Consider the following 72,089-nt stretch of genomic DNA (forward strand, 5'->3'; position numbering starts at 1 on the left):
ATCTCTTGCACAATCTCATCTTTTTTTACCCCTACCTTCGACTTGCTCAGTGATACTCATGCTGACTCACTAAGCCACACAGTTCAGGGTCATTCTCTTCTATTTCTGCTTCCCAGAGAATTTGCTTTCCTAGCTGGTCTTACTCCCTTTTTGTGATTGGCCTTCCCTGCCCTGAAGAGGACCACCACGCTGAGTTAAGAACCCTTCAACCCACACCTTATTGGTGTCCCCCACCCCAGGTCCCCAACGTGTCCTACCATGGAGTCAGTGGTGATGATGTTGATGACAATGGTGATGATGATGATGATGATTCTGATGGTGATGATGATGATAGTAATGATGATGATGACTACCATCATCTTAATAGTCAGCATTTATATAGTACCTACTACATGCCAGGCATTTTGCTAAGTGCTTTATAAATACCTCATTTGATCCTTACAGCAACCCTACGAACTAGGGACTATTATTATCCCCATTTTACAAATGAGGAAACTGAGGCAAATAGAGGTTCAGTGATTCGTCCAGGTCACACATCTAGTAAGATTCTGAGGCCAGATTTGATCACAGGTCTTCCTGACTCCATGTCCAGTGCTCTATCCAGAGTAGCACCTAGCTAGAAGCATTTACTAAGTACCTATTATGTGCCAATGAGCTAGGTGCTGAGGATATAAAGACAGAGAATGAAACAACCCCACCCATATATACAGAACAAATATATACATATAAAATAAAGGCAAAATAAACACAAGTCAGTTAAATTCAAGGTTGCTATGGAGGGACACCAACAGTTAGGGGCAATCATGAAAGGCTTTCAGTAGAAGGTGCTTGATCTGAATCTTGAAAGCAGAAAGGGACACTATGAAGCAGAGATGAAGAGGGAACGTATTCCAGGCACAGAGGATAGTCAATGCAAGGTATGAAAGTAGGAGGTGGAAGAACATGTGATCATCAGAAAGACCAGTTTGGTCGAACAGTACAATTCAGGAATGGAAATATTGTATAATGAGGCTGGATAGATAGATAGATTGGAGCCAGGTTGTAGAAAGGCTTTCAAAGCCAAACAAAGGAATTTATATTTTACTCTAGAGATCATAGGTAGCTAAATGGAGTTGGACTGCGCAAGAAACCAGGAAACCCAGGTTCTGGCTTGGCCACTAATGTGTGACATTGGGCAAATCACTTCTCCTCTCGGCCTTCAGTTTTCCTATCTTTAAATAAGGGGATGAGCTGAGATGGACTCTAAGATACTTTCCAACTCTGGCATGTTAGTTCTAGGAGAGTCATTGAAAGAAACTCACATAACACTTTGCCCTCTTTCTAATATACTTAATTTATCATCTTCATTCCTGTCCTGGCTGTTCACCAGACTCCCTGGACATTTTTTTTTTTTGCTTTTTGGTGAGGCAATCAGGGTTAAGTGACTTGCCCAGGGTCACACAGCTAGTAAGTGTCAAGTGTCTGGTCTGAGACCGGATTTTAACTCCCTGGACTTTCTCCATGATGTCATAGAAACTCTTCAGCCCGGAAGCTTACTACCCCTTGCCCTGAAATACCCTCTGACGCCCCTGTGGCCTCTCCCTCAAGTTACTCCCAGAACCTCTATTTTAAGGAGAAGGCTTAGGCCAACCATGTCTTCATTCCTACAAACTATTCTCCTGACTCTCTGGACTTTCCCTACCATGCCCCCATGCCAGTTACCTTTATCTCTTTTCTTTACCTTCTTTTTTCAGCTCCTATCTTCTCGCATTAGAATATAAGTTCCTTGAGGGCAAAAGACTGTTTTTCTTTCTGCTTCGATTTGTATTTCCACAGTTTAGCTCAATTCCTGCCACGGAAAAGCCCTGAATAAACGCTTGTATTTTTAGGGTACTTAACCAAATCATGTGCTTTCCAGGATTGGAGTTATGTGTTTCTTACCCTCTATAAGACTGTTAGATTCAGGAAAACAAGGTTCTCATTATTTAAACTGTGGATCTCTCCTAGGTCCTAGCATAGTGCATTAGACACAGTTGGTGCTTAATAAATGTTTATTGAATAGATGAATTAACTTTCTAGGACTCAGTGATTCTTTGACATTGGAGAGATTTGGGTCATCCTTTTGAGCTCATGAGAGAATTCAACGTCTCTCTGACCCCTGAAAGGTCTACCATCTCTCCATTCTTTTCTCCCATACTTCCTTAGATCCTTGATAATGGTTTCCTCTATATTTCCTGGATACCTTTAGGTTCCTTATTGCCATCGAATTGTCCTACCTAAAAGAATCTCTTTCTCCACTCTCCACTTCCATCTCTTCAACTGTTCATGAGCTCTGCATTCTCAAAGACCATTTCAAATCTTATTTTTTCCTGGAGGCTTTATCCGATTTTCCCCAGATGACAGGAATCTCTCCCTTCTAAATTCAGACTCTTGAGAATTGCATAAGATCTTCAAAATCACCTACCAGGGTTCTTAACCTGGAATCTGCGAATTTGACTTTTTAAAATATATTTTGATAACTGTATTTTAATGTAATAAAGTTATGGGGGTTTTTTTGGGGGGTGATACTATGTATCTTATTTTATACACTTAAAAGCATTATTTTGAAAAGGGGTCCATAGGCTTCACCAAAAGGGTCCAAGACACAAAAAGGGTTAAGACTCTTTGCTTTAATCCTACTCTCCTCATTTTATAGAAAGAAAATGAAAACCCAGAGAAAGAAAGTGACTGACTGAAATCATACAGATTTACTGGCACAATCAGGATATGCAACTAGCTTTTCTTTTTCTAACTCCTAACCTTGGTCTCCTTCAATAGACTGCATTGCCCTCAGCTTGTATGTGTGTGTGTGGGGTGTGTGTGTGTGTGTGTGTGTGTGTGGTGTGTGTGTGTGTGTGTTTTCCTCTGTAATAACCTTTGGCCAAGTGCTGGCTGGCCACAAAAGACAAGTGAGGAGTGTTGTTTGTCCCGTGACTGCTGCTATTCTGGTCTACAAGAGACCAGAGCAGCGTCAGGTGCCTGCTACATCTGTAGGTCCCTTTTGTAAGCCCCTGAGAGATAACTGCCATTTGAATGAATAACACAGCAAGAACATGTGATTGTGTATCTTTTATCTCTGGTGCTTTCTCACCCAGATGCCCAGAAAGAAAAAAGCAGCCAAGTGTGCTAAAAGAAACAACAGGTAAGCCCTATCCTGCCTCAGCCTTACATAAGTTTTCATTTTCTTAAATTGTGTTAAAGAATATATTTGTTGAATTTAATATTATTTTTCATAAACACCTGTGGTTAATCCTGTCCTTATGTTGCTGGTGTCCCTTTGTTTATGGCGTGAGAGGGTAATGGGAGCCATAGAGAGGAGAGGGACCTTTCCTAGCACAGCGCTAGACGTTCAACCCCAGGCCATTGTTAGAGAGTTTTGCTCTTTAACTGGGGGCAGAAATGTGAGCTATTTCACAACAACCTTTCTAACTGCAGAATCACTCTGAATTCTGGACCTCTTGTACAAATCTGCCTCATAGACCCGAGTAAAGGTTACACCTCACATGGTACAATTGTCTCTATCTCATTGGGCAGTGTCTCATGTGGTTATAAAATTTCTCCTAGGTGTGAGTTTTATCTCCCTGTGAGATGAGGAAGTACAAGCAACAGCAGGACTTTTTGCTGGTTCTGGGGAGGGCTGCAGTCAGCCCTTTGTTAGCACAGAACCAAAAGTGAGGACCTCCTCACAGTCACAGAGAATTGTACAGCCTCAGAACTGAGGGGAACTTCAGAGGCCTTCGGTGACAAATTAGGACAAGAATATCCCCTTCTACAAGATCTATGACAAGCAGTCACCCAGTCTTTACTTAAATACATCCAGTAATGGGGAATTCATCACCTCTCTAGGTAGCTCATTCCATTCTTGGATAGTTATACTTTTTAGGACATATTTCCTGATATAAACCTAAGTTTTCTTCATTGTGACTTTCACCAAGTCTATAAATAAGTATTTATTAAGTGTCTAGCTATGTGTCAGGCACTGTGGCTGGGGATTCAAATACAAGTAAAAAGACAGAAAGTTCCCTGCCCTCAAAGAGCTTGCATTCTAATGGGGGAAAGATAATACATAAAATGGGAGCTGAAGATCTGGGGCGGGGGGAGTAAGGAGAGAAGATATTTGGTGGCCAAATCTAGAGAATGAAGGATGTTCTGGAACCTCTCCCAAAAATGGAGGTTCCAGAGACAATCTACCAGTGAGTAAAGCGGAGGAGAACGGAGCCAAGAGGCAGCCAAACCATGGCGGCCAAATTTAGAGAATGAGGGATAGCTGGTCTGAGATTCTTTCCCAAAATGAAAGTTCTGGGACTAACCCACCAATTGGAGAAGGAGCCCTCGGGAACAGAGCACAGAGTCAACTGAGGTATGATGGCTAAGTCTTGTTCTGGACTCTGGGTTCAATTAGAACAAATGTAAGTCTTCTTCCAAGTGACAGTCAGCCAAATATTTGATAGCTACTATGGTCCCATTGGGCCTTGTCTTCTTTAATCTAAATAGGCTCAGTTTTCTCAACTGCTCTTCATATGGCAGGATAGGAGAGGTAGTGTGGGTGGCATTTTGGACTTGGAGTCAGAGGGAGCTGGGCACAAATTCCACCTCAGGCATTTATTAGCTACATGACACTGGGCAAGTATGACTGTCACCTCTCTTGAATCATAATTTTCTCATCTTAAAATGGGGATAAAAATAATCATACTAACTTGCCTCATAGAATTATTATTGAAGAAAGTGCTTGATAAACCTTAATGTTCGATAGAAATGTGAGTTACTATTTTATCTGTCCTTCTTTGGGCAAGCTTCAGTCTGCAGAACTTTCTATGGAAGAAGAGATCTTACTAGGTCAGAGGCCAGCATTATCACTCCAAAGGCAAAATCTACAGAATAAAATATGGAAAAGTCCCCCAAAAGGAAACAATTTCAATGACTAAGGGTCCATGGAAGAAGGGCAAAAGAATAGGATTGGGGAGAGAGATAGAGGCAGAGAGAGGCAGAGAAAGATAGAAATGTAGAGACAGAGACAGAAGGAGACAGAGACAGAGGGACAGAAGTGGATAGAGACAAAACAGAGAGAGAGAGAGAGAGAAAGTGAGAGACTGAACTCTGTTACTCTGTCTCCCTGAAGGAAAAGTAGATCAGAATGAATGAATGAACAAAAAACCATTTTATGTTTATTATATGCCAGGCACTGTGTTAATTGTTGGGGATATAAGAAAGCAGAATAGTCCTTGCCTTCAGACACTTGCATTCTAACAGAGAAAGAAAATACAAATGGGGCAGTGGTGGCCAGGGAGGAGTGTTTTGACCAGGGAAGTAGGAGGGATGGTGATTAGAATCTTAGAGCAAATAACTGATGTGTCCTCTACAGGAATGGTAGTGTTCTCAGAGCTAGAGTTGGAAAGCAAGTTGGAGAAGGTAGAGGAGAGAAGAAGGTATATCCACAACAACATAATCTGAAGGTAGACAAGAAGCAGCATGCCAGTCCTGGAGTTTTGGCAAGATAAGAAGAATTCTCACAGATCAGAAGATCAGGATTCCAAAATGGGAGCTTGAGTTCCTGGTCAGAGATGGGCAACAAGGGTATGGCAGCTTGAAGATGGCTTGGGGGAGAGAGAGAAAGACAGAGAGAGAGAGACAGAGAGAGAGAGACAGAGAGAGAGAGACAGAGAGAGAGAGAGAGAGAGAGAGAGAGAGAGAGAGAGAGAGAAGATTCTCAGGGATCTTTGAGAGACAATGACCTGAACTAAGCAGAGGATGGGCTAGAGATGTGGTCAGAAGCTCTCAGCCTAGAAAGGGCTCCTAAACTGGCTTTAACTAGACTGTCTTTCTTGGTCGTGGAGTACCCCTTGGAGAGAAGGACCTAGCTTGATTTCTTCTGTCAAAAGAAAAGAGGTTCTTGGTGCTCCCAGAGGCCATCCTCAGGGTGTACGACTATTACTGACTTACCCTTACCCCAGGACAGGAGAGTGCAGAGGTAGAAGGGGAACATCCCAGAAGCCTCAGAAAGATCTTTGATTCCTTAAAGGACGGTCCAGCATGGAAGGGCACAGGGAGTAGAAAAGACTAAAAATTTCACAAGGAGTAAAGGGCAGAGCCTAGATGTGAAATCCAGTCCACTAACTCCCAACCCAGGCTCTTTCCGCTAAACTAGCCAGACATCCTAACACTCAGATCTCAACTCTGGTATTACCTGTGTGACCTGGACAAAGTCAAGGGACCTCACTGAGCCTTAGTTTCCCCTCACTGTAAAATGAAGGAGCTGCCCTAGGTGATCTTCAGGGTCCTTCCCAGCTCCAAGTCTTTGAATATTATGTGAGCCTAAAAATGAATTAGGAAGCCAGGAGTTTCATCATACCTTCCACCCCTCCCCCACCCCCCAAATACCCTCCCTGCTCTGGGTGTGGGTCTTACTCCAGGGGAAGGTGGGGACAGAAAATAGAGATGCTGGACTCTGCCAGGGAATTCATTAATTGATTTATGTCAGTTTAAAGGGATTACGGCTTTGTAAAGAGAGAGCATTCCGGGTGATTTCTAAAAGTTATATAAGGAGAGGATGGGGGCAGGGCAGAACCTATCTGGGGCTGAACCCTGAGAGAGATCATACAGTGCTCCAGAGCTATAGGGGACAAGGTCCAAAGACTAGCATCTATTGGGAATATTCTCCCTGACTATAGACAGAGGGGAAGAGAAGGCATTCATCAGCAAGGGCCTGTGTGCGACTAGACACTCAGGATATGCTTGAACCAGCTCAAATCTGAGCAGACTGGTAAATTTCCAGTGTGAGCATTCACATCTAGGAAAAACCCTACACATCAGGGCTTGACACTGCTTTGCTGATCATTTGGACTTAAGGAAACAATGAAGCGTTAATAATGCAAATTAAACTTAAAAGTACGTCCAGTGCAGACTGGTCCTTTTGTAGAGCCAGTCATTAAATTTTTATCAGTGCACTCCTGCTCAGGGGTCACCTTCTCCAGGTTCTGTGCTAAATCTGCATCTGGAGTATTGTTTCTAGTTCTCTGTCAAGTCTTAGGGGACTCTGGACAAAGTGGCCTGAGAAGACTAAGCTGGATGATTGCCCCAGTTGAAGGAAATGGGGATGTGTGGCTTAGTGAGGAGAAACAACCAAAGAATATTGGAAAGAGCACCATATCTAAAGTCAAAGGATCTGGCTTCAAATCTCAGCTCTGCAGCTGATATCCTGTGAGACTGTGTGCTATTGCTACTTCTTCCCTTTCCCCTTCTAGATTTCAGGTTTCTTTCAGCTGCACAATGAAGGAGGGGAGGGGAGAACTAGATGTCTGATAAGGTTCTTCTATAAATTTTATAATCCTATGAATTGGGAAGAGATGATAGCTTTTGCCATTTTTTACATCGAATTTTTATTTTTTTCTCAAATAGAAAATTTTTTAACATTTGTTTTTTTAAATTTTGAGTTCCAAATTCTCCCCTTCTCTTCCTCCGCTCCACCATCCTTGAGAATGCAAGCAATTTGATATTGATTATACATGTGCAGTCATGCAAAATACTTCCATATTAGTCAAGTTTTTACCAAGTATTTGAAAGTCTACGTAGAAGTGAGAATATAGATTTGTTCTGCTCAGTCCAGAATGAACAATGAAGAGCAGTGAATAGAAATTTCAGAGAGACAGATTTTGACTTTTGTTAAAATTTAATTTATTTTTTGGTTACATTTCAAATTCCAAAATTTGGACTTTAAAGGGCCTGTACCTTTAGGAGGGAGCCTATAGTAAGCCATGATCAGTCATTAACATGTGACTCAAATGCAGAACTTCACATCTCCCCCTATTAAATTTTGTCATAACAGAGGCAGCAAGGCATAGTGGGTATAGAAAGCTGGTCTTAGACCCAAGAAAACCTGGGTTCAAGTCCTACTTCTGACCAAATCACTTAATCTCTCAGAACTTTGGGCCACTCTCTAAGACCATAACTTATAGAGACAGTGCTGACCTGCCCTGGTAGAAAGAGCTTCTTCATCTGGTGTTCCCAAATTCAGAGATCCAGTTCCTCCCCCTTAAACATTTGGACAATTGTATTTTTTAGCTCACTGAAATCTTGGTCTTTTTTAAAAAATGTTTTTTTTGCTTTTAAAAGAAAAACAGAGCAAGAAGATAAGTCTTCCAAAAGTGGGATGGACCACCTCCAGACATAGGAAGCTTCCTGTCATTGGACATACTGTAAGCAAGCCCAGATGACTTGTTGGGAATAGTATAAAGAGGGTTTTTGTTCTAGTCAGAGATCAGTGGGATAGAAGGGAATGGAACAAGAATGTATTAAACACCAAGGACATTCTGTATGTTACCTATTTGAACCTCACAATAAACCTGGGATGTAGGTGCTATTATGATCCCCATTTCACAGGTGAGGAAACTAAGGTAGAGAGAGGTCAAGTGGCTTGCCCAGGGTCACAGAGCTAGTAAGTGTCTGAGGCTGAATTTGAACTTGGGTCTACCTGACTCCAGGCTCAGAGCTCTTTTCACTTTTCTGGGGCAGTACAGGGCAGGGCAGGGCTGGTTTTATCTTTAGAAGGAGTTCTTTTTGTGCACTTAGGCAGCCTGACTCAGTACCCAAATCCCACAGATTGCTGTATCCTGTCATGGGGTAGCTCTCCCAATGCTGCTGATTAAAAGGGCCAGTCCCCCTGGAGGGAAGAATACAGTAAGTCAAGGCCAGTCATTAACATCTAGCCTTAATTCAAGACTTTTATCTATCAGTATCAAATTTTACTCTAACTGATTCGAACCAATTCGCTAGCTCACTGAGATCTTAGTGTTTTGGTTTTGGTGTTTAAAGGGTGTTAACCTAATATCCTTTTGGGGCAGCTAGGTGGTGCAGTGGATAGAGCACCGGCCCTGGATTCAGGAGGATCTGAGTTCAAATCCGACCTCAGACACATAATACTTCTAGCTGTGTGACTCTGGGCAAGTCACTTAAACCCAGTTGCCTCACTAAAAAAACAACAGCAACAACAACTTAAAATCCTTTTACTTTTAAACATTTAATAAATGATGAGAATGATGGGCTGTTTCTCTCATGGTAGGTTTCTTATGCAGGTCTGTTCTGTGGTTTAAAACAGACCTTAATTTATCATGGTGCTAATGGGTACACTGCTTTAGTAGCTGGTAGTCTTTAAAAAAAGCAAACAAACAACTTTTACTGATATCTTTTCTTTTTTTCTTGTTTGTTTGTTTGTTTGGGGTTTTTTTTGCTTTGTTTTTGTTTTTTTATCTCCTGAAAGTTCCTTGTAAGAAAAAGTTAACCAGGGGCAGCTAGGTGGAGTAGTAGATAGAGCACTGGCCCTGGATTCAGAAGGACCTGAGTTCAAATCTGGCCTCAGACACATAACAGTTACTAGCTGTGTGACCCTAGGCAAGTCACTTAACCCCATGGCTTAGGCAAAAAAAAAAAAGAGAAAAAGAAAAAGTTAACCAAAATCAATATCTTAGGTCTTCCCATATAGGGCAATCACACAGTGATAACAATAGCCATGACATATATAGAACTTTACAAATATTATCTTGTTTTATCCTTAAAACAACCTTGGGGGAGGGAGCGGAGGAAAAGCGGTGATTTGCTTGAGCTCTCCCCCAAACCCCTCCAAATACCTATAAAAAATGGCTCCAAAAAAATTCTAGAGGAGCACAAAAAGAAAGAGTGAAACAAATTTCCAGCCCAAGTCAACCTGGATGGTTGAATGGAAAGGTCTATTGCACTGGGCTAGGAGAGGAATGTAGTTCAGTGTGGGCACACAGGCAAAGACCAGGCCTCAACAAACCTGGAGCAGGCCTCAGGGGACTGAATCGCAGGCATCTATGGTGGTTTCCAGACTTCTCAACCCACAAAAGCCAAAGACAACTTAGAAGGTCACTAGGAAAAATCTGTGACTATGGTGAGAAAGAAGCTAGGGCCCAGCCCTAGTCCTGGCGTAGCCCTGGGGTGGCAGATGCTTCCAGAGCTCTCAGCCCACAGACAGAGGGGGAATTGAGTGGCTGATCATAGGGGAATTGCAGAGATCTCTTTGCTGGTGCTGAGACAGGAATGTATTGCTTTGTCCGTGCTTGGATATAGGTCACAGCTCTGGGTGGTGGTCCTGGGGTGAGGAGGAGCACTGGTGTGGTGGAGCTTGTAGTGGCTGTACAGAGAAAATCCTCCTCATAGTCACAAGGCAAAAAAGAGTGCTTGTGGTCACTCATAGACCAGAGCCCAGTCCAGGAGAGGTGTAAACACCTCACCCCTTATCATATCACCTTGGAAGAACCGAAAATTTTCAGGTCCCTAGAAGTATCTCTGAAAACAGCTGCACAAAACCCCTGAAGCTTGGGACAGCACATTCTCCACACTGAAAGCAGAACCCTACCTTAACAAAGAGTTTATAACTCAAGTAGTTGTCTGGGATCATGAGCAAACAGAGGGAAAAAAAAGTCAGACCATAGAATCTTTCTTTGATGACAAAGAAGATCCAAACATACAATCAGAAAAAGATAACAAAGTCAAAGCTCCTACATCTAAAGCCTCCAAGAAAAATATGAATTGGTCCCAGGTCATGGAAGAGCTCAAAAAGGATTTTGAGAAGCAAGTAAGAGAAGTAAAAGGAAAAACTGGGAAGAGAAATGAGAGTGATGCAAGAAAACCATAAAAAACAAGTCAGCAGCTTGCTAAAGTTGACCCAAAACATACCAAAGAAAATAACACCTTAAAAAAATAGCCTAACCCAAAATGGCAAAAGGGGTCCAAAAAGCCAATGAGGAGAAAATTGTCTTAAAAAGCAGAACTGGCCAAATGGAAAAGGAAGTCCAAAAGCTCACTGAAGAAAATACTTCTTTAAAAATTAGAATGGAGCAAATGGAAGCTAGTGAATTTATGAGAAATCAAGACATTGTAAAACAAAACCAGAAAAACAAAAAAATAGAAAACAATGTGAAATATCTCATTGGAAAAACAATTGACATGGAAAACAGATCCAGGAGAGATAATTTTAAAATTATTGAACTATCTGAAAGCTATGATAAAAAAAAAAACCCTAGACATCATCTTTCAAGAAATTATCTGGGAAAACTGCCCTGACATTCTAGAACCAGAGGGCAAAATAGAAATTGATAGAAACCATCAATCGCCTCCTAAAAGAGATCCCCAAAGGAAAACTAGGAATATTTTAACCAAATTGCAGAGTTCCCAGGTCAAGGAGAAAATATTACAAGCAGCCAGAAAGAAACAATTCAAGTATTGTGGAAACACAATCAGGATAACACAAGAGTTAGCAGCTTCTACATTAAGGGATTGGAGGGCTTGGAATGTAATATTCTGGAGGGCAAAGGAGATAGGATTACAGCCAAGAATCACCCACCCAGCAAAACTGAGTATAATCCTTCAGGGGAAAAATAGACATTCAGTGAAATAGATGACTTCCAAGCATTATTGATGAAAAGACCAGAGCTGAATAGAAAATTTGACTTTCAAATATGAGACTCAAGAGAAGCATAAAGAGGTAAATGGGAAAGAGGAATCATAAGGGACTTATTAAGGTTGAACTGTTTATATTCCTGCATGGAAAGATGATATTTGTAACTCATGAGACCTTTGTCAATATTAGGGTAGTTGGAGGGGGAAAAATTATATGTATGTATGGATAGATAGACGACAGATGATAAATAGATAGATAGATAGATAGATAGATAGATAGATAGATTGCACAGGGTGAGTTGAAGATGAAGGTGTGATATCTGGAGAATAAAATTAAGGAGTGAGAATGGATTATACTTGGAGAAGGAGAAAGGGAGCGGTATAATGAGATAAACTATGTCACATAAAACAAACAAGAAAAGACTTTTACAGTGGAGAGGAAGTGGGAGAAGGTGAGAGGGAATGAGTGAATCTTATTCTCATTGGATTTGGCTTAAGGAGGGAATAACATACACATTCAGTTGGGTATGGAAATCTATCTTTCCCTACAGGAAAATAGGAGGGAATGGCATAAGACATTGGGGGGACGATAGAAGTGAGGGCAGATTGGTGGAGGGAGTAATCAGAAGCAAACATTTCTGAGGAGGGGCAGGGTCAAAAGACAGAATAGAATAAATGGGGGGTGGGATAAGATGAAGGGAAATATAGTTAGTTTTTTACAACATGACTACTATGGAAGTGTTTTTCATGACTACACATGTATAAACTGTATCTAGTTGCTTGCCTTCTCAGTGAGGGTGGGTGGGGAGGGAGGAAGGGAGAAAATTTGGAACCCAAAGTTTTAAAAACAAATGTTAAAAATTGTTTTCACATGCAACTGGGACATAAGATATACAGGCAATGGGGTATAGAAATGTATCCTGTCCTACAGGAAAATAGAAGGGGAAGGGCATAAGAGAAGGGGAGGAGATACAAGGGAGGGCAGAGTAGGGGAAGGAATATTCAGAATGCACATCATTATGGGGTGGGGAGGGGAGGGATAGGGAGAAAATTTGGAACTCAAAATCTTGTGGAAGTGAATGTTGAAAACTAAAAATAAATTAATTAATTTTAAAAAACAACCTTGGGAAGCAGATTCTATTATGATCCTCATTTTACTGATGAGGAAACTAAGGAAGAGAGGGGTTACTCAACTTGCTACTGAGGATCTGAGGCTAGATTTGAACTTGGGTCTTCCTGACACCAGGTCCATTACACTATCCACTCTCCTGCTAGCTTCCAACATACCTACCTATGCAATATCCACCCACTTACCTTGAGATACTGCGATTCTGACTGCTATCCGACACATCAGCTATCCCTCCCAGTTCTGCAATATCTACAGGTTCAATAAATCTTTGTCTTCATCTGAGTCATTGATAAAAATTTTGAATGACACAGGGTGGGGGGGGTGGGAGCAGGTAGGTTCCTTAGCTTAAACCTTTACAGAGTGTCTGTTCAAAATTCCTTTTAATTCCTTTAATATCTGAGTATCAGGAACTTGGTCCCCTCCAAATATCAGAGACACTTCTCTCTCTCTTTTTTTTTTTTTGGCTAAGCAGTGGGGTTAGGTGACTTGTTCAGGGTCACACAGCTAGTAAGTGTTATGTGTCTGATGCCGTATTTGAACTCAGTTCCTCCTGAATCCAGGGTCGGTGCTCTATCCACTGCACCATCTAGCTGCCCCCATTTTTTTAAATTTTTTTTAAATTTTTAGGCAATTGGGGTTAAGTGACCTGCCCAGGGTCACACAGCTAGTAAGTGTCAAGTGTTTGGTCTGAGGCTGGATTTGAACTCAGGTCCTCGTGATTTCAGGGCTGGTGCTCTATCCACTGTGCCACCTAGCTGCCCCTGACACTTCTCAAAATTACAAAACAGCTGGGTGAAACTCAGCTGAAATTCTTTTTAGCCCTTGTAATAGTCCTGGTTGTCATGTAGATCATTTTGGGAGCTAGACTGAAAAAGGTTCAGGCGGGACTTGCAGAGCTTTGCCCAATTCCCCACCGGAAACTGAAACGAGAGTCAGAGAGACTTCCCATGCTTACAACGCTCACGATATGTTCCACACAGTCCAGCCCTTGGTGACTCACTATCCTGTACTGTTCCCTGTGTTTTCCCATCCCTTGGGCCAGGGCAATTAGATTTAATGAATGTTTCTGATGATGAGATAATAGACTGAATTTTATCCAGAGAGGGGTAGCTACCTTCTTCCTACAAGTGAGATTGGTCTGTAAATAATGAGACTTTGGCTAAGTTGTTCTCTCCCTATGTAGACTGGGAGCCCCCCTCCCAAGGGCAAGATCTGAGTTTCTTTCTGCTTCTCCTCTTGTCTCTTGCACACCAGAGGTAGGTGTGAGACATGACACATGGTAGGTACTCTGTAAAAACTTGTTGGCAGATGGGTTAACAGAGACAAGCCCTGTCCATTAAGCATGGAGAGAGAGAGGGAGAGAAACACACACATTGAGAGAGAGAGAGAGAGAGAGAGAGAGAGAGAGAGAGAGAGAGAGAGAGAGAGAAGAGAGAGAGAGAGAGAGAGAGAGAGAGAGAGAGAGAGAAACTGATTCATGTTAAGCTTCCAGGTAAATGGTTTGGGATCACAGGTGCCAAGATGAAACTAGAAAACACCCATATTTATTTATTTTCCTATATCTCCTTTCCAGAGAACATGGTACATACCTTACAGAAGTCAAAGGGAGGAGGATGGTGAGGACTTGCAAAGCTGCTGGCAATACGTGGAACTGGAGCAACTGAATCATAAGAAGTTGGTTCTCAGGCACCTGTTAGGCATGTAACGTGCTTGGACCATGATGCCCTGCTGAAGGGAGAGACAAAGTTCAGCAAAGCCCCAGTCTCTGCCAATATGGTGCTCCCAATCCGGTAAGGGGAATGGATCACAAGCACAGACAACTGTAAAACATCAGAGCGCTTGAGGATAAAAGAGAAGTGCAAACACTATGGGAAGGACACAGGCTCCACAGAAGGAACCTGGAGCTGGACTCAGATCATTCAGTTACTGACTCTATCATGTGACATACTTTTCCTCTGTAAAATAAGGCCAGACTAGATAGTCTTTCCATCTCTTAGGGGCTAACCAGAAATGCTCTTTTTTATTTTAAGATCTTTACCCGTACTCTTTCAACCCTGCCACCAATCATGGTCACACAATCACAGAATCTGAGAGTTAGAAGGGATCTCCAATGCTGTTTAGTTCAAGTCATCCTGGAAAGAAATTCCTGCATACCTGACAAGTGGTCATCCAGTCACTGCTTGATTTTCTCTTTCTTTCCTTCTTTCTTTCTCTTTCCTTCCTTCTTTCCTTCATTTCTTCCTTCTTTTCTTTCTTTCTTCCTTTCTTTCTTTCTTTCTTCCTTCTTTTCTTTCTTTCTTCCTTTCTTTCTTTCTTTCTTCCTTTCTTCCTTTCTTCCTTTCTTTCTTTCTTTCTTTCTTTCTTTCTTTCTTTCTTTCTTTCTTTCTTTCTTTCTTTCTTTCTCCTCTTTCCTTCCTTCCTTCCTTCTGTCTTTCTTTTTCTTTCCTTCCTTCCTTCTGTCCTTTCTTTCTCTTTCTTTGCCTTCCTTCCTTCCTTCCTTCTTTCCTCTTTTTATTCTTCTTCTCTCTCTCTCTTTCTCTCTCTCTCTCTCTCTCTCTCTCTCTCTCTCTCTCTCTCTCTCTCTCTCTCTTTCTTATTTATTTAATTATTTATTTTGGCTCAGTGGATAGAGTTCTGGACCTGGAGTCAGGAAGACCTTGAGCTTAAATGTAGCCTCAGACACATACTAATTGGGTGGTCTTGGCCAAATCATTTTAGCCTCTGTTTGTCTCAGTTTCCTCAACTGTAAAATGGGGATAATAATAGCATCTACCTTCCAGGGTTGTTGTGAGGATCAAATGAGATAATTTTGTAAAGTGTTCTGCAAACATTAAAGAGTTATGCAAATGTTCACTATGATGATTATTAATAGCAGGGTGGCCCCAGATTATGGGAAGGCCTGAAATGCTAGGTTAAAGATTTTGAACTTTACTAAGTAGGCATGAGGGAGCATCTGAAGGTTTCCGAGCAGAGGAAAAATATGAATAGGTTTAAGAATAAAGAAGATAATTTTGGTTGGGTCTCCAGAGGTAGAGAATAAGAGGGCTTAATTGTTGCTAAGTTGCATCCTACTCTTTGTGACTCCATTTGATATTTTCTTGGCAAAGATACTAAAGTGGTTTACCATTTCCTTCTCTCTTCATTTTACAGATGAAGAAACTGAGGCTTAAGAAACTTGCCCAGGTCACACAACTGGTAAGTGTCTGAGGCTGGATTTGAATTCGGGAAGACGAGTCTTCCTGACTCCAGGCCTGGGGCTCTACCCACTGTGCCACCTTGCTGCTCCCTAGACCTAATAAGAGGCCCTTATTAATAATACAAGTAAGTTTAATGATATCTTGTCCTAAAGTGGAGGCAGTGGGGATAGAGAGAAGGGGATGGATATGAGAGCTGTTTCAGACATGGGAATGCAAACCTTGGTAACTAAGTATATATGAGAGATGAGGGACAGGGAAGAGCCATAGATAAACCTCAAGTTGGAGGGCAGAGAACAATGATACGGCCACTCACAGAAGCAGTAATGCCAGAAGGAAGAGCAGGTTTGCTGCAGGGGAAGAAAATAACAGGCTTGGCTTGGGACATGTTGACTTTGAAGTGCCAGTGGGACATCAATAAGACCTTCCCTAAATAGTCTGGGGTGGGGTGGGAGAAGGGACAGAGCCTGGATGCACAGATGAATGTAATACAAATTAGAATGTGATTAAAGATTCCAAGCAAGAGAGGTCACTTTTGGCTTAGGGAACAGGGATGGCTTTGTCAAAGAGCTATCCCTCAAAGGAGGTGAACCTCAAAGAAGAGCAAATTGAAATCGGGGTTGGAAGTGAGGCCCTTTCTAGGCACAGGGCACAATTGTGAGCCAAGGCACAAGCAGGACTAATGTATGGAATGCTAAGTAGATCCTTTTTTTTGGAGCATACAGTCCAAGGAACAGAGCAGTGAAAGATAGAATGGAAAGGTAGATAAAGACCAGGTGTTAGGGGGCAAGGCTGAAGAGTTTGGTTTGGAAATAGGGAGTCAGTGAGGGTGTTTGAGCAAGAGAGTGACAGGGTCAGAAGCATAAATGAGGAAGAAAATATTGGCAGCTGGGATCAGAGGGTAGAGAGACTGCTTAGGAAGCCATTATAATAGTCCAGGCAAGAGGTAATGAGGATCTAGATCAGAATATTGGCCATGAAACTATAGAGGAGTGAATGGCTACAAACAGTAAACTTGTCGACTGGTTGATGTTGGGGGAGTCACAGAGAAGGAGGAGTCAAAAATGAATCTGAGATTGGAAGAAGTAGACAAGAGGGATGGGTTTAGAGGAAAGGCAACGAGTTCACTTTGGGACATGTAGAGCTGTAGTTACTGGCAACACATCCCAGTGAAGATGTCTAGCATCTAGTGGGACTGGGGCCACAGGGAAAGGTATTGAGTAGATCTATGTATTTGTTTGTCATAGGGGACTGGGCCATCAGAACATGCACACAAACCATCTTTCATAAAAATCTTGGGACAAAACTTTGCCTGAGATTTATAAAATCACTACAAGAAACCTGGCACATTGACAATCCACAAACTCAATCTGTCAACAGAGTCTGACAGGAAGCAATTCACTGGCTGCACCTCTCCCCTTTTGCAGTGATTTCTGATCCCTGAATAGTCACGAATTCTCAGTAGTAATCCTTTAAGCAAACAATTTTTCGGCTTCTGGAGAAAAGTAACAACCCCCATAATAGAAACAAGAAAACTGTGATTAATAAGCATTAGGGGTGACAGGGCCATTAGCAGCCTTGTTCAATGCCAGGCAGGTACAAATATCGAAGGATGGGTGAGGCCTGCATGAAGAAGAAAGAAGTCTCCCACACCCTAGCCTTGGGGAAACAGCAGGATTACACCCTGATAAAAGGTGTAATCTGGGTGCTAGAGTTTGGCTGGGACACATGATCGGTATGAAACCTTGGCTCACTCAGGAGCGTGGAAGCCTGGGATAATGAATGGAAGCAACAGTTGATTAAAAAAAAAAAAAGATTGGACACGCTTGTGTCTCCACAAGTGAAATGGTTGTACCCCCTATGTTCCTCAAGAGCAGAGTGTTGTATCGGGGAAGATGGAGGGATTTCAAAGAATGTTAGAGCTGAGAGGCTGTTTGGAAAGCCAAAGTGTTAGAACATGGAAAGGGAAAGCTGAAAGGGAATTTTGAATAGGAAATATTGGATCTTAGATCATATAATGTTGCCACTGGAAAAGGACCTTAGAAAATAGAATGTTAGAATGAAAGAGACTTGAAAAGTCATCTAGTCCAACTGCTTTCTTTGACAGCTGAGGAAACTGAGGCCTTGAGAAATGAAGGGACTATTCCTCCATGGCCAATAAGTAGCAGCGGTGGGTCTTGAGCTCCATCCTCTGACTCCAACTCTATGTCTTTCTATGAGACCCAGAACTTTTCAAAGATTATAGATTTCCAAAGCTCAGGCGCTAAAAGCTAGTGAGAGAAGACCTATATCCAGTTTGGTGCATGGTGATGGGGGAGGTGATAGTCAAGAGAACCAAATTCCCTGTCTGTAGGGACTAGAATGTCTCTCGGTGGAGAGCCCTTGGCAAATTTCTGAGAAGAGAACAATTGCTATGACTTGCCAGAGTGTCACTCTGCCCTCTGTCCCTGTAGGGCCTGGTAAGAGTTGTTACAGGGAGGATTTTTGCTTCAGATAGGTGTCAAATGAGATCTCTAAGATTTTTGCCGTCATTGGGATTCTAGGACTCTCAGGATAAAGACCATTATATTTACCCTAAAGCCATCATTGGTACCTTTGGAGAGAGCCATTTCAGCACAGTGGTGGGGTGGGGAGGCCAGGGTCCAAGAGATTAAAGAAGAAAGTAGGTGTTGAGAAAGTAGACACAGGAAAAGTAGACAGCTCCTCTGGTCTTTGATAGTGACCTTCCCACCTGTGGAACGAAGTGCCCATACTGGCTATCAAATCCCCTCAGTTCCAAACCTGCCTCCTCATGAAGGCTTCCCTGACCCTCTGGAAGGGAAAACTTCTCCCTTTAAATACCACAGAACTTTGTCCCTCTCCCATGGCACTTAACACATAGATGGTGAGTCAAGTCCATGCTTCTCCGTGGAATTCAGTGATCTTTGATATTACTATTGTAATTGTTTTGGGGGACCATTAACCACACCTATCTAAGATAGTGAACTTAGTAGATAAATATTATGTGCGTTCTGACTGCTCCACTGATCATTTCTGTCTCTCTCCTCAGGCCTCCCTCTTCTCTGAGACACGACAATATTGAAATTAGGCCAATTAATGAACCGACAATGGCCTCTAAGTGTTCAAGTGCAAGGGAGAGTCAATTGCTGATCAGTCAAACTCCATTGCCATCTTATTTTAAGAAATTATCAAGGCCACTTCAGCCTTCAGCAACCACCACGCTGATCAGCCAGCAGCCATCAACATCAAGGCAAGACCCTCCACCAGCAAAAAGATTGGGAGTCACTGAAGGCTGAGATGATAGCATTTTTTAAAGTAATAAAGTATTTTTTAATTAAAGCATGTACATTGCTTTTTTTTTAGACATAATACTATTGCACACTTAATAGACCACAGTATAGGGTAAACATAACTTTTATATGTACTGGGAAACAAAAAAATTAATGTGATCTGTTTTATTGTGATAGTCTGTAACCAAACCGGCCACACCTCCAAGATATGCCTATAATGTTGTCATATACGTTGTTCTGGTTTTGTTCACTTCACTCTGAGTCAGTTCTTTCCTGTGTCCTCTGAATCTACCCATTTCATGATTTCTCATGATGCAATAATATTCTATTCCATATACTTAACCATAATTTGTTTAGCCATTCCCCAACAGGTGGACACCGTCTAAGTTTCTAGTTTTTTGCTACTACAAACAGAGCTACTTTCAATGTTTTTGTACATATGGGTCTTATTAGGGATCTTAAAGCAGAAACCAACTAGTCACTCTTCAGATTATTATACCGGAGACAGATTGACCTCAAACCCCTAGGTCATATTCTGGAGAAAGTGTTATGTTTCTTGCAAGAAAGGGTTTGTTTCTTTATTTAATGAGTAGTAACCATAAACACTCAGAGCTAAAAGAGATTATAAAAACACAGTCAGACTTGCATTATTAGTCACAACATATTCCCATCTAGACATAGCCAGCCATACCGGTTGCTTCTCTTTTCTTATCCTGGGACCTCCTAGCCCCAAAAGGTTATGGAAGCATTTAAGAAAGAGAAGAATTGTCATTTCTAGTTTTCTCCAGTTTAGGAAATATGAGATGTAGGCAAACCTCCAGGAGCCTCAGAGAATGGCTTTGGAAGGGTGGGATAAATGTGCAGGTAAAGAGGTGAATTTGGACTTCATGTTACCTGCCAAGTAAATATATATATGGATTTCATCTGTTATAGGGCCTAGAAATGATAACTAGTAGTGTTTTAAGTTTTGCCAAATGCTCTACAAATATTATCTCATTTGATCTTATGATAACCCTTGGAGGTAGGTGCTGTTATTATGCTTTTACAAAAGAAGAAACTGAGGCAAAGAGTAATGAAGTGACTTACCCAGGGTCAACACAGCTAGCAAGAATCTGAGGCCAGATCTGAACTCAGGTCTTCCTGATTCCAGGCTCCCTAGTTTGTAGGAAATGGAATCTTTCTTGGCGGAGGGTCTTTGGAAAATTTCTAAAAAAGGAATAATCTCCCTGACTTGTCAGAGGTTGGCTCTGCTCTCTGTCCCTGGAAGACCTGGTTAGAGTTATTATAGGAAGGATGTTTTGCTTCAGATGAGTGTCAGACTAGGGGATCTCTAAGATTCTTCTCATCACTGTGATTCTCTGCCACTGAGCCACCTAGCTTCTTTCTTTTCTGCTTCCTCATCTACGCTTTGGTATGGGTCCTGACCTTAGCATCTGCAAGGGTAGTGTAGCACAGAGTACAGAGTACTGGGCTTGATTTCAGATGGTCTTGGCCAGAGGCTCAGCCCTGACAACTACTAACTGTGCGACCTCAGGTAGACCACTTCTTTCCTTGGAAAGGCCCGCCACCCACCATCTTTACTCCAAAGTACTGATCACACTTCTGGAAGAAGTCCTATGCTCATGCAGGTTGTCAACTATGGATCTTCCAAGACTTCAGGTCATAGCAGATCTGATCTCAGCTAAGTTCCCACTATTGCAGAGTAAACCTTTTCCTCATCTCATCAATTTCTCATCACGTATTCCACACTCATCCCCCCGGGAAATATTCCAAATCTTTGTACTTTTCCTTTCTTCCTGTCTCTGATGCCAATATTCCATTTCAAAAACAAACTCTGAGTGAGGAGGGGAAGTAATTAATACTCCTTGTTTTTACTTTATCACTTCTCAAGGCATTCGATTCTCAACCACTGGCCTTTCCATCCCTGTACTGAAATAACTGAAGTTGTCCTAAAGGTCACCAATGCTCTCTAAATTGGTAAGGCCAATTACCTTTCCTTAGACTTCATCTCCCTCCATCTTTCTTCAGTGTCTGATACTATGGACCTAGAGAGTCCTCCTAAAGAATCTCTCCTTCCTTGTTTTCTGTGACCTTTCTATCTCCTAGCTCTCCTACTCGTCTAAACCTGGTTCATCCTTTTCTTCTTCTCATCCTCTAAGCGTGGGCATTCCCCAAGATTGTGGATGCTGAGCCCTCTTCTTTTCTCTCTTTCCTCTTTATTTTGTATACCTGCCTGGCTCCTCAAACTTAACATGTACAAATTGAATGCATTGTCTTCTTCCACTCTCCATCCCCCAGCCCTCAGGTTTGAAATGATCTTTGAGTCTTCCTTCTACGTAACCACCCACATAAAATCAGTGGCCACAACCCGTCAGTCTGACAAGTAGAAGATAGAATGCATGATGGCCCTAGGAAGACCTTCATTCAAATCCTACCTTAACTATTTACTATGTGACTGGGCAAGTCTCTTAACCTCTGTCAGCCTCAATTTCCTCAACTGTAAAAATGGCAATAAATAATAATACAAAGTTGTTGGGTGGATTAAATAAGATAATATATGCAAAGCACTTTGCATATTTTAGACTGATACAATCTCCCTGGTTCTAGTCTCTCCCACTTTACTCCTCCCTCCAAACAATTGCAGACATAATAGTTTTAATGCTTAGGTCTGACCATGTCATTGTCCTGCTAAAAAAGTCTTCACTGGCTCCCTGTTACATCTAGGACAAAATGAGAACTCCTTAGCATGGCATTTAAGGCCTTCCAGCATGTGGTTCCAAATTGCCTTGCCAGACTTAGCATGTTACTCTCATTCATGCCTTTAGTTCCTGATTTGAACTGGGCTACCAGCACTTCCTGTTTTTGGTGGTAAAGGTCAAGTTAAAGCACTTGGATAATAGGCAAGTCCTGTAAAGCACAATTATATTTATTCCCTCTAGGTAAATGAAGATGATCAGTCCCCTCTATTGTTGAGATTTGCTGAGAAGCAAATCACTGCTTTCCTAATAGCATTGAAATAACATCTCTCTCCTCACTTTCCGCCTCCCCCCGCCCCCACACCCGTACCACTTATATGCATTCATACTCTTAGAAGTCATTGGTTCCATCTTTATTCAGTGATATCTACAAGGAAAGGAAGCAGGGTGCAGTAGATGGAGACAGGAAGACCTAGGTTGTAGTCCTGCCTTTAACTCTGGGTACTCTAGACAACATCCTAAAACAGTACGTGGCAGAAGGGATACCAACCTGCTTGGTAGAAGAGTGGTCTCATCTGGGAGTTCTCTCTGTGAGTGAAATCAGAGGTCCAGCCCTATCTACAAGGATACATGCTCCACAGCTCCATGGGCTAGTTCTAGCAAGATAAAATATGGTTCCCTGTGGTCACCAGATATGGGCCAGGCTATTGCCCTAGGGAGCACACTTTTGGGGTTTGTGCCATGGCTGATACCACGTCCATCTGCTGAGCTTGGTCAGGCCTAATTGCTACTTTATATTCCCTTTGGGAGCTCTACCTGTGGACCTTTGCAGGGAGAGTTTTGGGGCCCTTTGACTGGTCTTGGCCTTGCTTTTAAGATGGCCTGTGGCACATATCCCAGGCCTTCAAGGCCTTGGTAAAATTTCCTATCTTCGCCAGGGTGAGGTCTTTGCAGGAACAAGCCAGGAATGCTGTCAAGCAAGTGAAGACATTATAGTTGCTTATAGGATTTCTTTTAATGAAGCTGGGGATAGGTAGGGGTGGGTGGGAATCTCCCAAATGGGAATTTTGTCTTTGTTGTTGCATCAGAGTTTTCTTAAATTTCAGGGATGCTGTGTATCCAAGCAAATGCCTCTAGGAACCTCTGAGGGGAGGAGGATTGTTGTTGATCAGTCATTGCAGTTGTGTCTGACTCTTTGTGATTCTGTTTGTGGTTTTCTTGACAAAGATGCTGGAATGGTTTGTGATTTCCTTCTCCAGCTCATTTTACAGATGAGGAAACTGAGAGAGACAGAGTAAAGTGACTTGCTCAGGGTCACACAGCTAGTTAAGTGTCTGAGGACAGATTTGAACTCAGGAAGATGAGACTTCCTGACACTGTACCACCCAGCTGCCTCCTACAGAGGGGGGAAGGGGTGGCTTAAATGGGGGTGTTCACTTAAGAGTTTCAAGCAATCTCTTTTAAACCTTCCATGGCTTGAGGCCAATCTAACAGTTACTTTTGGGGCCTCAAGTGCCATTCCAATATAGTTTCTCCAAACTGGTATGCTATTCTGATACTGTAGGCAATTACACAGCTGTCTCCCATGCTTGGACTGTCCTCCCTTCTCACCTCCACATTTCAGAACCTTCCTATTTCAGCATCGTTTTCTTCCCACCATTATTAGCTCAAGGGACATCTCTGTGTAGCCTTCACACACACACACACACACACACACACACACACACACACCAGCTGGAAGTGGTCTCTTCCTCTCCAGAGTGGCTAGGGCATTCACTCTGGATCCCCTCTGTCTCCATCCCTCTCTACCTTGAATTATACTTATCTGCGTACAGGTCCTAACACCCCCTTTCCCTCCTCTTCCCCACTAGAATGACAACACCCTAAAAACAAAGTGTCATTTTCCTATCCCAGGAATTCTCTCCCCTCCTGGTTTCCTTCAGTCTCAGCTAAAATCCCACCTTTTACAGAAAACCTTTAATGCTTATGTCTTCCCTCTTACGATTACCTCCAATTTATCCTGCATCTGTCTTATTTGTACATAGTTCTCTGCATGTTTTCTCCCCCATTAAACTTCGAGCTCTTTCAGGGCAGGGACTGTACCTTAGCCTTTGTATCTCCAGAGCTTAGCACATAGTAGGTACTTAAATGCTTGGTGGTTGATTTGTTTTTTAATTGAGCTTAGCATAGGTCTTAGACGCAGCAGATTTTTCATACACAGTTGTTGAATGATTAATAGATGACACACATTGAAACATCCACTTAGTCCACTTGGGAAATTCACTCCCGCTATCAGAGATTCAGTTTCCTTGCTTGTGAAATGGAGCTAAAAAACTCTGCCCTGATTCCTCCCAAGGACTATTGCAAAAATCTCATGAGGCTATGGAAAGGAAAAGCTTTGGAAGCCTGAAATTGTTGGACACACAGGAGGACTTGTGATAGGCATCCTGTGGGACGAATAGCTGCCCACAAGACCCAGCCCGGTATCGGTGCAGGTTTGGAGATGGGCAGCGATGAAAAGGAAACAATGCCCCAGGCAGGAGTAAAGAAGGCTCATCTCCAAATCCTTGTATTTCTTTTCAGATAATTTCCTGAGAGTCATATGCTATCTCTGCCAGCAAAATCCATTCTATGTCTGTGTTCTGGGGCATCGCTCTCTGAGTTGGGAAGGTTGCTGTTCTATCTGACTAATTAGTGGCTACACTGTGACAGAAAGAATGTTGGGCTTGGAATGAGGATGAGAAGGTTTGACCCTCAGCTTTGCCACCAGCTAGCTGTGCGAGCATGGGTAAATCACTCCCTCTCCCTGCGTTTCAGTGTCCTTACCTGAGAAAAATTAGGTATAATTCTCTTTTTGTGGCCTACCCCATAGGGATGTTTGGAGCAAAGTGCTCTATAAAGAGATACATACATATGAGATGACGATGTTGAGTGTTGTCACCCTATTCTTCTAATCTTTTAAAAATGGGGTTCAGATAGAAACAGCCCTAAAACAGTGCTACCATTATGCTTTTGTATTCACTATTTTGTGGACTATTGCACAGGTGGTTGAAATAACCATTTGTTTGGGTGTTTTGGGGGGTTTGGGGGGTTTTTTGTTGTTCTTGTAATTAAACAAAAGAATTAGGATATAAGTTCATCCCCTGTAGGGTCACTGAAATCATCCCTGATATAATTCTAGTAGCAGACAGGACAAGGATGATATACACGTCATCTTCTTTCCATCTGATTTTGACCTCCTTGGCCAAGTCTCTATACTTTGAAACTTCTTTCATTCCATATGGCTTTAAAAATATAAGGAAGGAAAGAAGGAAGGAAGGAAAGAAGGAAGGAAGGAAGGAAGGAAGGAAGGAAGGAAGGAAGGAAGGAAGGAAGGAAGGAAAGGAGGGAGAGAGGGAGGGAGGGAGGGAGAGAGGGAAGGAGGGGAGGGGTAAGGGAGGTATGCAAAGAGAGAGGGATGAAGAAAAGAAAGAAGGAAACAAAAATTTATTAAGTCCCTACTATGTAGTTACTTAGTAGGGGGCAATGAGGTAGTACAGTGGATAGAGTGCTGGGCCTGGAGTGAGGAAGACCTGAGTTCAAATCCAGCCTCAGACACCTACTAGCTGTGTGACCCTGGGCAAATCACTTAACTCTGCTTGCCTTAATCCACTGGAGAAGGGTGTGGCAAACCACTCCAGTATCTTTGCCAAGAGAACCTCATGGATATACTGCGATCCATGGGGTCGCAAAGAGTCCAACACAACTGAATGACTGAACAACAGCAAGTAGTGACAGACACTGTGCCTTCTAAGCACTTGACAAATATTATCTCATTTGATCCTCACAATAACCCTGGGAAGGAGGTGGTATTATTATCTCCATTTTGCAGTTGAGGAAATTGAGACAGACAGAGGTTAAGTGACTTGCCCAGGGTCACGCAGCTGGGAAGTGCCTGAGGCCAGATGTGAACTTAGGTCTTACTGGCTCTAGAACCAGCACTCTACCCACTGCTCCACCTAGCTGCCTGGAGGGTGATATCTATTAAAAACAGTTGGTTTTTTCCTTAAGTTTTTAAGGGTCACTATGAAAAGGTGATTGTATGCAATAATTTGTTCTACGAGAAGAGTCCAGTTCCAACACAGCTAAAGATTGGGTTCTCCAGGATATGTTGAGGTGTATCTTTTTAGTATACAGACCTATCTGTTTGTCCACGGAGGATAGGGAGCTTCTTACGTATACTAAGTCTAGCCGACAGGTCACATCTTGCTATGTATACCATAGGTGCTAATTATTTAAGCCTTTGGTGATATATTTATACAGTTTTAACCACTCCCTTGCATGTAGTGATCTACATCAATCACTAGACCCCTTAAGGATAACCCTTCTATAATGTCTGGTGGCAATGACCGAGTCCTAAATTACCATCAAAAGAGATAGTATTTGTAAAGCGTGCAGTGCCTGGCAGTCAGTAGGTCAACGATTATTTAAGGTCCTACTGTGTGCCAGCCATTGTGTTAAGTGCTGAGGATACAAAAAGTGGCACCCAGTAGTACTTCATAAATGCTTCTCTCCTTCCTTTCTATCTTCCAATCCCCCCTTTCCACATTCAAATATACATAATTCAGCCATTTCTTTGTCAGGTGCTTTTGGGTTAATATCTGGTTGTTTGACTCGGTGCAGATGTTACCCATGGAGCGTCTTCTGATTCTTTACGCCTGGATATTAGTTGTTTCATTCGCTCCATACAGAGACAAGCCATCAGTTCTGTCAAAGTCAGTTCTGTCAAACAAATGGCACGTATCTATTATCAGGCTTTCCTATTGCTCCGTGAAGGGACGTCTGCTTATCCCACGAGTATTTCAGTAGGTATTTGACCCATTCGCACGTGCTTTACGAATGTTTATCAATCCTTTCCCTCATTTTTGATGCAGAAGAAGTGTTCATCTTTCTACAGCTGCCTTAGGGTGATGAACCCTATATTTGTTAATAGCACAAGAGTTCTTATTCAAAACCTGTTAAAGTCCATTTTACAATTCTGAAAGTATAGATTGAGACAAATATCACATAGTAATTAATTGCTTTAACTGTGTTCTTCTCATTTAGCTTTGATGTCAAGATGCCAGCAAATCTGTTAACATATTATCACCCCAACTTTCTCCTTGACATCTTTATGCTCTTTGTCATGTCTTGATGAAACCAAGATATTTGTTGTCGTTATTCACTCATTTCAATCACATCTGACTCTTTGTGACCCTATTTTGGATTTTCTTGGCAGGGATACTAGAATGGTTTGCCATTTCCTTCTCCAGTTCATTTTACAGGTGAGGAACTGAAGCAAACTGAGTTAAGTGACTCACCTGGAGTCACACAGCTAGTAAGTGTCTGAGGCCAGATTTAGAACTCAGGTTTTCCTGACTCCAGGCCTGGTGCTGTATCCACTATGTCACCTAACTGCACTTTTATACCCATTCCCAAATCCATTGGTTCAGTGTGACTGCTTGTGACTCCTTGATTCAATCTCTATCTTCATTTGGGAAATGTTAATATTTTTATACTTACTAGGTCCAAATGACATTTTGATACTATTGGAGAAAGATTCTACAAGATGAAGTAGCTGCTCACTTTGTTTCCAATAGAGCCATATAACTTGACGGCATCCATATACATCAAGTGATTAATAAAAGGCTTGGGTTAGACTTCTTGAATTTGGAAGCCATATGTAGTTCTATCCAGGAGAGATGGTGATGAAGAGGATGGCAGTCTACCTAAAGAGGGGCAAAACCAGGGGTGGGGAATCTAAGGCCTCGAGGCCACACGTGGCCCCCTAGTTCTTCAAGTGCAGCCCTTTGACTGAATCCAAACTTCACAGAACAAATCCCCTTAATAAAAGGCTTTGTCTATCAAACTTGGACTCAGTCAAAAGGCTTCACCCAAGGACCTAGAAGGCCACAGGTTCCCCACACATGGGCTAACCCATCCAGGTCAAAATGAATGAATGAATGGATTGATTGATATACAAACAAATGAATGAATATATAAATAAAATGAATCATTAATTAGTTAAAGTTCACATACCCCAGGCTAAGAAACCCCGGAGAGAAAAACCTGGAAAGACATGAATTGATTCATAGTAGAGTGAACAGAACCAGGATAACATTGTACACGGTAACAGCAATATTGTTTGATAAAGAATTGTGAATGATTTAGTTGTTTTCAGCAACACAATGATTCAAGACAATTCCAAAGGACATACTATCTGCCTCCAGAGAAAGAGCTGATACTGTCTGACTACAGACCAAGGCATGCTATTTTTCACTTTTTTCTTTTACTTTTTTCCCCTTGTATTTGAGTCTTCTTGTACAAAATGACTAAAATGGAAATATTTTACATAGTTGCACATGTATAATCTATATCTGACTGCTTACCAACTCAAGGAGGGGGGAGGGAAGGGAAGTAGAGAGAGAATTTGGAACTCAAACTTTACATAAAAATATTAAAGATTGGGCAGAAAAAAAAAAGACCCTGCAGAAGAATTCCATCTATAACATCCCCGGACAAGTAACAATCCAACCATGGCTTGAAGACCTCTAGTGAGGAGGAACACAGTTGTTAGAATATAAGTTGATTCAGTTCAATACGACAAACATACATTAAGTGCTTTTGTGTATCAGGCACCGTGCTAGGGGATAAAAAGACAAATTAGAGACAGTCCCTTTCCCCACAAAGCTTACATTTCTCTGGGTATAAGACACAGTGAGTAGGAGTCATAGACACAAGATGGTTTGAGAAGAGACTGAAAACTAACAACAAAGTTAAAGGATGGTGTGAGAGAGGCTGCATGGGCCCTGAGCTGAGTTTAAAGGAAGCTAGAAGGCCCAGGTAAGAAGAGCTAACTCAACATCAGTTTTAGGAGGAACAGAACTTTGTCTAAAACTTTCTAACTAAGGTGTGCTCAAGATGTTAATATGAGAAAGAGTACCCACTTAGGAAGTGGTGACTTTAAGGAAAACTCATCATGAAAGCATATGAGGCATCTCCTTAGCTACTCTGTAGTTCAGGTCTCTAATGACATCAATCTAGTAAGGATTTCTCTTTCCATCATCTCTGGGTAGAGTTCCTCCTTCATCGCCAGCATAAGGCTATTTGCTACCACCACCACTAATGCTACTACCACCACCACCACCACAACTACTACCACCACTACTATTTCAATCACCAGCACCACCACTACTACCATAGCTACTACCACTACTACTACTACCACCACCACCACTATTACAACTACCACGACCAATATCACTATGTTAACCATCACTACTACTGCCACCACCTCCATCAAAGGAAGGAGGTAACCTTGGTTGATGCTAGAGCCAGAATACTTCCTCAAAAAGAGTTCCAGTTTTGAGGCCAGGAGACTAGGGTTTGAATAATGGTTTTGCTATTTACTACTTCTGTAGTTTTGGGTAAGTCACTTCCTTTCTCTGTGCCTGTTTCCTCATCTATAAAACGAGATAATAACCCTGGTACTACCTCTTACAAAATTGCAGTGCAGAAAATATATAGTTACCATGTAAATTTGTTAACATTATCATATTCATTTGAAAGATGAGATTACAGGGCAGCTAGGTGGTGCAGTGGATTGAGCACCAGCCCTGAAGTCAAGAGGACCCAAGTTCAAATCCGGCCTCAGACCAAACACTTGACACTTACTAGCTGTGTGACCTTGGGCAACTCACTTAACCCCAATTGCCTAAAAAGTAAAAAAAGAAAAAAAGAAAGATGAGGTTACTTAAATTCAAGATGGGAAAGTGACTTTCCCAAGGTCACACAGAAAGTCAGAACTGGAGTTAGGTTTAGAATCCAGGTTTCTTGACTCCTTTTCTAGAGTTTATTATTTGTCATCATAACCATCCTCTTACATGAACCCACCATAAATAATCGTGTGGTTTTCTTGTGTAATATCCACAGAACAGGCTCAGACATGTGTGTGGGGAGGAGGGAATAAAGGGATTATGCTTATGAGTCCAGCCTCAAAGGTTAGGAGCTGGTTTCAGTGGAAAATGTTGAGGGCTTGGGCAATATAAGAGGGCTCAAACTGAACAGGAAGGAGATTTGTGGAGAAAATAGCTTCTTGCCAGGAGAATCTATGAATTATTCTTCTCTGGACCTTGAGTAGAACTGAGAGACCTACTTTATACCCGGTATGGAAAAGTCCCTCCTTTTCCAACTTTCCAGCATAAAAGGGGCAGAGAGAGAATCAAATCAATGAGCCCCAAAACCAATGGGAATCAAAGAGTGAAGATGTTGGGTGCTGGGACAAGATGTCAGTAGCATATGCAATTTGCTTGTGGAGTCATACTGCTTTGGGAGCAACCAGCAGAAACACATGGGTACTTGCACTTCCCAAGCAGACTGGACACTGACCATCTGGGAGGTTTTGAGCAAAAGTGGACATTTGGCAGCTGCCCATGGGAGAGTTGGAAGAGTAACAGCTTCAGATGTTTTGGCCTGGGACAGAGGGATAGCTATCTCACATGAAGTATATCAATATAAAGTGTATCACTTGGGCTGGGCAGGAGAGGAGAATTCCAACACTGCATTCATTGATGCTATTTGTTTTTACTCATTTCTAATATTCTGGTTATGATTTTTATATGATGAACTTTGTAAGTGACTCCATCACTGAGGTGCGCCACCAATGGTGGGATGAAGAGGAAGAGTTTTTCTAATAAGACTATGTCTGCCCCAGGATCTGATTGGGTAATTAATCCACATGCACAAACTCTAGACCAAGTAGAAGATTGATGCCATTGGGAAGGGTGGTGACGGTAAAAGCTTACCAATGTAAGCTTAATCTGCATTAATAACTTTTTCCCCATCACTTTCTCTAGTCTTGACAATCAACAAAACAATCAAACAAGCCCTGATTTGTAGCGTTTGCTGATTTCCAAGGTGTAAATGCTCACTCTGAGTATTTGATAATCAGTTCCCAAGAGCCAGTCTGAGCTGCCTCCAGCATTCCACTTCAACACCACCCATAAAGAGGCAAAACCAAAGATTGAGTCAGCTAGCTTTTAGAGCCAGAGAGGAGAGAACTTGCTGTTAGCCTAGAGTCACTTTTGGTGGCTTATTTGGAGAACGAGCCCTTAATGGGCAGTACATTGTCATTATTGAACAGTGTGAAGCCTTTTCTTCACTAAGAATTATGCTGAACGAACCACGGAATCCTAGAATCTCTGAGCTCAAAAGGACCTTGAGGGCAAGAGTTTCCTGTGCATCCTCCCTGCTAGGGAATGATTTTGTGACAGTTTGTCAGGTAGTGTGAGACCCCCATTTTACTATTAGGGGAAGGCAATAGTAAGTACCCTTTGAGGTCCATTTATCTCAATTTCCCTTTTCCCTCTTTTAATGCATTCTAGAGAGAACACAACTTGGTCCAAGGGACAAGTTAATTGTCAAGTACTGCTAGAAATTCCAATTTACCCTTTTAATGCCTCCCATTTACATTGGGAATTTCTGGAGCATTGTTTAGTAGGAAAAGCTCTAGAACTAGAGTTAGAAAATCTGTGTTCAGTTTCTGACTCTGGCCTTTATGAGCTATGTAATCTTAGTCAAGTCACTTTCTTTCTTTGGACCTGAGTTTTCCCTTTTGTTAAATAGTGGAATTAGATCAGATAATTTCCAAGATTTCTTCCAATTCTGATGTTCCACATTCTAGGCTCTCTGAAGGATCTTGCTACCTACAATTGTTCGGAGGTGCTCTTATGTTGCGAGATGCATGTTTGTTGCTTAAATTTCCTGGAAGATTATCTTAATTCTTCCCATTTGCTTTGCCTATGGAGATCTGGTCATTAAAATAACCCAGGAGAAATTTTTTGAAACTGTTCTTCATGGGTGAATTAACAGGGGTTTTGATCCAGAAGTTTGGGGTCAGTATTGTGGCATTTGGAGGAGTAACATTCAGACTTTGAACATGCCATGAGACATCACACTTATGCTTTTCCGAAGGAGAAGGGAGAAGTCAAGACTTGGGGTCAAGACTCACTGAGACTCCCAAAACATGCCCTGAAGATTAGTGAACCTGGCTCTAGATGGCAGTTTAAGTTAAATCAAGTCAACAAATATTTATTAAGTGTCTTCTACATGCTGAGCATACAAATGAAAGACGATACTTTCTCATGTTCCAGTTTGGAGGTAAGAATATGATGAGGTTAAGGAGAATACCAAATGGCCCTAGGAAAAGTCACTGAAAGATATTACTTTCAGCTAGGGTGTGTCAAGGAAGTCTTCATAGATCAGGGGTAGCTGAGGAGGGCTTTAAAAGAAGGAAAGGATTTCATCAAGCAACAACGGAAAGAAGTCATTCCAGGGATGGAAGACACACTAATGCACAAAGTTCAGAGTAGGCTTTTCCTCCCCAATCAGTCAGTCAATCAATAAACATTTAATAGGTACCTACTATGTTCCAGGCACTGTGCTAAGTGCAAGGCTTTTGTGTAACTGCAATATCTCTTTCACTCATTCCCTCCTTTCTATTCTTATTGTTACCACCTTAGCTCAAACATGACTTTCTAAGCTAAAAAGTGTAAAATAATCAACTAATCAATCAACAAGCATTTATTAGGCACTTCCTATCTTCCACATACTGTGCTAGGTGCTGTGGATGCTAAGACACAAATGATAAATCATCCCCATGGCTGGAAAGATGGTTGAAGCCAGACTACGGTAGCTTAAGAGTTTAACATTTTTCCCCTTAGTTTTTTATTCATTTATTTATTTTTAGTTCCCAACATTCATTTTTATAAGATTTTGAGTTCTAAATTTTCTCCCTTTCTCCCCTTCCCCCTCCCCAAGACAGCATGCAATCTGATATAGGCTATACATGTACAATCATACTAAACATATTTTCACATCAGTCATAACATTTTTTAGAAGTAATAGGGAAAGCATTGAATGTTTTTGAGCAGGGGGTTAATATGGTCAGACCATATCAGTAAGAATTGTTTTTTGTTTTTCTAGCAGCTATGTAAAGATTAGGCTGAAGATGGGGAGAGCAGTTAGGAGACTTATAATCGACCCAGTAAGGAGTGATAGATGGAGACCTTGAACTAGGGTGGTGGTAGTAGAAGTGGAGAGGAGAGTGTGGACAAAAGAGATATTTCAGAGGTAGAATCAATAAAAACCTCCCTTGGGGCTCTGCCCCTACCAGCTCCAATTATGGCTGAGAGTCAGGTGACCTCAGCTCTAGTTCTGGCGCCATTGCTAATTCCTTACGTCCTCTTGGAGAACAACCACCCTGGGTCTAATTTTTCTCACCTGTGAAATGAGGCTAATGATCTTTCCCTGACTATCTCCCAGGATAGTTGTAAAAGCTAAAACCGAGAGAAGGGTTACAAAAGCACGTCCTAAGGAGAAAGAGTGGGGCCAAGCAGAGTGAATGCTCTGCTGGGGTCGCTAGAAATGACTCTGCCCTCTTAGAAATGGAGTGAAATGGAAAAATGCATGAGGGGAGCACGGTTGTAGTCCCTACTTTGTCTCTTAGTAGCTATGTGACCTTGGGAAAATTAGTCCCTTTTTTTTAGACCTCAGTCCAAAATCCGTATCTGTCAGATGTGGTTAATATTTTGCCTATTAACCTCCAAGGGTTGTTTTGGGGAGCCCTATGGGATAATGGAAACCTTGCAAATCATGAAATGACATGTCATCACAGTATCCTAGAATTTTAGAACATGAGCCACATGGCGGGTTTGTTGACAACCTTTTTGTTTTGCACATGGGGGTAGGCAAAAATAAAAGGAGATGATGGTCATGCTGTCTTCTGTCCTGGTCAGACCACATCTAAAGTATTATATTCAGTTTAGGATGGACAGTTAAGGAAGAACTTTAACAAGCTATCAGGCGATGGAGACGGTGAAGGCTTCCAAGTTCACACTATATGAGGACAAATTGAAAGAACTAGGTACAGTTAGCCTAGAGAAAAGAAGATTCAGATCCTGGGATCCTGGGGTGGGAAACATCACAATTCTTTTCAAGTACATGGTCTGTTCCATGGAAATAAGATGGGATTTGCTCTCTTTGTCCCGGAGGGCCAAATGGAACAATGGGTGGAGGTGGAAAATAGCCTACCTTAGGCTTCATGTAAGGAAAATCTGCAATGAGAACTTTACAAAAGTGGAGTGAACTGTGTCACATAGTAGTGAATTCCCTGTCACTGGAGGTCTGCAAGCAAAAACTGAGTGATCCTCTGTTATACAGCCCAGGGAATTCTTGTTCTAGTTTAGGTTGAAGTAGATTGGCCTCTGTGGTTGTCTCCAACTCAGTCTGTAAATTCTATGAAACTGTGTCTCAGAGAAAGGAAATGACTTTCCCCAGATCACATAACTATTCAGTGGCAGAAGCAGGGTTAGTTTTTGTCCACACCCTCCTCTCCACTTCTACTACTAAGTGTTTTTATTTTTTACTCTGAGCCCAGGGCTCTTTCCACTTTTGCCCATAAAATGTGAGGTATTGTCATCCCTTTCCTTGTCCCTATAACCCTTTAGCCTCTATACCAAATCCCCCTAATCTCTAAAGATGGACCAGGAAAGCCACCCATCGACTTTCAGCCATTGGCCCAAACCACAGAGAAGATAGCTGTATATGCACAGGGATATCCAGTGCCATCCATCTTTGGATGCCACAAGCCAGTCCAAGAGGGAGGCAGCCACAGACCTGCAGAAAATCACAGCAGAAGGATTTTCCTAACAGATTCGGGCCAAGCAATTTGCTGCAAAGACAGTTCTGCCCTGAGTAAACTAGCAGCAAGGCCCTGCACTCCCAACCACCCGATGCTGGTAGCTGCAGCCAGGAAGGCTTTTTAAAAACTCAATAACCTTTCCCTTCAGGTGTCACACAGTGCTTTCTTTTGTAGAAAGTAGGAAAGATAGGTAGATAGATAGATAGATAGATAGATGATAGATGGAGAGATAGATAGATAGATAGAACCATGTATCTCTCTATAGGGTTGCTGCAAATATATATATATTAGTATATATGTTTATCATGTAATGTTGTGTTACATAGCTATTTGTATTTACGTCTTACCTCCCTTACTAGTGAGCTCCATGACGATGATAACCAGGAATTTTCCCACCTGAGGCATAGGCATGGCGGGGATTGTAGTGGGCACAAAAGTCAGTTCAAAAGAAGATTCTGTTAAACTGGAAGAGGGAATGTTCTCCTGCCCCTAACATTCATAGGTTTGGGGGAGAAGATGGACCTTAGAAGAGGATCACTACAGTGACAATGCCCCAGGGAGCAGGGGGCAGGTGGTCTGAAGGCAGATGTGAAGGCCAGTGTGGGATTTTGAGGTAAAGTATAGGGGTAGCGACCAGCACAAGGATGAAGCATAGCCTTCCAGATGTCAGCATGCAGGGCCAAAGCTCTACTTGTACCCTGCTAGTTTCATACCTGGCAAGAACCTAAGCTTTATGCCTCCCCCAGTAGTGAACACAGAGCTCTAGACACAGTTGGTGCTTAATAGATGGCTATTGAGTTAAGTTGATTGGAGTCTAATTGAGAAGCCCCTAGGAGGGTAGAATGTGTCTCTAACTCATTGGGTAGTTCCTGAGAGAGGGTTTGGAAATACATCTATATAACTCCAGAACAATATTCTTCTAGTCACCCAGATGTTTTATCTCCAAGATGTCCCAAACCCAGATGTTTCCTAGTTCCCAGATCCATGGTGCTGAGTAAATACAACCTTGGACTCCCCAGGGAACAGGTTTGAGTGGGTTCTTTAAGAATGAACAGTTTTCTATATATGTTTTGTATTGATCTATATATGTTTATATTGTCACCCTCATTTGAATGTAAGCTCCCTAAGGGCAGATCCACTTTGATTTTGACTGGCATACAGTTGGTGCTCAATAAATGCAGCCAAACTGATGAATCCATTGATTGGCTAAAACATCAGAGCCTACTCCCGAACAGAGGGAAGGCAAAGCAGGTCAACACAGCCAAGGCTACCGCCCACCGGCTGGCAGTTACAACAGCCACTCCGTTGATATTGCACAGGGTATTGTTACAACACTGTGATGTCACATGCAACACACCAATAGTTGTGTTGGAGGGCTCACAGGTGGAGGAGCATTTCTGGATGATGTTTTCAAACTTGTGGGTATCTAGAAAAAGAAGAAAACCCAAGAAACATTTTAGAAAACCTTCACCATTAACATTGAACTCCAGCTCATTCAAAGTTGAAATAAGACACAGTGCCTATTCCCATGAAGTTTCCAATCCAATAAAGAAAAATGACATACATGCAGATGACTATAAAACATGAAAACCAACTGAGGTATATTGGAGAAGGCTTCCTGGAGGAGGTGGTGTTTCCACTGAAAATTTTTTTTAATTAATTTTTTTATAAGGGTTAATGGGAATCCAACTAGCAAAGAGGAAAGGTGGAAGACATTCTAGGTATAGGGAAGTGAGTGCACATGTATACCAAGCTGCAGGTAAGAGGACTCAGCACACAGTAAGGGGCAAAATGTTGTTCATTTTGGCGGAAATCTACAGTGCTTAGAAGGAGTAATATGAAATAAAGCTGGAAAGATCAGTTACAGTTGTGGAGAACCTCCAACAACAAGGAAAGGAATTTGAATTCTATTCAGTTAGATGATAAAAAGGAGGTATTGGAGGTGAGGAAGGGTGAGTGGGTGAGTGGATGGATGGATGGATGGATGGATAGATAGATAGATAGATCAATAGATATAGATAGAGCTCTCTTTCTCTCTCTCTCTCTCCACACACACACACACACACACACACACATATGTATGTATGTACAGGGTTGCTGCAAATATGTATGTGTGTGTACATATATACATACACATAATGTAAAATGTCTCATTTGTGGGAGGGAGGGAAAGCTGAGTCAGGAAAGTCTATTAAGAGACCAATTCAAAAGGCCAAGCTACCGAAGGCTATATAAAGTGCAATGGTGGGAAGCTGGCCCAGCTGTGAGCTCACTGACATGACATAGGCTCACATTAACAGAGTCTTTCTCACGGAGCCCTCATGAGGGAGAGAGGCCTCATTACCTAATGTGAATTCAAGGAAACATGGCCTCCTGGTAAGGGCTGTGGTCCAGGAATCACAAAACTCAGCTGTTAGCCCTGCCCCTGACAAAGACTAATTCTGTCACTTTGTTCTAGACTTGATGTCTCTAAGGCCTCAGTTTCCTCATCTGTAAAATGGAGCTAATAAGTACCTTACCCTGCCTAATTCATGGGGTGCTCATGCTTGGTATATTGCATACTCTAAATTAGCACTTCTCAAACTTTTTGGTCTCAGGACCCTTTTATACTTTTAAAAATTATTGAGGATTCCAGAAAGCCCTTGTTTATGGGCCACATCTATCAAGATTGACATTAATTATTAAAACCAGTCACTTAAAATTTCTTTTTAGTTCATTTAAAAATAGCAACAATAAACCTATTACATGTCAACATCATTTTTATGAAAAATAACTATATTTTCTAAAACAAGTAAATCAATGAGAGTAGCATTATTTTACATATTTTTGCAAACCTGTTTAATGTCAGTTTAATAGAAGACAGCTACATTCTCATATTTGTTTCAGTATCACTCTGTTGTTACATGTTATTTTGGTTAAAGTTTGTAGAGAATCGGACCTCATATTGATCTAGAGTTGGGAGAGGGAAGAGTATTTCAATAGGCAAATTACGTCTTAGTATCTTTATAAAAATAGTTTCCACCTTGAGGAAGGGTCTTAGGGACACCCCCCCCCGTGTCTGTGGACCATACTTTGAGACCTAAATAAACATCTGTTAAATATGAAAGCATGTTGAAAAGAGAAAACTTTTGGTGCCCTAATTCTCTTGATATCTACATGTTGCATTTTTTTTTATTTCTTTTGTTAAACATTTCCCAATCTAAATATGTTTAACATGATTGTACATGTATCACCTATATCAGATTGCTTCCTGTCTTGTGGAGGGGAGAGGGGAGGTAGAAATTTGGAGCTTAAAATTTTACAAAAATGGATGTTGAAAATTATCTTCACATGTAATTGGGGGGAAAAAATGAAATATTATTAAGGAAAAAAATTCCCAATCTGCATGGAGAATTGAGATTTGGGTATTCTTGCCTCTCCTCTGGTCAGTGTACCCTTGCTATCCTGGCCTCTTGCTCAGGTTTGGAGGCACTGGACACCACACTTTAGGAAAGACATGGACTACCTGGGAGGATGTGGACCAGAATGAAGGAGGGAGGCAGGAAGGGAAGGAAATAGGCATTTATTAGGCACCTACTAGGTGCCAGGCACTGTACTAGGCAGGTTACAACATTAATCTCATTTGATTCTCACAACATTTCTGGGAGGTAGGGGTAATTATGATCCTCACTTAACAGCTGAGGAAACTGAGGCAGGCTGAAGATAAGTGACTTGCCTAGGGTCTCATAGCAAGGAAATGTTTGAAGTTGGACTAGGTCTGCCAGTTAGACTAAAGAAGAAAAGACAGGATGGGGAGGTTAGGGGTGAACATTTCTAGTTGCCTTATTCTAAAGGGCTGTGATGCTACTGAAGGGAGAACGCATTTTGTTTGCTTCTTTTGGCTTTTGTACTAGATATTTGGACTCTGGCTGCCTAGACATGTAGAGGGGCTACTTGCTTTGGAAGAAGCCCTACTTTCTACCCTATCTGGTATGCCAAATACTTATAGTTTCTGAGATTACAATTTTAGCTTCTCAAAATATTTTGGAGACATCCTGTTTTCCAGAACTAAGGTCCAGCAAGCAGGCCCTATGGCCAGCACCCATGAGAAAGTCCTAGCACCAGCCGCTCTAGCCCCTAGGCAGTGCCCTCAACTGCACCCTCCAAAGACCAGTCAGTCAGTGTTTCCAAGGCGGCCCTAGCCCTTGGCAAGTCCTGCCCAGCTGGTACCTGGGAGGGTCCAGGTGCCCCTGGCAGCACCTAGCATGGCAGTACTAGGTGGGGGAGCCAGCCAGCTTCTGCCCTTGGCAAGCCTACCCTTCTCTGTTCTGGTTGCAGAAACTTATTAGCCGTCTAATCTTAGCCAAGTTATCTCTTTTTCCCCCAGTTTGTGCTTTGTAATTATTATTATTTGTTTAATTGAATGTAATTGTTCTATGCCTAATAACTCTAAAGTGATTTTAAAAATACCAAAGATAATAAGATCAACGATTTTTAACTGTTATAATTTGGATATTCAATTGATGTCACCTGAAGTTTATTGTTTGTGTTATTACTGTATTTCTAAATTGTATTGTATTTCTAAATTTATATTGTGAAATTTGAGAGACCATTCTAAACTAGAAATGCTGTTAGACAAAACTTCGCTTTTAGCCTGGATGCTATTAATTAGGTTATGAATTGGGCTTTTAAAAGGATGTGATAAAAATTGGATACCTGAAAACTGTTAAATATTTAATGAGGTATATTAAATTATAAAACAGGTACAACTACTACTACTACCAATAATAATAATAATAATAATATTTACTATAATAGCAAATTTTCATTTGAAAATCTTGGCTATTATGAAAGTTAAAGATGTAGCTTCAACATATTAATGATAAGTCAAACATCCTGTTTGTTGCATGTCTGAAGTCAGGATATGGGTGGTTTTAATTTATAAATAAAGTATTAATAAAAAGTGTTAACTGTTAAGGAAACATCAGGAAAGATATTCAAGCCCTAAGTGGTGTTCAGTAAATTTTGCTATTTAAGGTAAAAATTTCTGGGACTGTAATTTACTGTTGTTTTGAGACAGGAATAGTCATCTGAATTGTCATGAAGCCAGTAGAAGAAATGACATGTAAGCAGGGAACTGCTTACAGGTGGATGTCTGTACCTGGGAAAGGCTTTAGGGATGACCTTGGACACGGCCTAGGTAGGATCCCCCCACTCTATTTCTCCATTGTGCTATTTCCTTTCTGAAAAGATAAATTCCCCACCTGATTAATTCTAAGCCTTGCCTTTAACACCCTGTGACTAAATGATTGGCTGTCAGATATGATCATGCCTGGAATCAAAGAGAGCTAAGGGAATTTTCCTCTGTTATGATATATGATATTGTTATAACTATGTCCCTCCTTTTCATTTTATTGCAAATTTCTATAATCAAGAAGTTTTGTAAGTATTATACTAAATTTATTAAATAATAGATTGATACTGGAACATCTCTGAGTTACTGTAATAAGAATGCAAGTATGAACATCTTACAATTTTAACCGTTATTTGTGGTTAAATTATAATATATGGATCATATCCTCAAAGGGAAAAATGATTAGACAAAATAATAAGACAATGGAGTAATGTGAAAGTTTTCTAATTAAATAGAATAGTAAATTTTGAAAAAGCAACAGGATTAAACTGTTTTCTCTAAGTATTATATAAATATGTATATGACTGGTTTCCAAAATTTATCTATCATAAAAATTCAGGCTTTGAGTTCTAGTAATAAGTTTTAGTAATAAGTTTTTGACATTGGATGAAGGTTTTATTAATTAAGGATTAATTGAATTTTACACATAAATTATATTGATAATAGTAAAGAAAGTGAAATTATTTCCCCACTTTTTAAAGTATCTGTATGATAATCTTAAAGGACAGAAGAATTAATTTTCAGTTAGATCCTCATAAAGGATCTCCCACTTACAGTCTATATTTTTCTGCACTCTAAGGTGGTAGAGTCCAACCCAAATGGAAACAGATCTCTGCAGGCCACATATTGGCTTAGAAAATCACAAATCAACGTTATCTATATTGCGTTGTATTGTTTAATTTATTTTGTTAACCATTTCTCCATTACATTTTAGTCTGGTTTGGGCAACACTGGGGAGTTTTGCTAGCCTTTTGCTACCCTGAGTTTGCCACCTCCGTAATGTTAGAGACACTCTGATATTCTACATTTTTCTGTGCTCGGAGGTCCGTCCAGGCTTCCACTTTCTATTTTATGTTGAGCCAGTGGTATCAAGTAATGCGGGGTAAAATCTCATTTACTTTTTTCTTCTTTTTGCCTCATATAAAATTGGGTCAAATACTATACAAATGTAAAGGATCATTGAGAAAACTGTATGGCCTTGTGGAAAGAGCGCGAAATCTGAGGTTAAATACTGGCATCAACTCCAGGGTCTAGAAAGATAAAGTATTGAAAGATTCTGGGTTCAAATCCTACTTCAGATGCTTAAGTCATTTTTCAGTCATGTCTGACCCTATTGGGGGTTTTCTTGGCAAAGATACTAGAGCAGTTTGCCATTTCCTTCTCCAGCTCATTTTTACAGATAAGGAAACTGAGGCAAATAGGGTTAAGTGATTTGCCCAGGGTCATACAGCTAATAAATGTCTGAGGTCGGATTTGAACTCAGGTCCTCTTGACTTCAGGGCCAGCGTTTTATCCACTGCATCATCTAGCTGAGCCTGATGCTTATTCCCTGTGTAATCTTCAGCAAGGCTTTCCCTGGGCCTCAGTTTCCTCATCCATAAAATGTGGGTGAGTGGACTATATGGTTTCTGAGATCCCTGTAGCTCTAGATCTATAAGCCAGCACATGTGACCAAACACTTAGCTCAGTGCCTGGTACATAGCTAGGTGTTTAGTCAATGCTAGCTGACTGACACATACACTTGTTAGCTGCATGACACAATGCAAGGCCCTTTCCTTCTCTGTCTTAGTTTCCCCATATAAAGTAGGGATCCTAACACATGTGCTCTACGTATCTCCACGGGTCTTAGTCAAGCTCAAATCCCTATTGGAATGGGTGCTGTCATTATGGTTATTGCACACACATACATACACACACACACGCATATATAAATACAAACATACACACATGCATGTACAAATACACACATGCACACACAAATGTACCTATACACATGTATGCCATTTCCCTTAACACAACAGAAAAGCAAGGGAGGATAGAAGCAATGATCTGGATCTTTCTGGATAAAATAGCACATGTATCTGAAGTAGCTGGTTATTTAGATTAGAATGACTTCTTTCTCAGTGCCCATCTTTACCACCCTCCCCTCCAACCACATGTATTGATACAAGCCGAACAGGCAGCAAATAGTCTGAATTCCCTGGGGGAAAGGCGTATTTGAGAAGTCTTAAAAGTTGTCATCAGGTTTCTATCCTTTAAGCCCGTTTATAAGCTGAGGCATGTAGTTCCTTGTCTTGGGCTGCAAGAAAATGGGGAAAAGGTGAGGGAGGTTACTGAGTTATTAAGGAGAAAGAAAGGAGGAAAAAAGAGAAAGAAAGAAGGGAAGGAAGGAAGGAAGGAAGGAAGGAAGGAAGGAAGGAAGGAAGGAAGGAAGGAAGGAAGGAAGGAAGGAAGGAAGGAAGGAAGGAAGAAAGGACTGACCTCCCTGGAGCTCTTTAAGTACAGGCTGGATGACATTCATGGGGAAGGCTGCTGAAGGTCCTTATTCAGGTATCAGATGGACAAAGTGGCCCCTAAGTTGCCTTCTGAAGCAGATTCTATGATTCAGTGACATACAAAGCAAGCTCTGCCCTTGAGATTTACAGGCAAGAAAGTAACATCAACAGTCCCTCTAGCACAAGACTTGACTTAACTAATCCCCTTTGAACAGGCTTTGGGCTTTCTAATAGTTTAGTAGAAAGAGGACCAGGCTTAGAGTCAGAAGGCCTAAGCTAGATTAAAGGCCCTGGCTCCGACACCAACTCAGCCTGAGCTCTCTGAGCCTCAGTCTTCTCATCTGAAACATGGGTGTGATGATTCTCTCACTACTTACCACAAGGCCATTGTAAGGAAAGTGTCTGTGAGCAAGTTTTAGGTGGGGAGACATTACTCACTTGCAGGAATAACTTAGTAAGCAATACAACTGAGTCATCAAAAATGAGAGATAGAAGGGACATTAGAGACCCAGCCCTACCTCTTCATTCTTCAGAAGAGAAAAATGAGGCCCAGAGGAGGGAAAATGACTTAGCCAAGTTATCACAGAAATGTTAGGGCAATCCAAGGCCTCTTGGAAGGTCAGCACTATTTCTACCAGGCCACAACTATGTGCTCTGGACACTAAGTGCTTTTGCAGTTAAAGGGGTGGAGGGTGGGGCAGGAATAAAACCAATCGAATCTGCTGGTTGGCTCCAAGTCAGTAGAAGGAATGGTTTTTGTTTTTGTTTCGTAGGTTTGTTTGTCTTACTTTTGTGCTGGATATTTGGACTCTGTATGACTGGGTATATAAGTAGACTGATAGTTTTGGAACTGATCCAGGGGCATGCTGATAAATGTTTAACAACTTGCTTTCCAAGGATGGAAAATGTAGCCAGGGCACACATTTAAGTTTAGTATGCATTATGATGCATATTGTTTTCTCTGTCACTTTCTTAAGTTTAGACTATCAATAAAACAATAAATCAAGCCTTAATCTGTGGCATTTGCTGATTTCCAAGATGTAAATGCTTACACAGAAAATGTAGTGATGGATTCCAGCACACCCCTGCACTGGCCACACTTTCCGCCCCACCTAGTAAGCCAGATAGAGAGACACTCAGAGAGGACAGCTCTGGCTTAAAGGACATTTTCCCTATGGGGCAGCTAGGAGTGAACAGGAAAACACATGGAGAAATTAAGGACCTTACTGTAATCCAAATGTTACTACTGTTCTGGCCCTCCCACCCCAAACCAGTTACCAAAAACAAGCAACGCCCTCTGACTCATTTGAGGATCATAAATTCTCCTTTCACTCAATTACCCTGCTGTGGTGGAAAAATTCCCCAAAGGGAGGAGCCAAGGATAACAGAACAACAGATGATCAGAGCCAGAATGGTTTTAAAATACAGAATGTCAGAGTCCAGAGGTGCCTTAGCCTCCAGAATGTTTGGGCTGGGACCTTAGAACAGAGAATGTAAGAGCTTAGAGGGGCCTTAGAACAGTGTATCAGAGCTGGGAGGGGCCGAGCTGAGAGAACTTAGGATGTCAAAGCTGGCAGGGACCTTAGACGTCATGGAGGTCAGCACTTCCATTTTGCAGATGAGAAGAGTAAGGCTTTTGTGTGTGTGGTGATTTTGCCCTTTGTTCTCGAAGAGGGCCGTGACGTCAGAGAGATGACAACATGACTTCCACTGCATTGGATTTGAGCAAGGGAGGGCTGTGCAAAGTCACTAGCCTTACTTTCTCCTCAGGAGCCATCTAGGTCTAGTGGCAAGATATAGATTAGGATGACTGGAGATGGCCCAGGATGCAGTGGGAGACCTTGGCCTTTTTAGAGTAAGGTCTCACTTTGTTTTTTTGTTTTTTGCTAGGCAACAGGATTAAGTGACTTGCCCAGGGTCACACAGCTCATAAAGTGTCAAGTGTCTGAGGCCAGATTTTCTAGGGTCAGTGATCTACCCACTGCGACAACCTAGCTGCCCCTAAGGTCTCACTTTGAGTTCTCACTTTGAGTGAGGCGATCCCCATTCAATGAATAGGCCTGTTGAAGAAGTGAGTCAAGGGATGGCCCCTTTAATAAGGAAAAAAAAAAATCAAACTGGGAGGGGAAGACCCTCAGGCTTGCTGGCCAAAAGAGAAACAGTTACTATTTACATTCCCACTGAGCCAGGAGGGCCCAACAGTAACCATCAAGTGGTGCCTGGGCAGGGACCTATGCTGTCCAATCAGTGAGATTCAGAATGAATCCGGTTTAAGGCTTGGTCTTTGAGAAAGAAATCTTGCCAGTAAGACTAGCCTAAAGTCATGGAGTGAATCAGAGCAGAACTAAATCTAGAGACCAGTCTCCTGACGCCCAGTGCAATGCCCTTTCGGCTATGCCATAGGAGAAGCCAGGAGCCTGAATGATCTATAGGAATGAATGATTAGCTCTTTGATAAGAGTAAGTCGTTCATTCATCCATTCAAAAACCATGTCAAATGCCTACCCTGTTCAGGGTCCTGTGCTTGGGCCTATGGGAACGCCAAAGATAACTAAAACCCTGTTTCTACCCACAAAGAGTTTATGATCTAGTAGTAATTATATTAATCCACATTTGTACAGCACTTTAAGGCATTATAGAGTACGCTTCACATCAGTTTTGTGAGAGCACAAGAAATACTATCCCTATCACACAGGCAAGAGACTAAGATGCAGATATGGAGTGACGAGCTCAGGGTCACACAAGTAGTATGTGACAGAGCCGAAACGCAGGCCGAGGTCACGAGCAAGTCTAGCACTCTGTCTGCTAAAGCCCAACGCCTCTCCACAAAGCGTGCACAGATCCAGAGAATGCTAATAAGAATGCAGCTCTGTAAGAGGGAATATAGCATGATCACAGCACCATAATGCCACAGGGTCTAATGATGGAGAACTCCCCGTGCAGGGGACTAGCGAAGAAATCCCAGCAGAAGTGACGTTGCAGCTTTGAAGGATGGGGTGGGTGTCAAGAGGTGGGGACAGGGCAAGGGGGCCGACATGCCGAACACGTGGAGCTTCAGCAGCAGAGGTCATAGGCGTGCACAGAACCGGGACTGGGTGTGCCCAGGCATCACGCATGCACCCTGCGAAGAGTGTTCTCTGAGGAGGAGGGGAAGAGCGAAAGGTAGTGCTTGCTCCAGTCTCTGCCCAGGCTGAATGCATGCTTAGAGAAGAGCAAGCAGTCAATTCTTGAAGAAAAGGGTTGTTGACCTTCCCAGTGACTTCCACGGCATGCTACCCCCGCCATCATTTTCATCTCCCTCCCCTCACTACCTACACACTCCTTTTCCAACTCCTCTTTATATGTCTTCTCTCTGTCTCCCCCTCAGACTAATATAATAATATTACATTAGAATATAAGTTCCTTGAGGGTAGGAATTTGCTTGCTTGCCTTTGCTTGCGTTCCCAGTTTTTAGCACGGTGCCTGGAACATAGTAAAGACTAAGTAAATGCTCCCTCACTCCCTCACTCATTCACTCATTTTCTCACTCTAGTCATCCATCTATTCATCTATCTAACCATCGTTCTATCCATCCATTTATCACTTAGCTATCTTTCTGTCTCTCCATCCAACTATTCAGTCATCTATCTTTTCATCTATCTACCCATTTAACTTTCTATCTGTCTGTCTGTCTGTCCGTCTATCTTTAGAGGCTCAGCAAATCTGTGAAATGTTTTCTATCTCAGGATCCTAGGATCCTAAATCCTAGAGGTGGACTGGAACTTCAGGGTCACAAAGTCCACCCGTCTCATTTTATAGATGAGGAAACTGAGGCCCACAAGAAGTGAAGTGGCTTGCCCAAGATCGCAAAGGTAGTAAGCAGAGGAGTAGGGCTTTGAACCCAAGACATGAGCCTCTACATGCAACATTCTCTCCACTTCCTCCTCTGAACACCTAGACTTTGTATCATACAACTGAACACCTCTTCGATGGTCCTCCATTTTACCTGTTTGAGTCATGTTTCCTCAATTGGATTTTGAACTCCTTGAGGTCAGAGGCTATATTCTCCTTCACTCTCCACCCTCCCCCACACACTTGGCACAGGGTAAATACCCATTGATTTATGTCCATCACATTTATGAGTCAAATAATGCAAGTCCTACAGCTTCCCTACAGTGGAAAGGTCAAGAGATTAATAATCAGAAAGCCAAGGCTGAAATCCTGTCCCTTCCATTACTAGCTGTGTGACCCTGGGCAAGTCATTTGCCTTTGCTGAACTTCATCTGTCTCCTCTATAAAATGTGCTCAATAATCCTCATTACCTACTTCACTGGTCTGTTTTTTGTAAATACTAAAGAAACGGGAGCTTTTATTGATCTTCTTCATTGCTCCTCATCATGGCAGAAACTTACCAAAATGAGCAGCTATCACAATGGTCTCGCAGTAGGCATCGGAAGATGAACAGTTGGTGGACCTTTGGCCCTTTCCATGGCAGCTGTCCCCCACACATGTATAACATTTCAGAGCACTTCCTGTGGGAAAAACCAAACCAGACTGAAAAGCTGCCTTCTTCAATTCAGTGGTCACAAAGTAAGCACAATATAAATGTTTGGAAGTAGTAGTAGTAGTAGTAGTAGTAGTAGTAGTAGTAGTAGTAGTAGTAGTAGTAGTAGTAGTAGTAGTGGTAGTAGTGGTAGTAGTGGTAGTAGTAGTAGTAGTAGTAGTAGTAGTAGTAGTGGTAGCAGTGGTAGTAGTGGTAGTAGTAGTAGTAGTAGTAGTAATAGTATCTCCCAGAATTGTTGTGAGGATCAAATCAGATAATATTTGTAAAGTATTTATTAGAGGGCCTGGCATATAGTAGGTGCTTAATAAATGTTTATTCTCTTCTTTTACCCTCAGCACAATGCTTGGCATGTAGTAAGTATGTAATAAATGCTTGGGGCAGCTAGATGGAACAGTGGATAGAGGGCCAGGCCTGGAGTCAGGAAGATCTGAATTCAAATCCAGCCTCAGACACTTACTAGCTGAGTGACCCTGGGAAAACTACTTCACCCTGTTTGTTTCAGTATCCTCATCTGTAAAATGAGCTGGAGAAGGAAATGGCAAACCACTCCAGTATCCTTGCCAAGAAAACCCCAAATGAGGTCATGAAGAGTTGAACAGGACAGAAAAATGATTAAACAAAAATAAATGCTTTTTGGTCAACCAAATGAAAATAGAATATTAGAACGAGCCTTAAAACGGACCTTAGAACCTGAAATATTTGATTTAGAATGGACTTTTAAAAATAAAATATAAAACATAGTATATCGAAGCTGGAAAAGACCATAGAATACTAAAGGTTAAAGCTGGAAGGAAGCTTAGCGATCACCTAGCCCAATTTTGTCACTCACAGATTCAGGAAATGAGGCTGAGGAAGGTTAAATGGCAGGCCCTGGTCAGACCATATCAGAAGTATTATGTTCAGTTCTCAGCTCCATGAGAGGCAATTTGTTGTAGTAGATAGAGCTCTGGCCTTCAAACTAGGAAGTCATGGATTTAAGTCCTGCCACTGATATACATCGGTTCCATGACCCTGGACAAGTCACTTAAAGGCCTTTTGCTGCTCTAAGGAATTCTGTAAGACTCTTAAGTTTCTGAGAAATGCAACCTACATTGCTGGAGGGAGTTTCCTCATCTGGGAGTTCCTTCTGCCAATGAAATCACAGATCCAGTTCCTCTTCCCTATCTTGACACCACATTTTAGAAGCACCACTGACAAGATGGAGGAAGGTGATCAGGCAGTGAGAGAACTGGAGATCACTCCACTCAGACGTTACTTCAAAGAACTGGGAGTATTTAGTCTGGAGAAGAGAAGACTTAGTGGGTAGGAGACGTTACTTCTGTCTTCAAATCTCTGAAGGGCTGTTGTGTGGAAGATGGAGTAGATTTGTTCTTTTTGTTTGTTTGTTTTTGGTTTTTTTGCTACAATGGGGTTAAGTAACTTGCCCAGGATCACACAGCTAGTGAGTGTTATGTGTCTGAGGCTGGATTTGAACTCAGGTCCTCCTGACTCTAGGCTGGTGCTCTATCCATTGTGCCACCTGGCTGCCTCAATTTATTCTTCATGATCCCAGAACTAAGAGCAGTGGGTTGAAGAAGGACAGGAAAAAGGATTGGAGCCAAGATTCTCTTGGTAAAGGAATTCTCCTGCCTGAACCCAGGGCTCTGACCACCATGACAGCCACACCGCCAGGATGTCTGAGTGTTAAACTAGCCAGTGCCGTCTCTATTCCAGGCCCCAGGTCCACTGCTGGTGTGCCCAGCCTGAATGGAGCTGCCCAGACCTGTGTGGAACTCTTCCACCCATGATGCGGCAAGTTTCATAGGCTATGGGAAGATCCACACTCCAGGTATGGTGCTCCTGAATGAGGCTGTGGCAATCTCTTCATTTGCACATGCCAGGGAAGGGAAGGGTCAGCAGAAAAGAGGTGAGGCAGGGGCTGTGTTTGGAACCATCTCATTGTCTCCTCCATGGACAGAGCCCCAAGAATGTCTGTGCTTGCCTTCCTGAGCAGGAGGACAAATTAGAGAAGAGACTGTGGCCCCACGCTCTTGTGCCCTCCCAGAAGAAAGGACCCTTGAAGTTGCTTTTGTTTCCTGGATGACTGGTGCTCTTGGGATGTAGCATGGTCCAAAGGACAGTGACAAACAGGAGTGCCTCCAAAAGAAGGATGACCAGAGAGAACGCTGCATGACAGTCCTCGGAGGGGTCTAGGGCTGGTTAGCCAGAAGGAGAAAGGACTTTGGGTGGGATAGGGAGAGCTGGGATCAAATATCTAAACAGATGGCATGGGGAAGAAGGTTTAAACTTCCTCCGCTCAGCTCCAGAGGGTGGAACTGGAATAGAGGTTGGAAGTTACAGGGAGGGCAGATGCCACTCCATCTCAATGCATTCATGAAGTACTGCTGGGTACAAGACACTGTGCCCAGTGCTAAAGGAAAAAACACAGAAAGAAAAGAATCTTTGCTCTTAAGGAGGTTTGTTGGTGGTATACAGCCTTCAAGCCCACATGCTCTCCTTCTCTCTCTTCTTTCTCCCTCTCTATCTCCTCTCCGTCTTTCTTTCTTACTGTCTCTCTGCTTCTGTGTCTCTTCTCTCTCTTTCTCTCTCCTCTGTCTCCTCTGTCTGTCTCTGCCTGTGTCTCTTCTCTCTGTATCTGTCTCTCTGTCTGTCTCTTTCTCTGTCTCCTCTCTTCCTCTCTGTTTCTCTTTCTCTCTCTCTTCTTTTTCTGTCTCTTCTTTCTCTCTCTGTGCCATCTGTCTCTGTCTCTTTCTCCATCTCCTCTCATTCTCTTTGTGTTTCTCTTTCTTTCTCTCTTCTTTTTATGTCTCTTCTTTGTCTCTGTCTTTCTCCCTCTGTCTTCTCTCTCTTTCTTTCTCCCTCTCTGTCTCTTCTTTCTCTCTCTGTGCTGTCTGTCTTCTCTCTGTCTCTTCTCTTTCTGTGTTTCTCTTTCTCTTTCTCTCTCTGTCTCTTCTCTCCGTGTTTCTCTGTCTCCCCCGTCTTCTCTCTCTTCTTTTTCTCTCTCCCTCTCTGTCTCTTCTTTCTCTCTTTGTGTTGTCTGTCTGTCTCTGTGTATCTTCTCTCTGTCTTTGTCTCTCTGTCTCTTTCTCTGTCTCCTCTTTGTCTCTGTCTGTGTTTCTCTTTCTCTCTCTTCTTTCTCTCTCTCTTCTCTCTCTCTGTCTCTCCCCTCTGTCTTCTCTCTCTTCTTTTCTCTCTCTTTCTTCTCTCTCCCTCTCTGTCTCCTCTCCATCTTTCTTTCTCGCTGTCTCTCCGGCTCTGTCTCTCTTCTCTCTCTCTTTCTGTCTCTTCTTTCTCTCTCTGTGCTGTCTGTCTCTCTGTCTGTCTCTATGTATCTTCTCCCTTTGTCTCTTTCTCCCTGCCTCCTCTCTTTCTCTTTCTTTCTCTCTGTCTTTTTCTTCTCTGTGTGTCTGTTTCTTTGTCTCTGTTTCTTTCTCTTTTCTCTCTGTCTCTTGCTCTCTCCCTCCTGTCTTTCTCTCTCTCCTTCCTCTTTCCCTCTCATCCTCTAATCAATTTCTTGTAATCAAAGCAATCAAATGGATGACTTTAGTCAGTAGTGAGCCTCCTATTCCTGGAAGGTCACAGTAGAGGTTACAACTACTTGTCAGGGATTTCTGCATTGGGTGAGACAATGGACCTAAAATCTGTACGGTCCCTATACTAACATCCTTTGATTCCAAGATACTGATAGATTTTAGGACACCTGCTTAGTGAAGCTGGAGCTCTACTTCTTGCAAAAAATTAAAAGCTGGCATTTCTCAAGCCCTTTATGGTTTACAAAGTGCTTTCCTCAGAGCTACCTCATGAGAAAGGCAGAGCTAGTATGGTTATGCCCATTTTACAGAGGAGGGAAATGAGGTTCAGAGACCAAGAGCAACTTATGTGATCACATAGCTAGCAAGCGGTGGAATCGGGGACACTTGGGGGCTTACATCCAGGCCAGAGCTTTGTTCCCTGCTCCAGGTGGAGCCCTTTCCTGATGTGGGGTACAGTCTCTAGGCCCCTCCCCCTTCTGACTGCCCTCTTCTGGACATGCTGTCATTGGTTAGCATCCTTCCTAACATGTGGCCCAAGAAATGGACATAACACTGTATATTTTGAAGCTGGGAATGGGTCAGGCCAGTTTTTGCTGCAAGACGTCTTGGGACAGGCGAGTGGTTCTGTCATTCCTTGGTTTCTAAAGGCATCGTCTTAATGGTTCTTCAAGGTCTCCAGGCAAGCAGGAGCACGCTCTGTTCCCAGAACAGAGCCTGTGCTTTCTAGACTCTGGGTCTGTGCTCACACTCTTCCCTCCCACCCTCCGGCTGCTGCTGAACTGCAATCCACCTTTAAAGGCCATTCACATGCCCCCTTCCTCTAGGATGCCTTTCCTGATCCCCCTCCCTCTCCCCATAACTGGATTTTCTCTGGAGGATCTCACATCACATTTTGTTCTGCACCTCTCTGATGCACATATCGTGTATATTGTGCATTGTTGTTATTCATTTTTGTGTTCATGTGCCCTTGCTTAGATTGAGATGTCTGTGAGGATGAGAACAATGTCCAATCCAAACTTTGTGTCTCTCCCAGTGCCTGGTACAGTATCACAGAATCAAAGAACCTCACAGGCCACGTCTAGTCCAACCTATACTTAAACAATATCTCTTCTACACCATTCTCCATGAGCAGCCCTCAAACCTTTGAATTTGAAGGCTGGAAAGAACTGTGTGCAAGGCATCTCAACTGCCAGGAGAACGAAAAAGCATGATAAAGAAAACCTTAATCTACAACAACTAAAGAACTGTTGGCTTAGTGATAAGATGGGTAGGGCCAAGAACATTCAGATGATAAATATTTCAATAGCTGTAGTTTGATTGAAGAAACATCAGTACAGTTCACTATGAGTGGAAGGTTCTCATCATTTTGGGCTTCTTAGAGAGTATGTAATAAAAGGCAAGTAGGTAGCACCATGGATAGAGCACTGGCTTGGGAGGCAGGAGGACCTGAGTTCAAATCTGCCTCCTTATTTACACTTACACTTACTAACTGTGTGATCCTGGGCAAGTCACTTACCCCTGTTTGCTTCAGTTCCTCCTCTGTAAAACAAGCTGGAGAAGGAAATGGCAAACTGCTTCAGTATCTGTGCCAAGAAAACCCTAGATGGCGTCATGGAGAGTCAGGCATGACTGGAATGACTCAGTAACAACAAAGCAGAATATGTAATTGTCCAGGCTCAGGGTGACGTGGAAAAAACTTTGGGCAGTGAAGTAGAAAGCCTGGGTTCTGCTGCATTCCCCGCCCCCACCCCAATCTAGCTGCGAGAGAAATTGTTTCCTGTCTCTGGGCAAGAAGCCCAGAGCTCCTGTCTCAGTTTCCTTTTCTGTAACATGAGGAGGCGTGACTATGTTATCTCTGAAGTTTCTTCCAGGGTCATCATTCTATGATGATCTTATCTGACCACCATAGCATAAAGGAGAGGACTGAAGAATTATTCCAACCATTTCTGGTACCCCTTTTCCACCAAAAAGACTCCAAAATTTTGGCCTTAATCAGCTGGAGACTGGGAGGGGACATGGTTGTTGTGCTTCATTGCTCTGTATACTTTCTCAGCATTTCTATGATCCCTTGATTTGCCTAGGCCCAGCCACCGTCCTTTCCATGGACAGGAAGAGAAAATTTTAATTAAATAGCTAGGAGGCTGAGGCTTTAAAGAGAGGGTTCTTAGACCCCTCTGGCCCCCTGATACATCCTGTGGGCCCCATAGAATCTCACAGAGGTTCTGTGTAAAGCCAACGCTATGCTGCTACGTGAGTAAATTTGAAGCAGAATTCTAAATAAAACAGGAGCAGCCAGGCGTGATGGTGCACATCTGTAATCACCATTATACAACCAGAGAGACAGGCTAGCCGATAGCTTGAGTTGAGGAATTCGGAGCTACAGTTAGACTACAGCTGATTGAGTGTCTGCATTAAGTCCAACATTATTATGCTGAGTCCCTAAGGAGGCAAGGCTGGGGGATAGGGGAACCAGATTGCCTAAAGAGGGATGAACTGGCCCAAATTAGGAACAGAAGAGGTCAAAGCTTCCATGCCCATCAGCAGAGAGATCAAGCCTGTTTGTGACTCCTGAGCTCCCAGCCTAGGCGAGATAGAAAGACCCAATCTCAAAATATAAAAAAAATTTATAAAAATTAAAAAACAAAACCAACACAGAATCAGTACTCAACTTGAAATCCCTTCTTGGAATGTTACAAGGAAAGCTATAAGAAGTAACTAGCTTTTCTCCTTAGAATCAGTATATCTGGGCTCTGCTATGAAGTTGTTTGATGCCGATTCTGAATAATCATATGACTACCCACCTTCACACAGTTGTTCTTGGGAAAATACTTCGTAGACCTTAAAGTTCTGTAGAAATGGGTCTGCGATTAAAGCTTAGGTTCTCTGATTCTAAATGAGTGGCCCCTCCCAGGCTTTAAAGCAAGCGTTCTTAACTCAAGGGGCTTATGGATAGATTTTTAGGGGGTTCATGACTATGGATGGAAATTTTTTTTACATCTTTATTTCAATGTAATTGGTTTCCTTTGCAATCCCATATATTTTCTTTTACACATTTAAAAAATATTCTGAGAAGGAGCCCATAGGCTCTTCCAGGCTGCCAAAGGGGTCCATAAAACAAAACAAAACAAAACAAAAGGTGAAGAATCTCTGCTTAGAAGCATTTTAGTTTTTACCTCCTTATTCAATCATTCCACAAATATTTATTGAATAATAACAACCTATCTAATCTACTATCTGGCTGCTTCTTCATGGCTGGAAGAAAGATGACCCTGGGATCTTGACAACTATGCTAACAGAGCATAAGCTCTGATAGGTTCTATCAAGATAGCAAGGTTTGGTGTATGGAGCGAGCTGCTAAGTGAGGATGTCTAGCTGAGGATAGAAAGGCTTATCACCATTTGGTAGGCTGGTGTAGGACAGTGGAAAGAACACTGGGTCTGAAGTCAAAGCTAATCCCTCCTCAGATGCTTTCTACTTGTACGGCCTTGAATGAGTAATTTAATTTCCTCAGTTTTCTCACCTGTAAAATAGGAGAGCTTGTCAGGGTGACCTCTGAGGTCTTTCCCAGATCTAGGGCTATGACCTTATGACAGAATTCCTCAGCCACAGCAACCCATAAACCAATCAAACAAACAAAAATTACAGAATTGTCCTCGGTCTCGTTCCTCATCTTTCTGCTTCTGTGGGGATTGCAGTAGAATGGTGGAAAAGGGAGGAAGAGGGTACCAAGCACCACAGGTTTTAGATAATTTACAAACATTAACTGTTGGTGATTGCAATGTGAGAGCCTGTCCATTGACGCACATGTATGATGTACATACAACTGTGCTAACTGAGCCATCTATCATTATGGACATTGTCACTAATGAAATCAGAAAGCACAAGGACATTATAGTTAAATAGGATAGTTGCCACATTCTCTTTGGAGAAGAGTAGGTGGGGGAAAAGAATAAATATCCATTAATAATGGCTAATAGCTATAGTCCTTACTATGTGCCAGGCAACATGCTAAGCACATTACTTGATCCTCACAACAACGCTGGGAGGTAGGTGCTAATATTAGCCCCATTTTACAGCTGAAGAAACGGAGGCATTCAGTGGTTGAGGGGTCTGCCCAAGGTCACACAGCTAGTGTCTGAGGCCAGATTTGAGCCCTTCCTGACTCCAGGACCAGCATTCTACCCAATGTACTACGTCTCTGAAAATAAAGGAGTTGGTGGATTTGATTTCAGTAAGAGGAAATGGACTCACCCTCCTTGGAGGTCTCTTAAGCAGAGGCAGGACAGTCACCCCTCTGGTAGGTTATGGTGGGGGTTTCATTTGTGAATACTAAGTGGGCTGCTGAAATCCATTTCACCCTTCAAATTCCATGATTTTGCAGCATGTAAACAATTCTCTAAGTTTCAGTGAAGGTGCCATCCTGCACTGGTGGAAGGAATTTTATCACTTGGGAGTTGTCTCTATCAGTGAAATCACAGGTTTGTTTCTTGTCCCTGTGAGCATTACTATCAACATTATAGACAACAGGACCATGGACTCAGGCAGCATTATAACAAGGAGAGAACACTGACTCTGGAATCCGATGACCTGGGTTCAAATCCTACATTCTATGTGACCTTGGGCAAGTCACAACTCTCCAGAGTCTCAGTTTCCTCACCTTTAAAATGAAGAGACTGGAGAAGACAACCTCAAGTCCCTGCTGGCTCCCAATGTACAGTCATAAGTTAATGCTGGAAAAAGACCTTGAAGCCATCTACTCCAATCACCTCATTTTGTAGATGAGGAATCTGAGGTTCAGAGAGGATGAAGGGCTTGCCTGGTAGCTTTGGAGGATTTAAACTCAGATCCTCTGACTTCAGAATCCATGTTCTGTTGCCTGTCCCCTACTGCCTTCCAAGTTGATGGTTTTATTTTCCATGTCATTCATAGTAAGGATAAAAGATATGAAGACTGGACCTCCCAGGGGAGGAAATGCACTCTACCAATACAGGTTGGCACCTTCTCTGAAAATTAGAGTCGTCAACATCCTTCTTTTCTGTAGCTGCTCTAGGCATCCTGAGGAAGCACAGGGCAACTCCCTCCCTCCCTCCAAAGGAGCTTAGTTGATCAGAGAGACATGAGAGGGGTTTTCCAGCCATCAGAATTACTTCTTACACAATCGCAGGAAAACTCATTTCTTAGTAGGAAACTTCAGGACATCTCACCTTGGTCAAAACACAGGAGTGCCATCAAGACAATCAGGTAAGATGCCATCTGAGCGCGGTCTCCTCAGGCCGTCCAGCAGGGCTTGTGTCTCCGGGAGTCAGCAACAGGCTTGTGGAAAAATGAAGAAAGGATTTGTTTAAAAAAAAGTAAGTCTCACTTCAGCGCGGTCCAATCAGTTAAAATTGTACCAGCAGGTAATGGCTCTGTGGTCTGGGCATACAAAACTCCTCCTATTTATTTTTCCACTCAGTGCTACCATCGTATCAATGTTATCTTTTGGCATTTTTCAAGGACAAAATGCCCAAGGGTCAAAAAACAATATTCCATACTTCCGGGATCCATGATTTCTTCAGCATGCGGGTGGCACCCCGCTCCATGCCTTTAAAGGCATTCTTCCTTAGGCTGTGGCAAAAAGCATTCATTCAACCCATAGTACAGTGATGCCAAAACCTTGTCTACTCCATCTCCGTGCCGATGTAGGCGAGGACTCAGGAGATGGATGCGTAGGCCATTGCTAGTTCTAGCCTGGTAGGTATCTAATCTGTGTTCCTTTAACAAGGTCACCTCAGAGTCAGGCGGAGACAAAAGAATTTTGGAAGTGATCTCAGGAATCAATTTGAATCATTTGAGCAGGAATAATCAAAGAGAACAGTCACAAGTCAGCCCCCTACACTTTTTGAGATATAGGTACAATAACAGGCTTTGCTAAAGTTGATTGCCCAACTCTGACCTTTACTAGCTGAATGACCTCAGACAGACCAAAGAATATTAGAACTCGAGTTCTTTAGAGCCAGCAGACCCCTTACAGACCATTTATCCCTTTAATTTTTGATTAAATGAACTTGGCTCACTGAGTAACAGTTTTGTTATCTTTTTTAATAGAGATAATAAGAATCCCCAGGCCATTAGCTTTGCAGACTTGTTCTGTAGAATGTATTTTACAAACCACAAAGCTTTATGTGGATGCGAGTTATTTTTTACGAACTCTACCATTTTCAAAGCCTTTTATGGCTTTGAGCCCCAGAAAACCTGGGTGAGGTACATAGTGCAGGTCCCATTAAGTGTTATGCTTGTATCAGTTCCTATGGTAGAAACGCCAAGGTGCCCAAAGACACAGAAGACATTCCTTCTAGTTATAAACAGTTGTTAGCAGGGAGTACAACATGCATGTGAAGTTACTTAAATTTGCAAACAAAAACAGTTCAAAGAAAAAAATGTTGTATTGCATTGGGGAACCAGGTAGAAAAGGCATAAACTGAAGTTAAGGGAATCATAAGACAATGGATTGAGGGCTAGAAAGAACCTCTGAGACCACATAGTCCAACCCTATAGTTTTTACAGAAGAAGAAACTGAGGTTCAGAGAAATGATACTTATTGAGTAGTGACACTGTTTGGTTAGCCTGCTTCTGGGAATGTGTGATGGAAGGCCCTGATCTCCACTTGAGAGAATGCACAGGTACTCTATGACTATGTCTAGCCCACATAGGCAGCTAGGTCGCACAGTGGATAGAGGAAGACTCATCTTCATGAGTTCAAATCTGGCCTCAGACACCCTGGGCAAGTGGCTTAATCCTTTTTGCCTCAGTTTCTTCATCTGTAAAATGAGCTGGAGAAGGAATGGCAAACCACTCTAGTATATTTGCCAAGAAAACACCAAATGGAGTCATGAAGAGTCAGACATGACTGAAACAACTGAACAACAGCTAAAGTCCCCACACTTTATGCCTTTTTGATTGGCTGTTGAGCCAGAACTGGATACACCCTCCTACAGGGGCAACCTCTTTTTTCCTGGAGGTGTTCAAGTAAGGAAGCAGTGATCACTATATAAGCTTCAGGGAGGAGTAGAGAAAGCGAGCCCCAGTGGCCTGATCTCCCCACCCTGTTAGACATATGGACCCTGTCCCAACTTCCACTCACACAAACAAGTTGGGTCTCCAGAGTAAGACTGGCTTCATCTTCCATTCAGGGTTCTAGAGATAATACTGATGGACCAAACTGGATCTTTGTAATGCTATTTGCTCAAGCCCCTATTCCAGGGTGTTCTCGCTAATCAATCACCATCTCCTACATATCTTATCTAGTGATTAGTACTTCACTATCATTTAATCAATTAATATCAATTAAAGGCAGCTAGGTGGATAGAATGCTGGGCCTTAAGAAGACCTAAATTAAAATCTGGCCTCAGACACTTAGCAGCTGTGTCACCTTGGGCAAGTCACTTAATCTCTGTTTGCCTCAGTTTTCTCAACTGTAAAATGGGGATAATAATAGCACCTACCTCCCAGGATCATTGTGAGGATTAAAGGAGATAGTATTTGTAAAGCACTTAGCACAGTGCCTGGTATATAGCAGGTGGTATATAAATGCTTATTCTCTTCTCTTTCATCCATCTCTCCTCTTTCCCATCAATTAAATTTTCACAAAAGGGGTAGTTACTGAGAAAACATAGTAAGAACAGAAGTACAAACCATTCCAGCAACCTGGGGACACACTCTCCCCTCTGCCTCCTTGGTGCCTGGGGAGAACAGTAGCTCCAAAGCATTCACCCCACCAAGTTGACTCCCAAATGATATACATTCTATGGAAAAAGTCATTCTCTCGATTGCAGAAATCAACATGGCAGGGTAGAACCACTGCCCGGCTGGTCAAGTAGGTCATTTGGGGCTACACTCTTCCCTGGGATGGGCTGCTTGCAAACTCTGGTGTGGACCTCAGTTCCCAGACCCTCGATGCTCCGCTGGCTTTTTGAAGCTCACAGAGTCACAGCCCTAGGGCACTTCATCTTCTAGACCCAACGGGGCAGTAACAGCAGCAGGACCACAGACACACAGGGAGGGAGGGGAACAAACATCTGCTGCATGCCACGTACCACACTTTCACTCGTATTATCTCATTCGATCATGACAAGCCTTCAGACGACCTGAGTGGGAAGAGTAAGCTGCTGACCCTAGCTTTCCTCCCCCCACCCCGAGGTTTTCTTCTTCATTCTGTCTCTCCCTTTCTCTTTCTCTGTCTCTTTCACTTTTTCTGTCCTTGTCAGTCAGTCTGTCTGTCTGTCTTTCAAATGCAACCAAAGGTGAAAGAGGCTTTTTGTATGCCTTTTGCATACAAGCCACTTCTGGCCCAGCAACCTATACAAAGATAAAAATTTATCAGACTGGAAATAGCCCTAGGATACCAATACACATACTGCACGGTGGATAGAGTGCTGACCTGTAGCCAGGAAGACTCATCTTTCTGAGTTCAAATCCAGCCTCTGACGTTTATTAACTATGTGACCCTGGGCAAGTCACTTAACCCTGTTAGTCTCAGTTTCCTCATCTGTAAAATGAGCTAGAGAAGGAAATGGCAAATCACACAAGTGTCTTTGCCAGGAAAACCAAAAAATGGGGTCACAAAGAGTTAGACATGACTGAAAAATGACTGAACAACACATGCTCTGAAGTGGAGAGGTACAGGGTTCCCTCCTCATTACACAAGCCAGGAAGCAGGATCACCAAATATGCGTGTCTCTAGGACTGGATTTTGCATCAGATTGGATGTAAGGAGAGACTGGGAAGAGTCAATAGGCATTGGACCTGAATTGTCCTAAGAGGATAGGGTACAATCAAAAGAGATATGAAATAGAGAAGAGGAGTAGGTTAGGGGCATGGAGGGAGAAAAGATGATGAAGTCACTTTTAGGCATTTAGGTTTGTTTAGAACAGACAGAGATGACCTAAACTCAGCAAAGAGATTATTGCTGCAAGTAAAGATATAGGAGTCATGGGTCCTCATCACAGGCATGGGGCTGGAAGGAACTCTAGACATCATTTGAATGACTGATTTGCAGATGAGGATGGCCCAGAGAGATAGATGATTTGACCAAGGTCATATAAGTAGTGAGTAGTGTAGCTGGAGTTTTAGATCCGGGTCTGCTGACTCCAAATACAGCTCTCGTTTCCTGGCACCTTGATGCCTGGCTCTTCAAGAGGGGAGTGAGGATGACGTCAGCCCTTTAAACAGAGGAGAAGCTTAGAGAGCCCGTTGTGGGCCATGTGGGAAACAGACAGTCAGAGATGAATTGCCACAGAGCAGTGAGGACCCAAATTAGGTTATGCAACATGGATTGATATTGTTTCCAGCAGCTCTCAACAGCTCAGGACTGTATCCAGTTCTGGAGGTAAAAAATGCTCATTAAATAATTTTGTTCTGTTGAGTCATTTCAGTTGTGTCTGACTCTTTGTGACTCCATTTGGAGTTTTCTTGGCAAAGATACTGTAGTGGTTTGCCATTTCTTTCTCCAGTTCATTTTACAGATGTGGAATCTGAGGCAAACAGGATAAATGACTTACCCAGCTAGTAAGTGTCTGAGGCCCAATTTGAATTCAGATTTTCCTGACTACAGGGTCAGTACTCTATCCACTGTGCTATCTGGCTGCCCCCATTAAATAATTACTGACATATATATATGTTGTCTTAAAGTTTACAAAGTCCTGTAAATATATAATACTGCTTGACACTAGAAGGATCCCATTTTACACAAGGTCTAGGGTTTTCAAAAATGTAAAAGATTTAACTAAGGCATCTATGTGATGCAGTAGATAAAGCACTGGGCCCAGAGTCAGAAAGACATGAATTCAAGTCCCTCCTCAAATTCCTGGCTGTGTGAGGTTGGGCAAGTCACTCTGCTTGCCTCAGTTTCCCCAGCCATAAAATGGGGATAATAATAGCACATACCCTGCCCCCAGGGGTGTTGTAAGGATGAAATGAGATAATAATTGTAAAGTGCTTAGTACAGTGCCTGGCACATAGTAAGTACTAGAAGAATGTTAGCTATTACTATTTACATGTAATATTTTTGTAAACATACCACAATATTGGCTCATATTTTGGCCTTATCTGCAATTTACCTCAGGAAATCTCCAAATATGGCTTTGGTATAGTTCACATCTCATTTTCCATTCACATTCTTACTTCCACCCTCACTCTGTATGACCCAGAAGAAAACACATTCACATGATGGTTTTACGTATCTTTACTGCACGAAACAGATAGATGGCAAATCACAGCGTAGCAGCTCCCCAACCTACAGCCCCCCTCTTAGGCAAGACTTTCAGGCCAAGCTCCATAGATCGAAATGCTTGCCAATGCTCTAATGGGTAAGTTTATACATGTACTCTTCCCAAGGAACCTAACTGTCCTGGTAGAGGCAGGCTTTCATTTGTCACCATCCCACACAGTCAAACACCACCCCTGATCTCACAATCATGGAGTAGTGAAAATACTCCCTCCCACTCTCTGTCTCTTTCTCTGTTTCTCTCTGTCTCTGTCTGTCATTCTTTCTCTATCTCTGTCTCTCTTTCTCTGTCTCTATCTCTCTCTGTCTCTCTTTGTCTCTGTCTTTTTTTCTCTCTCTGTCTCTTTCTCTGTCTCTCTCTTTTTCTGTTTCTCTATTTCTCTGTCTCTTTCTATTTGTCTCTTTGTTTCTTTCATTTTCTGTCTCTTTCTTTGTCTCTGACGCTCTGTTTTCTGTCTGTTTCTCTCTGTCTCTGTCTCTTTCTGTCTGTCTCTTTCTATTTCTCTCTTTTTCTGTCTTTCTTTCTCTGTCTCTCACTGTTTCCATTTGTCTTTCTTTGTCCCTGCCTCTCTGTCTCTCTCTCTCTTTTTCTGTTTCTCTCTTGCCTCTCTTTGTTTCTCTCTTTTTCTGTCTCTGTCTCTCTCTTTTTCTTTCTTTCTCTGCCTTTCTCTGTCTCTGTCTCTCTTTCTCTGTCTCTGTCTCCTCTCTGTCATCTTTCTCTCACATCTCTCTCTCTCTCTCTCTCTCTGTCATTTGGCAGTCTGGGATAGAGACAAAAAGTCCAGTCTGTCTCTTAAAAGAGCTCCACTCAGCACAACAATTTAGGATATTTCTGTCCTTTCTAGGTCTGAGCATTTCCTCTTAATCTCTTTGTGATGCTTCCAAAGTAAATTAATAATAACAATAATAATAGTAATAAGGCTAAAACATGTACATGGTGCTTTACGGTTTGCAAAGTGCTTTACAAATATCATCTCATTTGATCCTCACAACAACCCTGGGGGGTAGGTGTTATTAATTATCTCCATTTTGCAGATGAGGAAACTGAGGCACAGAGAGATTTAGTAATTTTCCTAGGGTCACACAGCTGTTAAGTATTAGAGGCAGAATTTGAATTTAGGACTTAATGACTCCAAATATATATATCACTATCCACTGTGCCATCTAGCTGCCCCACCTAGTAATGAGGAAAAAAGGGCAGGGTGTGTGTGTGTGTGTGTGTGTGTGTGTGTGTGTGTGTGTGTGTGTGTGTGTGTGTGTGTGTGTGTGTATTATGCCCACCAATGTAATATTCTGTAGAACAGGGTCACTGTCTTCTTATCATGACTACATTTTCTCACCAAACATTCATCCACAAGAAGGAAGATTCATGGGGTGAAAAAGTTTCTTTTCTTTATCTCAGAGAGATAAATGTCTTTTACAATGAAGAGCTTCACAATAAGCAGGACATTACCTAACCCCTAATTCCTCCTTCCTGACCTCAGTCTTCCAATTTTTAGAAGGCAGATGGCAGATGGAAAACCCCTTCCCTTCACCAGGGACTGACTTCCCAGTCTGTAGGTTCATAGGACAAAGATCCAGAGATGAAAGGGGCCTCAGAGGCCATGTACTCCACTCTCCCCATTTTGTAGATGCACAAACTGAGACTCAGGGAGGTCAGTGACAAGCCCAAGGTCACACAGAAAGTAGATGTCAGATGGGATTTGAATTCAGGCCCTCTGAATATAGAGGCAGTACAAATAGGAGCAGTTTAAGGTAGAGACACTAAAGTGACAATGTTGTGGTCTAGGGGTGCTAGGAACCCCAAAATCCAAGAGTACAGGGCCGGGGGTCTGCCTCAAAAGAACTTGACCACTCAAGCCTTTTAGTCCGAGTAACAAGTTTGTTGTTAATACCAATAAAAGCAGGCCAGACTCCTAGTGAGTCTGTGCTATTTGTGACACTGATACAAGCAGGCCAGATTTTGATGAGGGTGAGTTTGATATTTTATACAGAAAGACTGCAGGAAGATCTAGATAGGATTAAGGAGTGGCAAATAGCCTGGAGTGGGCCAGGTGCAGACAATGAGGGCCACAGTGAAAGAGCAGGTAAAAGGATTATTGACCGGGATTCCCCTCAGGGGAATGCCACAGATGGCCAGAGATCTGGGTTCAGGGGCTTTGGGGTCCAGGTCCCAAAGACACGATCTTTTCCTTTTAAGTGTCCAGATCCCATCCCCATCAACATTTCCAGGCACATATAGACATGCAAGACCATGGTGATTCAGAATGAGAAGGGCTTTTAAAGATTATCTACCAATGCTTCTTGACCTGGGGACTGTGGACTCAGGTTTCTACTTAAAAATATAAATATATTTTGACAACTAGTTTCAATATCATTGTCTCCCCTTGTAACCCTAGGTATTTTGTAGTATGCATTTAAAAACAATATTCTGGAAAGGGGCACAGGACACCAAAAAAATGGTTAAGAATTGTTGATCTAATCTACACCACACCCCATCTTACAGAGAAGGAAACTGATGTCTAGAGCATTGACAAAACTTACCCAGGAGCATATAACTCTAAGTGGTAAAGCTAGGAGCTGAGCCCAGGACCTCTAACTCCAAATTCAATGCTTTTTTCACTCATTTTGAGACGATACATGATGGAGAATAGAATGGATATCTCCTAAAGCTCAAATTCATTCAGACTTATACTGAAAAACATAAATTCAAATAGGATTCATCAATCAATAAGCCCTTCTAGAGTGCCTACTAAGGCCCAGATTCAGAGATTCAAAGACAAAAACAAAATGCTCCTTGCCCTCAAGGAGCTTACATTCTCTTCAGGAAAAAGGCATGGATATTTGCAAATATATACAGAATATATACAAAATGAATGCATGGCAATCTGGGGAGGGAGGAGCTAAGGGTATTATATGAGGGAAAAGCTCATGGAGAAGGTGGCTCATACTTGAGTCATGAAGGAGGCTTGGGATTCTATGAGGAAAGGGGGATGGAGCAAAGTAATGGAAATGGGAATGTTTACAAAACATTACCTTTGTCTTTGAGTCTTTGAGTTTGCTCTGTCCTGTCTCCAAAGGACTACAATCCCCAGAGAGGATAATTTAATTGATAATGATGAGGCTGACTTCTGCCCAGGAACAGTGAGAGTCTTGCCTGAATCTAAATCTGCCCAGTAACAGGGGGCTCTATCTGTTGACAAGAAAACCTTGTTATTTTCTGTGTACTTGACTGACCCCTATGATTTGTGCCCATGTCCTTGAATGTTGCAAGTTAATTCCTTGTTTTGTGACCACATCTCTGAAAAGTACCCAACACTCCTGCTTCCCCTTTCCTGCCTCCTCTTACGCAACCTGCTTCCCTTTCCTGACATCCTTCCCTGTGGTTATGCCCACATAGAAGCACACCCCACTCCAGGTGGACTTATGTATAAAAGCAAGCCTCTGTCTTTTCTCCAGTTGCTAATCCTTCTCCGAGGGCTAGCCCGCTGCTCTTTCGTTAATAAAGCCCTCTTGACTAGGAGAACCTCTGCCCCCTGAATTCTTTCTGGACAACCTGACTCCAAACCTCATCTACCTCATCAATAAGAAACACTTAATTAAGAAATAAGTGTTTCACAGGTCCAGATACGAGTTTTTCTCCCCCCAGATCCATTCTTGCAGTTTCCTGTGAGTTACTGAAATAGAGGCAGTCATAAATGTCTGCATTTTATATATGGAAGAGCTAAGAGTTGGTGGTTTACTTAACCAAGCTGAGAGACAGATTTAGCACAGGACAAACTTTTGTTCCAGGTGGCTTGTCTTAGAGTCTAGGGCACAGCTCTGCCTTCCACAAGGTGCTTTTAAGTTTCCTCCCCAAGGTGAAAAAACAACTTTGTACCTTGTCTCCTGACCCTCAGTGTTACAGACAACAGCCTGCACAAGACTCTGTGGTGAGAGGTGATTTTCTCCAGGAGGTGGGACTGTCCTGTGGTCTGCTCTAACCCCCAGTTGAGACATCCCCCTGCCTCAGACCCCTTAACCCCTCCTCTGTGGCACCTCTCTCCTTGTCAGACCATTTACTGCACTGCCATACAACCTCTTCCCTCAACTGAATTTTTCCCAACTACAATTAACTTCGCCTAATTAAGGCTCTGCCCAAGGTCATTGGTTAAATAATAATAACAACACCAGCTCACATTTCTGTGGCATCTTAAACTTTACAAAGAACTTTCCTTACAATGATCTCATGATGTTAGAAAATATGAGTGCTTCTTTTCTCCATTTTATTACTGTTAGAAATAGGCTTGACACCAAAAATTTAGTATCAAGAAAATTTATTATAAAGAAAGTCCAGAGGATTTAGACGTTTCCGGCCAGAAGCGGGCTCCACCCCTCTTCAGGAGGGGTGGGCCGTGAGCGCAAGGAAAGTGTGCTTTTATGCAGTTGAATTCAGCGGGAAACCTCCCAGGCCAGGATTGGTCCAACCCTTCCCAGGTTACACCTTTCCTTACATGTTTCCCCTTGGCATGCTCAAGTATGTTCCCCCTCCCTTGGTGATACATCCCATGACTCGTTAACGAGGCTCTAATTTTATGCAGGGTGTGTCAGATAATAGTAATTAAGCTCATTAAGCTGGCGCACTAACATTTTTCAGGAGTCCTCAGGTTGATCCTAACTGGTCTGAGCTGGCTTGACACTTATCTCGATTTTAGAGTCTTTATGGAACCATCAACTTACTTTTTATTGGCTAAGCCCGAGCCCGCCTACAGTGTACTACTTCCTGTGTAATGCAGAACATTATTTTGCCATTTAGGTAGGAGGGCCCTTTAAGCCATGGAAAGCAAAAGTTGGTGCTTAATCTTGCCCCAGACCTCTTTCCTCCTAAATCTAAACAATAGCGAAATGTACTCTGTAGCTCAGCATAGCCCATACCTCCAACGCAAATGGAAAGAAAGCTTGCAATATAATTGCTTAGATAATTATGTTTATACAGAGACCAGGACGCCTGGTCTGGTTTGTGTGATCTCTGACCTGTAATAATGGGGTGCTTGGGTGCTTGTGCTTGTACTTGTGCCCCAATTTCTCTAGTCTCGAAACACTGTCTCTACAACCACTCCCCAGCCCAAGGACACTGTGCTAGCAGTTATTCATGCATGGGCCTCAGCACGACCCTTATCTCTCTCCCTGATACAGCTACACAGAGCTGGGCTGCTCAGGCCCCAGCCCTCAGATCATGTCTCTGGAAGCCTCCCAATTCCTTAGTAAGTTCCCGTGTTGTGAGAAAGCTTTCCTTTGTTGCAGAGCATTCTCTCATTAAGACAGAGGGAGAGGGGTGTCCTTGACCAGCCCAAGAACTCTTCCTCTCGCCAGACTTCAAAGATCCATCCCCCTCCCTGTCCTGTATACTCCCTGTACTTTCCCATCCATAGCCCCAAAGACACCTGCATCTTTGGATTACCTCATCAGCGTTCCTCACATTTCTTTCCCATGCTTTTTTCTATATAAACCCTAGCTCGACCCCTGATGGGGGCTGCTTGATTTGGATGTGCATACCCCTGGCAGCCCTGCGCTAATAAATCCACATCTTAAATTGCTAATAAATCCACATCTTAAATTACGTCTGGATCTCACCTGCTGATTTCTCGGTACAACACCTGGAGCTGTTGTTCTTTAAATCTCTGCATTATTCTACCTGTGGAAAGTAAGCCCTTCTAACTGTAACAATTACATAATAGGAAACTGAGGCCCAAAGAGGTGAGAATCCTACAGCTAGCAAGAAGTCCTTTCCTTTGCTCATTCCACTACTGCATGTGACCTCTTATCAAATCCATCAGTCAACAAGTATTTATTATCATCAATAAATTCAAATATATACGTGCTCGCAGGCATACTAGTGAAATGCAAGGTAGTTTGGGAATGGAGTGGGAGGGTGCTGGGGTCAGGCTCAGGAAAAGATTCATGCAGAAGACGGCAGCTGAGCTACATCTCAGAGAAAAAAAGAGGGACTGTGTAAGTTGGAGGTAAGGAGGGAATACACTCCAAAAGTGGAGGATGGCCCAGACAAAGGCACAGAAAGAGAGATGCCAAAATGATCTTCCTCAAACACAGATCTGACTAAGTCACTCTCCCACTCAGTCACCTCCTATGGCTCCCTATTATTTGTAGGATCAACTACAACTCTTCTATTTGGCTTTCAGAGTCCTTCAAAAGCAGGCCACAACCTGTCCTCCCCAGGCCACCCCCCCTTTTTTTTTGGAGGCAATGGCGGTTAAATGACTTGTCTAGGGTCACACAGCTAGTAAGTATCTGAGGCTGGATTTGAACTCAGGTCCTCCTGAATCCCGGGCTGGTTCTCTATCCACAGCCTTTTTGATAGTTTCTCCCCATCCTGCACTCTTCAGTCCAGCTAAACTGACCTTTCTTCACTCTTCACACGTGACATTCAATCCCATGTTTGCACCTTTGCCTCCATTCTGGCTCTCCTCCGTGCCTGGAATGCAATCCCTCCTCAGCTCTGCCCCACAGAATCCCTCTCTTCTTGGAAGATGAAGCTCTGGTACCCTTCTATGGCATACCCTTCTTGGTCTTCCCAACCCCTTGTCTATGCCTTCCTAAATTACCACGGAGCTAATTTGTTTGTATTCATTGGTATTCATTCTCTTTAGTATTTATTTTGTATATGTGCATATGTATTGATAATCATTTAAGATCAATTGAGCCCCAGTAAGGGCCAAAAAACCTGAATTAATCTTTTTCTCTCTGAGGGAAATAAAAACACCCCTTCATGCGTCAGCAAATTCCAGGAACAGATAGAACTGATCAACTAGGCCCAGGATGTCTGGGACCAGATACTCTCTTGAATAGCGGGACTTTTCTTATCTTGAGTTTCTATTGACACTTTGACATTCTTCTGGTTTTTTGTATTTACAACCTTATTCAATTAAGAAAATTCCTTTCCCATGCTATATGTTAAACAAACATATGGAGGCTGTATTTTCTGTAACACAGACATCCTGAGTCTGATCACTCTAAACTGTATAAAACCTCTCTTATTTTGCTTAATCTCGGAGTCAGAATCACATTCTGGCTTCCATGTTAACATGATTCGCTAGCTAAAAGGGAATAAACTATATAATCATGTATCACCTAACTTGTTTGCCTTCTTTAACCAAACTTTCAGGTTAACAGTAAATAAACATATATGTGTCTATACAAAAATATATACATACACACCCATACATACATATATATACACATTGTGAGAAATGAATATTTTTCCCTTTTATTTAGTAACAAATTATTATATTAGGACCAAGGCTTTTCTCATTTTCTACTTCTTCATCCAGAAACCAACCAGTGAGGGAAATCTCTCTTAAAGATTTATCCAGGCCAAGATCTAATCAGACAGTGAAAGCAATTTTAAGTTTGAACTAATGGGTGTATTCCTGTTCATTGTGTTTGCTCAAACTGGTCTGGGAAAAGGTCGATTTTCCCTATTATCAAGACGGTTGATATGGAAATTGATATCTCTTTGACCAAGATTTGAGTGACCTAAGTCGAGTACCCCGATACCTTCATTTTAATATAGCCCACACCACCCATTGTGTTAACCAGTCTGAGTTGATTTCTGTCCCTCAGGAACACCTCCTCTTGGAAAGGCACATAAACTGTGACCCCACTGCTATTAGGGGTCTTTAGTCTAAGAGAGACAGCCAAATGACCATCCATGATTAATAATCTGCTGGCCTTATTAATAAAATGATTAAACTACCTGGAAACTATGACTCTTGGAACCTTTTTAATCATCTCAACATACCCATACCCATATATACACACATATGTACATATATACACACACACATGCACACACATATATATACTTTTCTCTTCCCCAGAATGTAATGTAATCTCCTTAAGTATAGGAATGACTTCATTTATCATGTTTGTATAGCATAGCCTCTGACGTGTAGTGGGCATCTGATAAATATTTGTGGGTTGATAGATTAATTAATCACAGTGTTTTCTTGAGCAAAGTCCAGATGGCCTGAATTATGGGCCCCAATGCTATTGCTGGGTCTCTGGCTCCAATTGCATTTTGTTTCCTTATGTGGCATAAATCAGTGAGGCAGCGAGAATTAAACTGGAAAGCTAATTTGGTGTAAATATTTTCTAGATAAGGAGTGCTCTGAATAAGCCTTGGAAACATGCAGTGGCTGGCCTTTCATTTTGACATTTTTTTAAAAAGTGGGAGGGGAAAATAGTTAAGATATATTTGAGTTTATCATTAAGCCTAGTGCACAATGGTAATAGCCCCCATTTTTATTTATTTTTATTTATTTTAAGGCAATTGGGGTTAAGTGACTTGTCCAGGGTCACACAGCTAGTAAGTGTCAAGTGTTTGGTCTGAGTTCAGATTTGAACTCAGGCCCTCCTGACTTCAAGGCCAGTGCTGTATCTACTGTGCCACCTAACCGCCCTGGTAGCCCCCATTTTTAAAGGGCTCTAGTTAGGTGACACAATGGATAGAGCACTGGGCCTGGAATCAGGAAGATCTGAGTTCAAATCCTGGTTCAGACCTTACTAGCTGTTTGATCCTGGACAAGTCATTTAACCCTGTTTGCCTCAGTTTTCTCATCTGTAAAATGAGCTGGAGAAGGAAATAGCAAACTATTCCAGTATCTTTGCCAAGAAAACTCCATGGACTGCATCCATGAAGAGTTACAGCTGAATAAAACAACATCAAAAATGCCTTTTCTTGCAGCAGACCTACTTACTCAGAAGAGGTGGAGGCTCTAGGTCTGCTTGTCAAACTCCCCACCTGGGAATTCTCTGCTTTTTCTCCCTTTGCAAAGAGTCCCAGGAGCTCAGAAACCTGTTGGTTCACATACCACATCTGACAACTGGCTTCTCATCTTTACTCCCTTTTGTCACAACTTCGCAATTTTGCTGGGTGGGAGGTAAAACCTCAGAACAACTTTTATTTAAATTTCTCTGATTGTTAGTGATTTGGAGGGATTTTCATGATTGCAAGTGAGTTAGGTCAGTGAGTCAAGGAGGGAGACTCAAAGTGAAACCCAGGTGTTGGGGAGAGACACAGAACAGCCATGGAGGTGAAGGGGAATTCACAAGAAGCCATGTGGAGCTGGGAGAGAGGAAAAGTGGGAAAAGGCAGCTGCCACATGGGAAAGGATGAGACAGAAGGAAGGAATGGAGAGGAAGCAGGAAGGGGATATCTTACACCTATGCCTCCATCAGGCATCCTCAGCCAAGTGATTACTATTGTTGTAGTAATTGTGTAGATTGGCTTCCTAGTCCTGCTTGTTTTGCTCTGACTCAGTCCTTTTATGCCTTCCTGTGCTTCTCTGAAGTCTTCATATGCATTTCTTATGTTTCTTGTTTATCTGTTCCACAAACCACAGACACCTTTCTTTTCTATTCTTTGATGGCATGAAAAGTAGTGCTGTGAATTTTTTGGTATATATAGGACTTTTTTTTGTTTTCTATCTTTGACTTCCTTGAGTTATTTGCCTCACAGTGGGATCTATAGGTCAAAATTTAGGGATATTCTAGTTACTCTTTCAGCATAATTCCAAAGTGCATTTGAGAATGGTTGGACCAATTCATAATTCTTCCAAAACGGCATTAGTGGGCCTCTCTTCCCACTGGCCTTCCAATACTGAATATTCCAACATTTAGTCATCTTTAAAATTTTGCAAGATATGATGTGAAACTGTATTATTTTGATTTATATTTATCTTATTAGTAACTTGAACAATCTTTCACATGGTCATTAATACTATTGTTTTTAATTCTTTTGAAAATTATTTGTTCATATCCTTTGACTACTTATTCATTGAGGAATATATCTTGGCCTTATATGTTTGTATAAATTCCATATATATGTATATACATATATACTATATGTGTAAATATTAGATGTAAGAATAAAATTGCAGATTATAGATGCAAAAAAATTTCCCCCCAAAATAAATGGTTTCCTTTCTTATCCTAGCTGCACTGGTTGTATTTCTGCAAAACGTTTCAATTTCACATAATGAAAACTATCTATGTTTTGTGATTTCCTCCTTCCTATGTGTATTTTTACCTGCCAACATCTCTCAGACCCATTCTCTTCTCTCCACCCGCCCAGCTACCAGCCTAATTCAGGCCTCAATCACTTCTTACCTGAACTATTGCAATAGCCTTTTAATAATTATTACTAACTACCTTAAGTCTCACCCCACTTCAGTTCATCCATTCATCTTCTACATAGCTGCCCAAGTGATTTTCCTTAAGCATAGTGTGACCTTTTTATTCTCCATCTCAACAAATTCTGGTGACTCCCTAGTACCACTAGGATAAAATAGAAATTTCTCCTTTTGGCACTTAAACTCCCACACAAACCAGCCCTGACCTGCCTTTCTAGAAACATTATACCCCTTCACGTAGTCTACCATCTAAGTCTTGCTTTTTTAATGGGTCCTCATCCATAACATTCCATCTCCTGCCTTCACGGTTTTTTTTTCCTCTGGCCTTCCCCCATGTACTCCATCGTTTTAGGATTTCTTGTTTGCTTGAAAACTCAGCTCAAGCCTCACTTTCTACACAAGGCCTTTCCTGATCATTGCAGCTATCTCTCTCCCCAAGATCACCTCCTATATCTTTTGATTCTTTTTTTATAAACACATATATGTACAAATCATCTCCATGGATAGAATGCAAATTCTGTGAGGGCAGGAAGTATCTGCCTTGGTTTTTGCAACCCAGTGCCTCGCACAAAGTCTTGGACATAGCAAAATCTTAAATGCTTGCTGGCTGATTGAATGATTGATTAGAGAGGCAAAAGGCAACAACGTTAAAAGATGCTATGAATTCTATACAACTGAAAGCCACTCACCTTGAGGACAGGATGCACAGAGATAACTTAAGAATCACAGCTCCTTCAGAAAAGTATGGAAAATCAAGATACCATGTTGCAAATTAAATCAATTACTCAAGTGAGGGTTATTTGTCATTGCTGATGATGATGGTCTGGGTTTTGTTTTCTTTTATTTCATTAAGAAATTAAGATTGAGTGGATAGAGCACTGGTGCTGGATTCAGGAAGACCTGAGTTCAAATGCAGCCTCAGACATATAACACTAGCTGTGTGACCCTGGGCAAGTCACTTAACCCCATTGCCTAGCCAAAAAGAGAGAGAGAGAGAGAGAGAGAGAGAGAGAGAGAGAGAGAGAGAGAGAGAAAATAAATTAAGATTGACCTATTCGGTAAAAGCAAGAATAAGGAGGTACTATCAGGGGTAAAAAGGACACAGGGTAACTCTATGACTATGCTGAGATTGTTGTTGTTTGTCCTTCCTTCTTAAAGAGGACCAAAGGTATCACAAGGGTGATGCCTTGATTTGCACATGAATTGGACTTCAGTGAGGCAGAGCTGGGCAAAGTCATCACCCTCACTCTCTTCTCCAGAGTCATTGAGTCCAGCAGCAGGACAAAAGTCAAGACAACTGGAGATGGTCTAGTGCTGAGACTAGTCTTTTAGGTCTAAATTATGTATTTTTGTGTTTCATCCTTTTCTTATAGCTTTTGTTTCTTTATACATATATATGTATATATATATATATATATATATATATATATAT

General features: G+C 42.1%; 1 protein-coding gene and 1 long non-coding RNA gene across 4 annotated transcripts; one reads left to right on the forward strand and one right to left on the reverse strand.

The window, feature by feature from the left end:
- Window positions 1-2,906: 2,906 nt before the first annotated feature.
- On the forward strand, window positions 2,907-19,098 carry LOC110214213 (uncharacterized). Of its 3 annotated transcripts, none has more exons than XR_013486354.1 (5): window positions 2,907-3,160; window positions 8,128-8,210; window positions 14,136-14,352; window positions 15,713-15,883; window positions 18,806-19,098. It is a non-coding gene; the product is annotated as an uncharacterized LOC110214213 (long non-coding RNA). The 3 variants fall into 3 exon arrangements; XR_002326222.2 differs by having other exon boundaries at window positions 2,917-3,160; window positions 15,713-15,757; XR_013486355.1 differs by lacking the exon at window positions 8,128-8,210 and having other exon boundaries at window positions 2,913-3,160.
- A 12,469-nt stretch (window positions 19,099-31,567) lies between these two features.
- On the reverse strand, window positions 31,568-55,506 carry LOC110214207 (glycosylphosphatidylinositol-anchored high density lipoprotein-binding protein 1-like). Its single transcript, XM_020994997.2, has 3 exons — window positions 55,408-55,506; window positions 46,519-46,638; window positions 31,568-35,886 (listed from the first exon to the last, which is right to left on the reverse strand). The coding sequence occupies exons 1-3, from the start codon at window positions 55,454-55,456 to the stop codon at window positions 35,675-35,677; spliced, it is 381 nt and encodes a 126-aa protein (XP_020850656.1). The 5' UTR covers window positions 55,457-55,506; the 3' UTR covers window positions 31,568-35,674.
- Window positions 55,507-72,089: the final 16,583 nt, after the last annotated feature.

Source organism: Phascolarctos cinereus, unplaced genomic scaffold (genome assembly GCF_003287225.1).
Source record: "Phascolarctos cinereus isolate Bilbo 61053 unplaced genomic scaffold, phaCin_HiC Scaffold_4;HRSCAF=312, whole genome shotgun sequence".
NCBI classification, from domain to species: Eukaryota; Metazoa; Chordata; class Mammalia; order Diprotodontia; family Phascolarctidae; genus Phascolarctos; species Phascolarctos cinereus.

Excerpts from the sequence above, each read along its gene's own strand:
- LOC110214207 (XM_020994997.2), bottom strand. The coding sequence starts at position 55,456 with ATGGCATCTTACCTGATTGTCTTGATGGCACTCCTGTGTTTTGACCAA. Across the intron at positions 46,639-55,407 it reads ACTCCTGTGTTTTGACCAAG|GAAGTGCTCTGAAATGTTAT; the intron begins GTGAGATGTCCT and ends TTTTTCCCACAG. Across the intron at positions 35,887-46,518 it reads TGTGATAGCTGCTCATTTTG|ATACCCACAAGTTTGAAAAC; the intron begins GTAAGTTTCTGC and ends TTCTTTTTCTAG.